This window comes from Microtus oregoni, unplaced genomic scaffold (assembly GCF_018167655.1).
Source record: "Microtus oregoni isolate MIOR12 unplaced genomic scaffold, Mior012 000022F_ref0000154, whole genome shotgun sequence".
Taxonomy (NCBI): Eukaryota; Metazoa; Chordata; class Mammalia; order Rodentia; family Cricetidae; genus Microtus; species Microtus oregoni.
The window spans coordinates 8013835-8074782 of record NW_024543081.1 but is presented as its reverse complement, the minus strand read 5'-3'; the positions used below and the strand labels follow the sequence as shown (position 1 = coordinate 8074782).

The 60948-nt window shown below is 54.5% G+C and overlaps 1 protein-coding gene across 2 annotated transcripts; it reads right to left on the bottom strand.

Moving 5' to 3' along the window:
* Positions 1-3773: 3773 nt before the first annotated feature.
* Positions 3774-48454, bottom strand: Wnt7b (Wnt family member 7B). 2 transcript variants are annotated; one of them, XM_041672259.1, is made up of 4 exons: positions 47973-48454; positions 26825-27051; positions 12218-12489; positions 3774-6192 (listed from the first exon to the last, which is right to left on the bottom strand). In XM_041672259.1, exons 1-4 carry the CDS (start codon positions 48041-48043, stop codon positions 5713-5715), a joined length of 1050 nt encoding a protein of 349 aa, XP_041528193.1. In that variant the 5' UTR covers positions 48044-48454; the 3' UTR covers positions 3774-5712. The 2 variants fall into 2 exon arrangements, with proteins under 2 accessions (XP_041528193.1, XP_041528192.1); XM_041672258.1 differs by lacking the exon at positions 47973-48454 and adding an exon at positions 43958-44305.
* Between the last annotated feature and the right edge of the window lie 12494 nt (positions 48455-60948).

Here is a 60948-nt window from a genome sequence, read left to right as displayed (position 1 = left end):
GGCCAATCCTAGCCTTTGGGGCTCAAAAAGCTAGGTTCCCTTCTATACTTTTGGAACTTTCTGGAACGTCACCAACTCAGAGTAGCCCTCCAACTCTCCAAACTCCACTCCCCCACCCCACCAACTCTCAAATCACCTCAGCTCCTTATGTCGCCCTCTTTCCTCCCCCATCCTCTCTTGTTCCACCCTTACTTCAGGTGTCAGTCTCCAGAGGCCATAGCAGAATTTCCACAGCCCATGTTCCCTGGTCTCCCCTGCTGCCATGGGAGGTTCTACAGGAACCACAGGAACACCCTGCCTCCCTTCTCCCCAGCCTGAGACTCTCTGAGGGAAGACGTCCATCTCGGGCATAGCTCTGAGGCCTCACAGTGGTCACCCAAGCTCCAGGCACCATGCTGATGAAGAAAGAAGACAGCATGGATGCTGTGTCCCATGCCCCACAGAAAAAGCTGGAGCTCCGGACCCAGAAGCCAGGGAAGGGTCGTGGGTAAGGCTCCTAGCCCGCTTCGTGGTAGCAGGGTGGTGCCGGCAGAGTATCCAACTATATGTAGCTTCTGCCCGGAGCTGGGGACTGGGCCTCAAACAGCTCACGCCAAGGGCTTCCAGGGGCTCAGCCGTGGCCCTTTATAGGGCTCCTCCAAAAAGATCAGGGTCCTTAGGTCACCCTTGGGCCTCAAGTGAATAGGCTGCTAACCCAGGAGGGAGTGGCAGCCGGCCCCTGGAAATGAGCCAGTCTTGCTGCCCTGCTGCCGAATCACTGCCTGTAGATGGAGTGAGAGAACTCTCCGTCCCCTACCTGTAGCCTTCTTGAAAGGCCACACAGGGCTTCAGCAGGGCTCATAAGAGAGGACACCAGGCAGCCTCCCTAACATGGGCTCCTTGTGTCTGGAGGTGGGGTAGGACTGTCTCCAGCTTAGCCCTTCATCAGTGCCTTCTTCAGACAACCTGACTCCAGACTGTCCCTGGTCATTGCTGAAGCATCAAGCTTAGTGCTCCCTGAGACCCAGGTCTTGAGTTCCATTCTGGGATCCACAGTTGAGTGGCCTTCAGTCACGGATGGGTCCTTTGAGATCAAGGACCTGATGGACAAATAGGTCCAGCTTCAGTTGTGGTCCAAGGAGTGCAACAGAGGTGTTAGTTTGGAGGTCCTCATTGGCGTCAGCTGTATGTTCTATGGTAGTGACTCAGGGACCGGAGGCAGGGTCTGCCACTCTGCTCAGGGAGGGACTCCTGATCTCCTGGCAGAACATCCCGAGACCCATTTCCATTCGCCTCTCTCATGCCCTTACCCTCTGCTCCCATGCCACCCCAGGCCCTAGCCCACAGCTCCACCCATCCACCTCTTCTTCCTCCTTCATTAGATGGTGGTCCATAGCTACTCCCTCTTGACCTCTCTCCAGTTCACTGAGAGATCTAGCCCAGATCTTGCCTGCTGCTTCTTAACCTGGTCTTTCCTGCTTTGTTCTTAGGGATGACATTCCTGGTATTTCTCCTCTGAGACCTGCCTCAGCCATTCCTTTCCCGTTGTGTGGTCTTCGATGAAGTCCTTGAGCTGGCATACCCCCCAGGTAGGAGAATATGAATTGGGGAGAAAGAAGACCCCAGAAGAACTGGGTTTAAATCTTGGCTCTGGCTCTCATCTAGATGTTTCCCACTAATTCCTGGATCTTGGTTAATCCATTTGTGAATGAGAACTTGCACGGGAAGGAGGGTTGTGAAGTCATGGGTCACAGCAGACCACCAAGAAAGGCCTGGCTTAAGGGTGTGCTCGATATGCAATGGGCTCCTTGGCTTATGATGAATCAGCCTGTGCTGGAGGGGGCATGGTACCCCCTTACCCACCTATGGGATAAAAGTGAAGACAAGGTGGTGAGCTTGCTCGGGTGACCCGAGGAGGGTGTGTGTGTGAGACGGAGATAGCAGGAGAATGTCCCCATGGAATGCAGTAGGGAGAAGGAAGCATGCAGGTGGTCCTGAGCAGGCACCATCATGCGCATGGTCAAGGCATCCACAGAAGTAGAGGGAGCCAACCTAGGGAGCATTTGTCTTCTGATATCCAAGTAGGGAAGATTTGTTAGCTGCCTCCTACTCCTCCTCTCCACAGGCACCTCTGCTAGCTGTGAGTACCTATTCCTGGGCTCCCTCCTGTCCTGGAACTGTGGGTACCACCTGAGTGGGGGATGGGGCACATGGCTGGAGCATTACGAGGTCAGAACTCAGCCTGGTTAGGGCAAGATTACAGGCATGAGGGAGCAGGGGTGATGGGGGCAGTGGGCTGGCTTTTGCTACGACTCCAGGCTTTCCAATGCCAGTGTCCCCACATCCTTTCTGGAGTCCATGTGACTCTTGTTGCCTGGGAGCCTGTGTTCTTGGAGCACAGAAGGCAGGCCATTCTAGGAAGGGACGTGCTAGGCATGCTAGAAGAAAGGGCGCCGGGGCGGGCAGTACCCAGCAAGGTACAATGTTGACTAGAACTGAGGGGAAAGGGGAGTCACTTGAAAGGATGACCAAAAAAAACAAAAAACAAACAAACAAACAAAAAAAAACTACCGGGGACTCCTGGGATGGCCCAGGTGAATGCTCTCTCAGCACCTCAAGGTAGAGCCTGGGGCCAGACCGGGCAGTGCGGACTCCATGCCTCAGGCAGGGCCCCCAAGGATGCGTGCCCTGGCCCTGGGAGGCCGGGTTGGGATTGAATCACGGCCAAGAAGTAAGTACAGTCTGGGCACCCGGGCCAGGGCATTCTCAGGGCTCCTTCCTCATTCCTGGCCCTGTGGGAGTAGCCGGACCCTGCGCTCCGTTGCAGCCGCGCCACCAGGGATTTGATGACTGCCTCATGGGGACCCAGGGCTTCCTGCCAGCCTGCCCAGCCCTGGCCTGGGCCCCAGGCATGCTTCAGCCTACAGATCATCAAGCCCCAGTCTTGGGCCACCTCCTGCTCTCTGATGGAGAGACTGAGGCTATGCCTCAGGACGGAACAAGGGTCAGACACAGGGTCCTGCATATTCCCTTTTGAAGTGCAGAGCTGGAGGCTCCCCCAGAAGACTTGGATCTAACACATGCTCCGTGGGTGCCTCACAGGGCCTATGGCTGGCTGTGGGATCAGCAGTTCCACCCGATGCCAGGCTTCCCAGGACAGCGGGCAGTAGCCAAACCGGCCCCGCCACATGCCTTCTGACCCTGGGCAGAAATGCCATTCACTGTAGGCAGTGCATGGTCATCACAGGCTGTGGCCAGGCAATCAGTTAGGGCTACAAGCCCCTAGGGACTCTGGACTCAGTCCCTAGGAAAACACAAGGCCCCCAGAAGTTCGCCACAAAGATCTGGGGTGACCCCAGATACTCAGGCCTAGGACTCTGAAGTCAAGGGGAATGAAGTAGAGAAAGGGCCTTCCACCTGCCCTTCCAGTTGAGGGCATATTGGGCCCAGATCTTTGGTTAATTCCTGGACATCAGGCCATTAGGCTTTGTGTCCTTGCAGCCTGAACCCTTTCAGAGAAGCTTCTAGGCCTGTGTATAAGCATACATCTAAAGATTCTCACTGGCTGCCAGAGGCAGGCCAGCCTGACAGTCCCATCAGAGCCTGGCCAAGGACCTCAAGTACAGAATGGAAGGAAGCAGGCCTCTTGTCAGCAGAGGAGGTGAAGGAAATGGGAAAGACTAAGGGGTTCAGCCTTGGTGGGCAGTGTGTGTCCCCACCCTCAGGGCAGGAACTGTGGGGGCATCCCATGTATACTCCACACACAGACACAGACTTTTCTGATTCCAGCTTTTATTGGGGCCAAGTGCTCCCCTCCAGAGGAGGCAGCAATACAGCCCATCAGAAGTAGGGCACTTCAAGGACATGTGGTGCCCGGCCACCTCCACCCCAGCACACAGCATTGGGACAGCCAGTGCCCTGCCTGGGTCCACTAACCACCTCTCTCCCCTAGGCAAGGTCTGCGGCTGACCAAGTGCAGGCGCAGGTGCCTGGCAGCCCAGGGACAGTGCGAATTGCCTCGGTGGCACCAGGGGCCCCAAGGATCTGTTTCAAGCAGAAGGAGGAGCCTGGCTTGGGGGACAGCAGCCAAAGCCATCCCCCATCCCCTCCAGTACCCAGTGTAGGTCACAATAACTTAAGAGACATGACAGACAGGGGACGCTATATAACAATATAAGTTAACCAGGCTCCTCACAGGGGACACTGGGCTATGGACTAGGGCATCCCAGGACTTAGGATGAGGAGATGGGGCCAGGATCAGGGTGGGGCATCTCCAGCGGCCCAGAGGCTTGGAACATCCTGACATGACAGGACCCACAGCTGGATGCAAGGCAATGTCAAACAAGGGTCACCTTCTCCAGGTTAATGTCCAGGCCACCTGGCTTGGTGGCCCCCAAACCCCACATTCCCATGGATTTCTGCTATGAAAACACCTTAGTGTAGGGAAAGCTGTGGGCAGTTGTGCCATCAGCCCTGGCAATCCCTTACCTCTGCCATGTGTTGTGGAGGAGAGGGAGGGAGATGCCCAGGTCTGAGCTCTTATATCCCCATCTGGAAGATCCTGAGGAAAGAGGACATCAAGCCTCCCACAGACCCCTGCTTGAAGGCCCCATGTCCTCATAATGTGAGGACCCTCAAGCAGGTATCTGTGGACAGTACGCAGGGGGCCTGGCAGATACATCCCTAAATTCTGGATGCCGATTCTCTGGCATTGGAGTCAGAATGGAAGAGGGTTCAGTCTCCCAGCACCTTGGCTGCTTCCAGGGTTTGGGCTGGATGGGGCTGTTGGGGGTATAATTCACAGAGCCATGGGGTCTCCAGAGAAGATTCAGATTGCTCTGTGTCCATCTGTCACGTAGGGCAACCGTCCCTGGCCTCTCCCGAACCTGTGGGGCAGTCTTGGGGATCAGGCTGGCTCCAGGGTAGAGGGGGATTTGTAAACTGGAGGTGGAGATTGGCAGCAGACTGGAGGGGGGGCGGTGAGGGGCTAGAAAAAGGAAGAGGCATGCCTGGAACCTGACACAAGCCACATTTGATTTGCATGACAGTTTCCAAATGGAATGGAGGATGGGCTGTCCTCTGAGGCCATCTCAGGCCTTGTAGACCCGCTAAACCCCTCCCAGAGTGCTGCCAAGGAGTTCCCCTACTAGCCAGCCTCCGTGCCAACCCTGACACCCTGGGTCCTGCAAGAAGCAGAGGACCCTCGAGGGAGGGGTTGAGGAGAAGAGAGTGAAGAGAGATGGTGGTGGGGCAACCTCCGATAGGGTTAGGTCTGGCTACCCGGTCGTTAGTACTGAGTTCTCAACTGATGCTAAGAAAACATAAATAATTTTGTCAACATCCATCCTGCCAGGAGCCAGCAGGACACAGCTCAGGAAACAGTTTTGAGTGTGACTGGTGGGTGTAACCTTTCTCTGTCCAGCCACCAGGCAGGGAGGTGATCCTCAGAGTCTTGTGGTCACTTTGAGGTCCAGTTTCCCGAAGAGAAGTAAAGGAATATGTCTCCATTGGGTACCAGACCGATGCATTGGCCTTGGATGCCGGGTAGGTCAGGGCACTACTGTGCCTCTGGAGGGGACAAAGCAGGTAGGAAGGAGCCTGAAGTACCCCAGTACCCTACCCCCAATTCTACCCTCCTGTGCCCACAGCTGGCAGCTCCGGAAGCAAAGAAGGATGTGCAAAATGGCGAGGGCCGCGGGATGGGCAGGCGCCTTGTGCGCCTGCACCGCGGCCTCACTTGCAGGTGAAGACCTCGGTGCGCTCGCTGCACGTGTTGCACTTGACAAAGCAACACCAGTGGAATTTGCAGTTGCACTGCCACACCTTGGTATACTGGTGCGTGTTGTAGCCGCGGCCACAGCACATGGTGTCACAGCCGTCGGCGCCGGGAGAGGTGCGGTTGCACAGGCGGCCCTGCGTGCCCACACTGCCCGTGGCCGCGTCCTCCTCACAGTAGTTGGGCGACTTCTCGATGTACACCAGGTCCGTCTCCATAGGCTTCTGGTAGCTGCGCAGTTGCTTGATGCGCAAGAAGGTGGGCTGGCGCAGGCGGCTGGCACGCACCACCTCCACCTGCACGGCTGCGTTGTATTTCTCCTTGAGCAGGTGGCCCACCTCACGGAACTTGGGCAGAGTGGTCCAGCAGGTTTTGGTGGTGCACGAGCCCGACACACCATGACACTTACATTCAAGCTTCATGCGGTCCTCCAGAACCTACAAGCGACAGAGTAGAGGCTCAGAAGGAAGTGGAAGAGGCTGAGTGCTCTCCAGAATCCCCGGCGTCTCCTCTATGAGCTCATTCGCTTAAGCTGCTAAAAATGGGTGCCCATGTCCTCTCAGTAGAGAGTGGTGTATCTGATCAGAGTTATTTGGTTAAATCCAGCCCTAATGAGGAAATGGGACAGGGGCCACTTGCAGGGCAGCAGGTAGGGACGCTGTGCTGGGAGAGGCCCAGCGAGAGCAGTGATTAATAAACACGGGCCCTTCGTGTCTCCATCTCCCTGTGACTGCCTCATGCCCAGTTCAGGGCCTGGCATGCAGTCAGAGCTTAACAGCCAGCTGCTTAATGACAGCCTGGCGTGCCAGTGATGGAGGAAACCGGGAGGGTGAGGGCACGGGTCAGCGAGGCCCAGTCGTGCCATCCTCTGGGAAGCCAACAGCCAGGCCTAGCCGGTTGTTGTTCTTTCTTCCAGATGCATGAGGGCCCGGGATGGGTGCAACCCTATGTTTTCCTTGGGCCTCCCTCTCGCCCAGGAAGGCCGGTTCCCAGAGCCAGCCCTGACCCCAGGTACTCATTTACCCAGATCGAAAGGGCCCTGCCAGCCGGCCTGATGAAAATGGGGAATTACTGTTAGCTGCAGCCCTGTGGCTGCGGAGGGGCCATTTGTCAGCTGTCCCTGCTTCACTGCCTTACCGCCACCGTCTGGGCCTGCTGGCATTTGGCCCCTCGTCTTTCCCCCACCCCTGTAGAACTCATTGTCAAGGGCACCTGTTCTTAGCCCCAGCTCTGCCCTAGACAAGAAGCCTAGTCAGTGAGTGTGTGAATGAATAAAGGGATGGACAGATGAAAACAACGCATGGCGGGAAGAATCCCACAGATACTGCCTCCACCTCAGCACCTTCCCTGGACCTCACAGAGGACCATGGAGACGCATGGTCCAGTATAATAAACAGGAGGACACAGACTCATGACTCCCAGGGCCTGAGGGAGCTCACGACTTTGAAAGGCTCACATCTTGATTCATAACCATGAGACAGAACACTGGGAATGCTAAGAGTCTTAGGAAACTTCAAAACCTGCTCCCAGAGATACATCTCCAGTAAGACCACACCTCCCAATCCTTCCCGAACAGTTCCACCAACCGGGGATCAGTTATTCAAACATATGAACCTATGGGGGGGCATCCTCATTCAGACCGTATCTGTGGGAAGCAAGCCAGTGTGTGCAGCTACCTCGTCATGTTAGCTGTGGAGGCTTCCTGGAGAAGATGGTGTAGGCAGATGGGTAGGAGCTCATTAGATAGGCAGGGAGTTGGAAGGAGCTCTACAAGGACCCACCCAAAGACACAAGAGAGCTGCTGAGAATTCAGGGGAAGATGAGGCTCCTATGCCTCTCGTTTTTAGATGGACCCTGGGCTGGCATCACCATGACTCCAGCTAAGTGAATGACGGCTTGCAGTGAGGACCAGAGAAGGAGTCCTGGTCAGGAGGAAGTGGGAGACTGAGGTAGGGCTGCCTCGGGTTTCATGTGGGATAAGGGGAACAGTGTGGGCTCCAGACTGAGTAGAATGGGTAGCCCGGAAAGGCTTGAGAGTCAGGCTAGAGTGGCCCGCCTCATGAACACTTGGGATCTGTTACGTACATGCCCCAACCCGTGTCCATCCTGGTGACTCTCCGGCCCCTGGTTCAGCTTTGTTTGGCTCTGTTCTCTTCTACTAGTTTTTTTTTTCAAACCCAGTAAGTCCCCTGTTCTGGCCACCTACCCACCAGCTAGTTAGAGTGGTCCTCCCAAGTCCCTGGCAGGAGCAACAGGTCCCTCAGGGCCTGGCTGACAACTCTTCTCCAATAGCTGAGATCAGTGGGGGTTCTGGTTGGGGTTGTGCAGGCCACTGGTCAGCTACCAGTACCACTGCAGCCTGCTGGACACCCTTGCCCTGTCTGTAGCTCCTGAGCCTCATCTGGGATCTCGTCTATCCCTGCCTGCCTGAGGACATCAGATCCTGCACAGCCCTGCTGGTGACAAGGGCAGATGAAGTTGATTGGGCAGGTGTTTGCAGAGTGAGGGGCCGAATCCTCGCTTGGCTGGGTCCCCTGAGCTGGAGCCTCGCCGGGAGGTGATCACAGGATTCAAGAATGTGCCGTTTCCTTCTCCAGAGCCCTCGCCATCAGAGCGACAGCAGCCATGGCGCCAGGGACAACCAGGAGCTTGGGGCACTGAGGCCAGCCCAGGCACTCAGGAGACACCTGGAGGTTGCAGAAGGAGTCCCCTTCCAGAGGTTGACTGCTCTGCAGCCTGGTTCCCTCCAATACACAGGAGTGTGGTGCCAATGGGACCCAGGAGAAGGGCTGACATGGAGGATCAAGGGCTTTGGAGTAGCACTCCGTTTGACCAGGCTAGGGGAATCACCAGGCTGGGGCCGAAGTCCTGTAAGAGGAGGTTGGATAGCCCAGGGGAGTCAGGCATCCCTCTATCTCAGCAGGGCAGGCCTGGGTGGGCAAGGTCCCTCACATTCATTCAGCCAGGGAGCAGCTGAGGTCTCGGAGACAGGATGTCAGTAGAGTTCTTAAAACACTTCCTTTCCTGAGCCCGTGGGTGGCTTGGCCTCTCCAGGGGTCTGGGAACTTTAGGGACATGGCCTTTGCCTGCTGTTCTTTCATACTCTGGGTCCAGGAATGGCTGTGGGTCTTGCTGGCCTCTGAGCAGCAGCTACACTCTGGGCTTGGTGTGGGTTTCCCACCCAGATCTATACAACAGGAACCAGAACCCTGTCATAAACCCTCGGTTAGGACCTGGCCTGTGGCCAACTGGTAGGGTGTTATCCCCAAGCTCTCGGAAGGACCCCAGTTCTGTCCTGAACCTAGCACCTGACCACAGGGACAGCCCTGGCCATCACCATGTCTGAATAGGGGTAAGAAACCATTGACGCCACCTTCTCTGCCTACTGCCCTAGTTCCACACTATGGTGGGGACCCAAAAGGGACAAAACTGTTGACCTGGCTCCCCCACATCAGAGTTTTCTTTGGGAACAGTCTCCTTCTGCCCAGACACCAGGGGGCACCTCTCTTTAGTGACCAGCAGAGCCTGTGAGGTGTCTGGGGATGAGCAGCAGGGCTGGGTTGGTGGCCATGATGAGCTGGACTCTGAGCTCAGCCGTCCCACCCCAACCAATCCAGGATCCCTGCCTGAGTTCCTGCAGCCTGAGGAGAATGGGGAGTGAGATGGTAGAAGGTTGCTGCCCATACTTTGTATCACAGAAAATCTCAGAAGTGACCTCACCAGGATGAGATGAAGGTAAAATGGAATCGTGTCCGTCCGAAATAGGGTGGTATACAAAGTCTCAGTCTTAGTGTCCTCATTTGAGACGGAAGAGACAATATCCGAGTAGAGGCCACACAGTCACCAGCAGAGGCCAGACCAAAACAGACAAAAGCCAACAAGTGCTGGGGCCTCTAGAAATTGGTCAAGGCAAACAGGATCTCCCCCCCAATACCCTACCTCCCAGAGCCTTTGGAGAGAGCATGGCCTTCGTCATACCTAGATGCCAGATTTCAATGCTAGAACAGTGGGAGAGCATCTGTCTGTCCTGTTTATACTGTGAGTCTGAGGTGCCCTGAGACATCTGTCTGATGCCCTAGGACCCAGCACTGGAGTCCCGTGACCTCAGGCCCTCAACCCCCTCTCCTACCCCACCACAGCCAGTGCTAGCACCAAGCTGCTTGAAAGAAAAAGCTCATGTGTAGCCACCAGCTGGCTTTTAGGGGTTCAGGCCAACGTGTGCTCACAGCTTCAGGGGGTGAGGCTACTAGAGGTGCAGCAGAGGAATCTGGCAAAGTATCATCCATTGCACCAAAGGGGAGACTAAGGTTCAGAAGAGGGATAGGGCCAATCCCCACACAACCAAGGGCAGAGCCGGTATAAGGAGTGTGACCTTTAATCAGTATTTCTTTTAGGGGATGGGGGTGGAAATCAGTGTCTTACTATGTAGCCCTAGCTGGCCTGGAACTTACTATGTAGACCAGGATGACTTCAAACTCACAGAGATCTGCCCGCTTCTGCCTCTTGAATGCTGGGATTAATAGCATACACTACCACATCCTGTTCTCTCTCTCTCTCTCTCTCTCTCTCTCTCTCTCTCTCTCTCTCTCCATCTCAGGCTAGCCTAAAACTCACAATCCATCTCAGCTTCAATGAATGTGCTGCCATGCCTGGGTACCACTGACCCTTAACAGCCTTTTCCCATGGCCTCCCTGTTCCTAACCAGCCTCCACCTAGCCTGCTCTCCAGTAGCCCATTCTCCATTTTGGTTCGTGGTACTGTTTCCCGCCAAACCCTTTGTATGGTGCGTGGCCTGTTCCTATGCCCTCATCCCCTCAGCCAATAGCTGCCAGGACTCACCCCTTGCCCTTCATTTTGGTCCCCAGTCCCACTGCCAGCCTCCCTCTTCCCATATCTCCAGAGACCACTCTGCCTTAACACCTGCACCTCTCTACCAGATTGATCCCAGATCTAAACTGGAGATAATGCTAGCTGGTCCTCAGATGGCCCTTTGCCTGAAACCCTTGCCCCCATGACCAGGACGAGAACTCAGGCCTGAGGGGCCACTTGACCAGCTCCGCAGCAGCTCACCCTGGGGCTCACTGTCCTTATCTGCAAATGAGGGATGGTGAAATCTTCCTTCCAAGAGAAAGAAAAAAATCTGCTCAGAAACACGCCACTGAAGCGAGTCAAGGGGCTCCTATGAGGGTCCAGCCTTGCCTACCCTCCATGTTAGAGCCACCCCCTCCCCGTCCCCGTCAGCCTCCCTGCCAGGGCAGTTTAATCATACGCTAAGGAACCAAACTTTGTCTGTAGATGGTGGCTCTCTGTGCATGCACTGCCTCCACAGGGTCACGCTTTCCTCATCCCTTTGTTACCATAATCTAACAGCCCCCTCTGGGGGACACACCACACATCAAAGGCAACCCTGGTCCTGTTCTAGCCAGCTCCTGCTTCCTGGGGTCTGACTCATGCACCCATCTGGCTCCCATTGGCTGGAACTGCTTGCAGCCATCCTCCAGGATCTTGCCTTTCCCCTGAATATCCTTCAAGACCCCACTCCTATGCCACCCCCTCCAAAGAGCTCCTGGGCCTTCCCAGGGACACCTGGGTCCTTTATACCCTCAGGTGAGCCCAGACTTCCTAGCCAGATGAATTCCTCTCTACTGCCCAGCACAGAAAAATGACAGAGTGTTAACTGAATAAATGAATGAGATAGTGGGCTTGGCCGTTCCCTGAGGAGACTCATTCCCTCTTCTTTGCCTGGGAAGGCCAGTTCATCCCAGACCCAAGAAGCCCCTAGGCCCTGCAGGCATGGGTGCAGTCCCTAGAGTTGAGGAACCAGATTCAGCCCGTGCTCTGCTCGGCTGGCTGCCCTATCTCGGGCCATCTTGCCGCCGTGGCAGCCGCTCCTCCTAGCGCATTATCTGCGGCCCTCATCTCCCTGTGGCAGCCGGGCTCCTTCTGACTTCTTCCCTAGTGTGTCCTGACCTGATTGTCCTCCATCCCCACCCATATGCAAACCTGACTGACTGTTCCACAAGGTCACAGCTGACTGGACCTGCCCATCTTGAGACAGTGATCTCTCTTCTTCCTCTGTCCTCAGCTGTTTTTCATTTGTTTGTGTTTTGTGTGTGTGTGGGGGGGGGGTTGTTTGTTTGTTTGTTTTTTGCTTGTTTGGTCAGCTGGCTGAGTAGCTTCCAGATCCACGAAGTGGGCTGTTATGATCTGGATCATAATATGATGTGATCTGGCTGTTATGATATGGCCTTGGCCTACATGCAGGTCCCGAGCCAGGCCCAGTTCATGCTTTACATAGAAATGGGTCCCACAAGTCCAAACCCTAGATGTCATGCCTGTAGACCAGGCAGGAAGATTGCTGCAGAGAGGTAAGGAAGTGACACTAAGGATCGGGTGCAAGTGCTTTCGTAGGCAGGTATTATGCCCCTTGTGCCCATTATGCCCACCATGCCCGCATGCTACCTTTCTGCCCGCCTCATTGTTGTGGAGGTTCATGAGGCGCCTGGCATTCTTTTTAATCTCGCGAGCATCTACGAAGCGTCGGGAAAAGTCGATGCCGTAGCGCACATCGGCTGAGCAGCCTCCCCACTTCCAGCCTTCTGCCTGGTTGTAGTAGCCTTGCTTCTCCCTGTCACAGCCGCAGTTGCTCAGGTTGCCCTGGCTACAGGCAGCGGTGACAGCATGGGCCACGCCTGCTGCGGTGATGGCGTATGTGAAGGCGGCCTCACGACTCCCTGTGGAGAGAGACAAAAGGTTTGGGCAGTGAGGCCTTAAAGTCCTGAGCCAGGTGGTCACAGGGGATGTAGTCCCTAGCCTGAGAACCTGCCCTCTAAGAACTTGGAACTCACTACACTGGGGCTGATGAACCCCACCCTAAAACGGGGCAACAAGGACATCCGAATGGCATTTGTTTCTGCAGTGACCCACCTGCACACCCCACTGTCATTTTCTGTCTTCCTGTTCACAAGGGACAAGCCATTTGTGTTCTGGGTGAAAGGTGATATTCTGGGCCATGAGGAAGTAGAGTCTCTGTACTCCAGAGCTCAGAAGCCTCCCTCTCTGCTCATCTTCGGTCCGTTTCAGGCCTCGGTCTCTCCCAGTGTCCCCCCTCCTTCCAGCCTCTGGGCAGCAGACATGCATCAGTAGCCACTACCCAGGTGTAGTCTAGGCAGAACGCCCACCCACACACCCTAACACTGTCACCCATCTCTGCTGCAGAGCCAAGCCCATGACCAACAGAGCTAAGAAGGGAAGCCATCTCCCACCCCAGCCCTGCTGACACCTGCTTTCCTCCCTGGGCCCTCTCCCCATCCTGTCAGGGACGATGACTCAGGCCTTCCGGGTGTGTCTCACACTTCCTGCAGAGTTACTCTTCTTTGGGGATGAGAGTCCCTGCACCTCTTGAGGCCAGGCTCTAATGTCTCCTCCTCCAGGCAGCCTTCTTAGGATGAAATCCTCACTGCTGGCATGGGGACCGTTTCTACCAGCTTAGCCCTACAGGGGATGCCTGGTCCTTGTAGGTCCAAAGGCTCCTCAAGAGGGGCAAGACCTGCCCTGTTTTCTTTATCTACCTCAGCCCCAGGCTGGGCCATGCAAGCCTTCTATCTTGTGCTCAGTCTTCTCAGTTCCCTCCCTCTTCACCAACTCTCTCTTTCCTTCAGGACTCAAGTTCATGGTGGTGGATGGGTGCCCAGCAGGCTATGAAGGGCATCTCAGGACCCTAGGGTAAGCTCCAGTAAGAAATGGTTCCCTACCATCTCATCTGCAGAAAGCAGGGCCAGTAGTCAAATATGGGTAGGGTGGTGGAAAACCAAGACCCAGTCTTAGCGAGGCCCAGGGGCCAGCACCTGCCTGTCCTAGCCTGTCCTCGGTACCTGGCTGCAGGCCCTGCTACTGGGGGCTGTGTCTGCTGTGTCCCACCAATACAGAACAATGACTCTGAGTCAAGTCAGGTCCATAAGCCACACCAAGGACCAACTCTATGCCTGGCCTAAGCCTAACTTCCTCCCTACCCACCAACCAGTGGGGGTGCACAGGAGGGCATCTTTCTCCTCGGCTGGAGCTCATTGGGGGACCCTCTTCCCTCAAGGTGAAGACAGGGTGGAGCCCAGTATCTCAGGCCTACAGCACTCTCCCCTCCACCCTGATGCCCTGCTGGGCTGCCCTTACCCCCACCATCACCTCTTTTGCCAGAACAGTCCCAGGATCTGTGGGTTCTGGGCTCCCATTATGACAGGAGAAATGAGAGATAAGAGATCACCCCTAAGCCCGATGGGCTCTGCACAGTCCCGTGTGGCTAGTGTCGTTCTCAGAGGCCCCAGGACTGACCTGTCCCTGCCCTGGTGGATGCTGGCCAGGAGCCCCAGACAGAGCAGAAACTGGAAAGGTACAGGAATCAATGTTTCTGGGTCTAACTTAGGTCACCAAGTCCCTAAGGGAAGCCTGCAGATTCCCTTTGCCCTCTGATCAGGTCTGGCAACTTCGTCTGACCAACTGTTGAGGGATGATGGAGGTGGCCAGTTCAGGGTGGGTCCTGGAATGCAAGGGAACTACATAGCCACTGACCCCAGGATGGGGGCTCTGTGGAGGCCAAGCTGACTTTCTAGTGTACCCATGTTGCAAGTATCCAATGTAAGGGTCTAGAAAATTCAAACCATTTTGCACCAGGGGCAAACAGCAGTGGGTGTCATCGTCCACCACCACCGCCGCCACCACTACCCAGGCCGAAGCAGCCACTGGAGGTGTTCAACCTCTTCCGGTCCATCCAGGAAGCCTATCTTGAAGCCCCAGGCAAGCAGGCAGAAGCCCTGGCTGGCAGGTGTGTTTCGGTGCGACCCAAGGCGTCCCACATGGGTTCTGCTTCAGGTCTCAGCTCTCACCTGCTTATGCCCACACTTGCTCCGACTCAGTTACTCAGCAGTTACTCATCAGGCTGCCACTCCTGCTAGGGCCGTTTTTTATTTGGTTTTAATGAGCCAAGCCCTCCGTCTGTTGCCATGGAGACAGGGAGGGGGGAACAAGAGGCCAGTGGTAGTTTGTAGAGAAGAACAACCCACGTGAGGTCAAGCAAGAGGGGCTGCCATGGGCTGAGGGTCCCCGCAACTATCATGCTGTAATGTGTTCGCTTTCAAGGCTTGAACGAGCCTGGCTCGGAGGGCTTGGTAACTCGCCCCAGGCTGTGGCATGCCCAAGTGTTGAGTAGGGAGGGAGGGACTCCAGGCTTCCCCATCCCTCCTGGGGCCTTGGCTGGGACTGCTCAGGGCTCTAGCCTGTTTCCTCCAGGAGAGAAGAACTGACTCAGAAGAACCTGACCTTTCCAGACACAGACAGCCTGGGCTCAAGGACCTAGTTCAACAGCCATCGATGGCTCCCACGATCTCTGAGATGAATTCCAGTGCCCTGTCCTTGTCCCCAAAGCATCCAAGGCCTGATAGTGTACCCTCTCCCACCATGAGCTGCAGCCCAACGTGGCCAGGGTGAATGGTGGCCCATCTGGGGATAATTGTAGTCACCTCAGCGCAAAGACTATATTTATTCGTGGAGAAAGGAACCCCCAGCTCCCTGCCTCTTGCCTGGAAGGTGCTGGCAACTCTGCCTTTAGTGACTCTCAGTGTCCCATGTCACAGGCTCTGGATGCAGCCAGGACTCCCCTGATCCAGAGTGTATCCTGGAGGCAGAGGAGGCTTCCTCTGGGCAACAAGGAGGCTGTTTTCTCACACATCTTCCAACCAAGGCCCTTTCCCAAGTCCTTGGACATGGGTGAACCTGGCCACTTCATTTTATCTTATCTTTCCCACAACCCCAAGAATGGGTCATTTTAATTGGGCACATTTCTCAGACAGGAAAACTGAGCCTCCTAGTGGTAAACTATTTGCTCTAGACAGTGGCTGCCACCTGGGCTCGGGCTGTTTTGGGGGATTGTTATGGCAGGAAGAAGGATGATGTGAACGGTGACAGGACTCACAATCTGTTGGGCAGTCACCAGCTGTCCTGAGAGGACACTTGACCCAGAAACCTAGGAGCTGTTTGGGACCTGAAATAATTCCTACATGGGTCTGCAAGCCTAAGGACTGGAGCCCCCAGTATTCCAGGAAAACACTAGAGATGGATGTGTAGGGTTTATAGTGTCCAGCCCTTATTTCTGGTCCTCCAGGGTCCCTGGATGGATTCTGAGTCTTGATGATCCTCAAGGGACCAAGGAGATACAGAGCCCCCTGTCCATAATGTTTGGCTACATCAAAGCAAGCACTATTAGCTAAGGGGCCCTGGCCAATAAAGGGGAAAGCAGAGGGGAGCATGGAGGGAGACTTGGAGCAAGGAAGGTACAGGAGCACTGAGGGGTGGGTTGGGAAAGCAAACCACAACTCCTGTAGAAGCCCATGTCCTTACTACCCTTGCGGCACTAGAATTGTGCCCCTTTGCCTGGAGCCAGCTATGGGTGCAAACAACACCAGCGACAAACAAAACCATCACTACGAGGGAGAAGAGGGTTGAGGCCAGCAGAAGGAACCGTAGGATGACTGGGTACTGCTCAGGGCTCAGTGAAGCTGGCTGGGAACATCCTCCTCCAGGCTGGTCCTTCCAGCGCTGCCCAGCAGTGTCCACTGTCTTCATCCTAAGTTAACCCAGCTTACCAAGGCAGCAGATTCTGAGCCCACTACCATGTGGGAGAACCACAGCTGCAGAGCAGAGGCTGGCCCAGCCAAAGGAGGATTGTCCAGTACGGTGCTCTCCTTAGGTTATTCAAACTCTAGCCCTTACTGGGCGCGTGGTCTCTCCACCCAGCTGGCACAGGCTGGGCTAATAGGACAACAGATTCAGCCCCTGCCTGCCACCTACCTACAGTGTCGGACTAGAGCTGAGACTCATGTGCCTACTGGCCTATCACACTGACCCCCAGAGAACACCACTAGGCAGAGTAGGCAGAAACAATGGGCCTGATGCCCAGAGTAGAGGCAGGACAGGGCCTCCTGACCCAGGGCAGAGCTGGGGCTAAGACTATCCCAGACCTATCAGTCAAGCTACCTGCCACTTCCTGGCATCTCCATGGGCCACATGCTATTTTTAGAATGCTATAAAAGCCAGAATTGGGCTCACAATGACCTCATGTGCTACACTGGGGAGGTCGGGCTACAAAAGTTCCCTCTCAAAAGAGGAGTCAGGGATCAGGAAATCAGTTCTGGGAAGGGCCTCGAGGACTTTCCAGTAACGCATCTTAAGCAAGGAGACCAAGTGAGGTCCAGAGAAGGATAGCATACTGCCCAATATCATACTCAGGATATGGCAGACCCAGGGCTCATAGACACCTCATTGAGGTCAGAGGTCAAAGGTGAGGGGTCACCCAGGGTGTAGAGTCCTCTAAAAGCCCAGATCCTAAAATCGGCTCCTTGGGTGACTGGTCCTGGGGGGGGGGGTCATACATGCTCCCCCAGATAGGCTAGCCTTTGTACCCACATACGTTACACACACAGGGTCTTTGTGGTATGCACATGCTTGAGCAACTGCATGTGGTGTGTGTGCATCACATGTCCATGTATTTGCACATACGTGAGCTTTTGTTTGAACTCAGTGCCTGGGAGTGCACACAAAGGAGCTGGGAGTGTGGGACCTGCACTCGGGGCCAAGGAAGTCCCACTCGCCTTTACCTACCAACCCTGCTCCCTCCTCATTAGAAAAGTTGTCTTCAGGTCACTAATAAAAAAGCAATCAACCAATTAAAAATGGGCAAAGGAGGGCAGATGGGCATGGCCCACTGGAGAGCGCTTGCTTGCCTAGCATGAAAGCCCCCAGGTTTCATTCCCAGGACTGAAAGGGAAAAAAAGGCAGCAGAGAAGGGAATGTGTGTGCAAAGATTCTGAAGAGACATTTCTCAAAAGGAGTATGAAAATGAGCAATAAACACACGAAGAGATTCTTAGTGCCCAGTGTCCTTAGCAAATCTGAATCACAGTGAGATGCAGCCCATACCTACCAGGACAACTGAAACCAAAGACCGCTAATCTCACATGGTGGTGAGGGCCTGACGCCTCATGGCCTTGGACACTCCACTGGGGATGGGAAAGAGGAAGCCACCATGGAAAAGCCTGGCATGTCTTTGGAAATGTAACGGTTGAGTTACCTGATGCAGCGGCTGCACAGCTCGGGTAAATGCTAAGAAATGAAGTCACACACCCACAGAACCCCACACACAAACATTCACAGCAGCTCACAGTGGAAAAGGCCCAAGTATGCATCAAAGATGGGTAAAGAAAATGCAGGCTACTGGGGCTAGAGAGATGGCTCAGAGGTTGAGAGCCCTACTGCTCTTGCAGAGGATCCAAGTTCAGTTCCCAGCATCCATGTGGGGTGGGACAACTGCCTGTAACTCCAGCGCCAGGGCATATCTCTCTCTCTCTCTCTCTCTCTCTCTCTCTCTCTCTCTCTCTCTCTCTCACACACACACACACACACACACACACACATTTTTTTTAAAAAAGAAGAAAATGCAGTCCATTCATATAACAGACTATTACTTAGTCTTCAAAGAGAAGTAACGCTAAAACAAATCTTGGGCCTTGAAAAAATGAAGTGAACAAAGCCAGACACACAGGTCTCACACTGCAGGAGCCCATTTCCAGGGATGTGCACAGCTGGCCACTTCACAGAGAGGAAGTGAACTGGGGAAAAGTTAACTCAAGGCGCACAGTTTCTTCTGCGGCTGAGAAAATGTCTCAGATCTATACTGGTGGCACTGCAGAGCCTCCAGACCTGCAGTACCACCCGGGAGCCGTATGGCTGCAGCCCATTACAGAAGTGTAGCATTTGATGGTCTGAAGGGCTCTTTCAGCCTCAGTAGGTGCTCAGCTCTGCTAAGACGTGGGGCAAAGAAGAACTGGTGACTAGCCTCAGGGCACACAGCGGATGAGCTGGAGTCTGATCTGGGAACCCTGAGCTCTTGATGCCCCTGAGGCCTAAGTGCCAAACTGGAAAACCTGAATCCTCTGCCTCCTGCCTCAGACTGGAACCCTGTACACCTGTGTCAACCCCACATCTCATCCCCTCCTGATCATATACTATGTCAGAGCCTATGTGTCCCACACCGCCAAATGTAGCTCTGTTCCTGGCCAGAGCGTCCAGATCCCGGGGGAGACATCTACATGTCCACCCCATCTGGCAAAGCTTTTTAGAAGGCCAAGCATAGCACGTGACGGTGGCAGAATATGCTGACCCAGGGCAGACAGGTTAGACAAGGCTCCTAGCTGCTGAGGCAGAGGGCAGCCGTCAGACTGTGCAGGGGTCAGCTGGAGGGCAGTGGAGGGACTAGGAAAGCCAGGCAGGAAATGTACTGAAGGTGAGCCCTAAACCGTAGTCAAGACACAGGGACCAGTGCCTCAGGCAGGAGGACCGAAGTCTGGAGGAGGAAGGTATTAACAACTCACTGTTTATCCCAAGAAATTAGGGATGGTCCTTAGGGGCCCTGCATCATTGCTTCTGGGAGAGAATCAGGAAGGGTTAGGGCTTTCTTCCGAGAGACAGGACATCCTTTGGGGTGTGGCTCTGATCTGAACTGAAGGGAACCCTCTGGCCAACTGTTGAGGTTTGGGGACATCAAGGAGAGGCAGGTGCAAGGGTGCCTATGGGTGAGCCAATGGGATCAGAGGGAAGTGAGGGAGGGGACAGAAGATTCCTGAAGGCCTCAGACGTAGTATTGGAGGACATCATGAAGGGTGGGATCAAGCCTAGGGGAATCAAAGGAAGCTTTAGCTAGTTTAAGGGGTCTGAGAACAGGAAGGGAGAAGGGACAACTGGCACACAGACTTAGTGTCAAGAAGACAGCCCTACCGTGCCCACCCCTCACCATCAAAGCCAGCCCCAGGAAGTACTGGATCTGTGCTGAGACCCTGGCTGGACCCCTCTCTCTAAGGCCTCAGTGTTCTTACGTGTAATGGGTCCCCTTTAAAATCTCCTTCAAAAGGTAGTTGTGCTCTCTGCACCTTCCAGAAGAATTCCTAGGCTGCAGCGGGCAGGGATGTAAGAGGGTGGGCCTTGGTAGTGAGACACGACTGGTGATCCCTTCCCTCACCCAGCCTACCAGGTCCCCAGTATCCTCCTAAGTGTAGAACTGATCAGGGAGTATCAGGATCCAACAGGATCCGTCTACACATTGAAAAACTGAGACCCACAGAAATAAGGACGTACCTGGGACCTGTGGGTAGCGCCACTGGCCAATGGATATAGTGCCTACATTTAGGGGGACCTTTGTCTGAACAGGGCCCCGAGTTGATGGAGGAAGGTCATTGGTTAAATAAAAAGAAACTGCTTGGCCCTCATTGGTTAGAAGATAGGTGGGAGGAGTAAACAGAACAGAATGCTGGGAGGAAGAGGAAGTGAGCTCAGACTCCACAGCTCTCCTCTCAGGAGCAGACGCCTCAGAGAGACGCCATGCTCCCAGCTCCCAGGCAGACGCACGTGATCCGACCCAGGATGGACATAGGCTAGAATCTTCCCGGTAAGACCGGTGCTCACAGATTATTAGAGATGGGTTGATCGGGATGTGAGAATTAGCCTGTAAGGGCTAGAGCTAAAGGGCCAAGCAGTGTTTAAATGATTACAGTTTGTGTGTTGTTATTTCAGGTAAAGCTAGCCATGCGGGCAGCTGGGGTGCTGGGGACGCAGCCCCGCCGCCCTTATTGCTACACCAAGTGGCTACTGGGCACAGGAACTGGGAAGAAGAAAGCTTGGAAGCTAGAGCAGTGCCCAGTATATCCCTTATGACTGTCCACGCCCCAGCCTGGCCCCTTACTCCTAGCACGGACTCAGTCACCAGGGTCTAAATGTAAACCCTGCTTACGTGGGTCTCAGGCGGGCACCCTAGCACTCAAGTGTTTCAAGCTAGGGGCATCTGTGTATAGCAGGGGACGGGGTGGAGACAGGAACGGTGAGGTGGGCCGACACACGATACCTCTAACCCCATGGGGATCTCGGGGCTCTGCCTGGTGCAGATTAAGCTGACATCCTCACACACCTGCCTAGTTCTACCCCAGTAAAATGAGGTGGTAGCAAACACCCCTTGAAGAGGCCTCTGACAGAGCTGGAGAGGTATTACATGTGCCAGGGCCTGAGTACCACGGAGGAATACTCTATGTGCTACAGACCCCACCCTCTCAGAGACAGTCTGACCCTGGGCCTGCATAGGTGCTGTATAAGTGAGGAGTGTGCATATGTATATATGTGTGTGTGCGTGTGCGCACGTGTGTGTATATATGCAGAGATGTATACTGTTTGTGTGCGTGCTTCCATATGTATGTAGGTATATACCTGTGTGGAAGTCCGTGAATGTGTGTTTGTACAAGTATGCATCTATGAGCGTGTACAGATGCATTTGTCTAGACACAGATGGTGTGTGTGTTTCCATGTGCCTATCTGTCCTTCTCTATCTCTCTGTGTCCCTTGGTCCCTTCTGGCTCCCACCCCACCCGGCCCCACCCGGCTTGGCTGAGTCAGTGTCTCCACTCCACTCTAAGCTCCTCTCTGCCGTTGTCATAAACAGAGCACCAGGGGAAGGCCTGCCAGGTCCGAACATGCAAGCTTGCCTGCGCCCCAGGCTTTTGTTCCGACCCAGGGTGGCCCGCACAAGCTGCTGTGCAGCCCTGTAGATAGTGCCCCATTTGGGGGCACTGGGCCCAGAGGAGAGGACCTGGCTATACGACTGGAGACATAAGGGGTCTGTGTCGAGGTTCTAAGGGAAGGCAGAAGGTCCCCGGACAGCCATGGTCTCTCATCCATGTTGCCTTGGGACAGTGCTAGCCACCTCCACTTCTCCCTCCCTTAGGGTTACTGACAAAAGCCACCCAATGCTCTGGGGAGAAGTGGGGTCTTGACCTCAGCCCCTCCTGACACAGTAGGGGAAATGGAGGCCCCAAGGACATGAGGTTATCTTAAAGGTCACCTGGGTGAGCTAGGACACTGGCCCAGGAAAGATCTCTCCTCCCAGACCTTGCCTGACTATGCTCCTGACAGGGCCTGCCAACGAGGTGAAAATTCCAATCCTGGACAAGTCCCAGGTAGCCTCTGAGGGGCTGAGGGATGGCCCAGGCCACCATGCCCAGCTGCTTAAGGCTGCAGAGCTCAGTCAGTGATAATGGTCTTCTGGGAGCAGCCCTCCCATCTGTGAGCTACCTTCCAACGAGGGGTGGAGTTCAAGCACTAGTCTGGGACCCTATCACATCCCAAGCCAGCAACTGACTTTCAAGCTCCTGACTGTCCCCAGAGTCCCAGCAACCAGAATCCCACGCATAAGAAATGTCTGTTCCTCTGCTTTGGCTGGCCCTGGTATTGGTTCAATGGAACAGTAGTATGAGATTCTCAGACCAGGTATCTGAAGACCTCAAGGCTAGGGTCCCTCTAGCCCTGCGACTGTAGCACCAATAATAAAAACCCAGAGACAGATATTGGGGTTCAAGTTAAAAGATCAGAGAAGCAAAGCAGTCAACCACTAAAGAGCTCTTACCGCTACACAAATCTTCAAACTGAAAGAGAGTGAGCTCCTGTCTCATCCCTAGGCAGGGCCCTGGCTTGGCATACTGCAGGTGTTTAATGCCAGCACGCTGAACCACCACAGGGGCTGATAATGGCAACCACTGTCCCTCACATTGCCTTGACCCATAATGCCCTGGGAAAAGACCATCAGATCTAAGTTCAAATGTTGCCTTTGCCCTGGCCAGGTGAGCCAAGTCGCTTTCATCCCTTCTCAGAACAGTGTCATGGGTATCTTCTGTGGTTTCCCAATGTGGTCACATTAAGGCAAACATAATTAACATGGGAGGCCAATATGGGTGATCTTTCACTTAGCCGGTATTTCCAAACAATATCACTCTAATAGAACGCAGGATAAAGGGACGCTTACTTCTGGGGTCTGAGCCCTGCTGTGTCTTACACTGCTCTGCACTCAGAGAAAGCACACCTGCCAGCAGAGGCCTACAGCCATCCATCAGGCAATCAGTGACCTTCTGGGGACAGTGTTCCCTGCCTCACAGGAGCCTGTGTACAATGCCCTGGAAGAGCAACCAGTACATGCACGTGCTGAGGAGCCACCCTCCCTCTCCAAGGACCTTCCATTCTCAGGTGACCAAAAAGGGGTCAACCTACACCCTCCCCACGGGCCTCAGCTGCTCTCCTGATGTAACATGGGTGACGGGAAGCGGGGGGGGGGGGGGGCGGGGAACCTTGCTATAGGGACACTGTCCCCATAACAAAGCTCAGCAGGAGTCAGCCTTGCTCTGCTCATGTGAGCACAGATTAGGGGTGGCCCTTATGCCTGGTCATGTCTGAGACCAGCACATGAAGGGCGGAACACTGCATGTGGGAGCTGGGGACTACAGAGCGCAGTCGGGGCCAGGTTAGCAGGTCAGGGGCTTTAGGCTCTGGAGGAACTGGGGTTCAGGTGTGCTCAGAATCTTCCTGATGCTCTGAGCTCTTTGGGGGGCTCATGGCATTCCATCTGTCTTTCTGCACCCTTCAGCCTCAGGTCCCCCACACTGCCATCCCAGCTTGCCCCTACAAAGCACCTGTGCTTCAAAAACACACTTTCTGCTTCCTGGCCTCAGGGCCTTGGCATACTCCGTTCTCTTGGTCTCCTTCCCTGGGCTCTCCTCTAGGGAAGACTTCGATGGAAGTCCTGGCTTGGTTACGGTGACTGTTAGAAGCTCCCACACTTGCAAGGGGACCCCTGGAATATACAGGTACCCCACACATACACTCTCACCCCTCACCTTTGTTCCCCCTCCCGTCTCAGGGCACACAGCTGGGCCGTACTTAAAAGACATCACCCCCAAGTTCATTCTCAGTCAATGGAAGAAAGGGCTCCATCCTCCCTGGAGCCCTGTGGGAACTGTACTAGTCAGGCCAGAGAGCAGAGGGTACCAAACATGGAATACCATGTCAGCCACAGGAAATCTAAAGACTGTCTTGACCTTCTCAAAAGAACAAAGCCACTAGCACTATCAGTGTGCCAGACAAGACTAGTGTCCTGGTCAGCATGGGAGCACTGAGCATCCTGGCCATGGAGGTGTACAAGTCACTGCAAACGTGTTGGGGAACGAGTGGGACTTTGCTGAGGGGCTTTGCTGTCTTCAGGGTGTTTCTCTTCCACATATAAGTTTTAGGGCTGGCCCAAGGTCACAGGCAAGGCCTAAAGGGAGCTGTCTCACCATCCAGACCATTGCCCCTCTTGGGGACCATCATTAATTGGCCCTGCTTAAGAGGTTGCTCCCAAGAGAGCGCCCCAGCTGCCTGCCAGGCACCCAGCAAGCCTCTCAAAGTGGCCTGTTCATAGTACAGCCTGCTTTTTGATCTTGACTTTCAGCCACTGAGACTATATAGGCAAAGCCCCTGCGGTTCCTGCCCCTGCTCCATCAGCTCGGCCTGTGGCCAGAGCTGCCCTGCTTGAGTGCAGCAGGAAGCTACAGGAGGCTAAGGTAGGGCAGCAAGACCCAGGCTGGGCTCCAGGAAGCCAGGAAGGTCTAGGGACAGGCACAGGCTGACCGAGCTTGAGGGTGTGGAAAAGCCCCCCAGGAGGGAGGGAGATGAACTGTAAAGAGGTATAGCACAGGGAGAGGCCTTTCGGGCTGAGAAATGAGACAGGAAGGGATCTGGCCTACTTGGGCAGACAGGAGAGTCAAATGGGACTGGGGGTTCTGGTGGGAGAAAATCAAGGTGAGGGGCACTGGGATAGGAAGGTAACCTTACCTTAGGGCAGCAGACAGCTACAGCAAAGATTAAACATTGCTTTTGTTGTTGTTGGCAATGGATTTGAAACCATCTCATACAGACTAAGAGGGTCAGTAGCTGGCAAATATGGGGGTGACAGGACCCTACTGCAGCCCCTTGGTTTAGGAGGTGCTGGGGAATCGAACCTAGATCCTTTGATGTACTAGTCTAGACATCTACCTACAGAGCAGAAAGAAAAGGACCCAGTAACTGGGACTGTGGAGGCCAGAGGCCATTCAGAACTTCCAGGGGAGGGTCGGAGAAGAGATCCCGGTAGGAACAAAGAAGTAGAGGGCTAGGGGAGAGTACATCTGAGGAGCCGGATGCCATGCAGAAGAGCCAAGGTGTCCGTGGACCAGTGAGACTCAGAGCATCAGGTGACAATGAGCTGTCAGGGGTAACTGTGAAGACAGTCATCCATGTGTGCCTGGGGACAGGACCTTTTCTAGGGCAGGGCAAGGAAGAGCTAGAGGCGGGAGAACCCAAGTTGATGAGTCCAGATGCAAGCCAAGGAAAGGGAACAGTCAGCAACACAGGTCACTAATGACCTGGACAAGGAGCTGTGTGGACGCAGACAGCCATGGGCTGGGCATGAGAGAGTCTGCTGAGGACTCCGAAGTCTTCCTGAAGTTCTTGATGCGCAGGCTCTCCCTAGGATAAGCACCCGCGGCAGGAACAGTCCTCTTAAGAGCAGGGGGCACAAACGGGGGAAATACAAACTCTTGAACAACAGCGACATTAGCAGCCTGGGTCCCGAGGGAGCAAGGAGCAGGAGGGACACACGGGGCAGCACTCCCTCGGTGGCCTCCTTCCGTGGACAGAGCTGTGCCCTTCCTAGCTGCCGGTGGGCCCACTTCCTGAGGACAAGCTATGAAGTTCTTTGAAAGGTGACACTGAGGTAAGGGGACAACTGAGTGGGGGATAGCATTGCTCCTGGGAGGACAGTGTGCAGTCTCTGGCATACTGGGCAAGGCTCAGGGCTGTCACGTGTCTCTCCCTGTATCTTGTGTTCCCAAAGTTCAAGCCCCCACTTCTCTGAGGCTTGCCCTGATTGCCAGATGAGGTGACACCAGACTCTGGGTCTACGCCCTGGGCAGGCTGAGTGACAGCAGATGACCTTACAACGTCAGTTTCTTCCCTGTGCTCACAGATGCCTCCAAACATGGCACCTGGGGAAGTGGGTGGGAAGCCACACAAGGCGGGTACCTCTGCCCACTATTGCCCTCCCACCATCCCCCCCAGCTGGCACCTGGAGGGAGTGATCTGCACTTGGGTGGCAGAGCCCCAGGGAGGGGGCGGCGCCATGCTCCTGGCTGCACTAGGTGCCACCCACAGGCTGCTCACCACAAAGGGGCCCGCGGGAGTTTTCCCCTACACCACCCCAGCCCTACGCTGGCATTTGCAGCCCTGTAGAGCCGGCTCCTGCCTGGGCCCTGTGGCAGCTGCAGTCCTCTGGGGTATAGGGGACACTGTGGGCCTGAAGGCTAGGCAGTCAGCAAGCCTTGGACTGTTCTCCCATCTGACCTAGAGATAGTCTACAGGCAAGCCAGGGTCACTCACTGTCCCTGCCCACACGCTGTCCACAGTGTTTATTGAACACCTACTGACTCTGAAACCCAGACAAGAGCCTACGGGCTTAGAGTTCACAGTACAAATAAGAAAACCGAAGCTCAGAGTAGCCCCGAGAGACACAGCCAAGATCACACAGCTGGAAAAAGATCTATATACTTTCTGGAAACTTCTTTTAAGCCTCTTTCTAACCCTGAGTGGGGTCCTTCCTGGGCTTCATTCTCCCTATCTGTGAAATGGGCACCATATTGCTCATGCAGTGCTTCAGGGGCAGGCACCACCATGCACCCCCAAGGGCTGTAACATCAGCAGCCACCCCACCTGACACAATCCCTGTCTTCAAATAGAAGACCACCCGTTTCACCCAGATCCACGCAAGCATGTGGCATCCTTCCTGCAGGGTCGTAGCGATCACACCTGAGCATCCTGTAGGCTCTGCTGCTGGAATCTCTCAGCAAGGAGCAGGAGGCATCTCAGCTCCTGTCTAAAGCCTCACACAGTTTCCCTGCTTTCCACAAGGCAGCCATAGAAAGCAGAGGAGGGGCCTGGGTACTTGAAGATACAGAACAGCCCCACCCACTGCATTGACTCCCCAGCCTCTGCTCCTGTCTCCAGGGGTCACTGTGCCCCCACCCCACAGCCCAGAGCTAGGATGCTCATCCATACACACAAGCTGTGTGGGCTGTCTGGCCTGAACTTGGGTTGGCTGGTGGGTGACCTCGCCCCCAGCCCACAGGCCCAGAGACACCCTTACCTACTCGGAGCTCTTGCCCGAAGACAGTCTTCTCGCCCAGGGCGGAGCAGTTCCAGCGGCCGAATCGGAACTGGTGCTGGCATTCATTGATGCCCATCTGCGCCCCCTCCCCGATCACAATGATGGCATCGGGTCGGCTCTGGCAGATGGCACGCTGCCGTGGGGCCAGGCCAGGAATCTTGTTGCAGATGATGTTGGCTCCCAGGGCCACCACGGACGACAGTGCTCTGTGGAGGCAGAGAGAAGATGGAGGTTGAGAACCCCTCGGGTAGTCTGCTGTCCCCCACTGACACCCAACACTCCCTCCGCTGAACCTCACTGGCCCTGGAAGTGTTAGAACCACAGACCAGTTCATACCTGCAGAAGCCATGGTCCCCAAGTCTGAGTCAGGCACACATCCCCCCGAGCAGACCCACCTGGGATCTGACAGCCTTGGCACAGTCCCCGGTGGTTTTGGAGTGGCACGTTCAACTCCCAGACCACTGGGCTTTCCTATCTCCTCCTTCTGAGCCCCAAGAACATCCAGCTCCTACTTGTGTGTGACCCTGAGGAGACACTCTGAGCCTAAGCTTCATATTCAGAGAATGGGTGTAAACACCTGCTGATCCCAGCATGCAAACAGACACACCTGAAACAGTGCCCCCGACTTCCACATGAGTGGGTTGCGCTGGGAACAGACAGGATCCAACATGAGGTAAGCACCTACTGTGTGCTGGGCTGGGCTCAGAGCCTATGGCTGCCTTTGTAATGACTCCTGGCAACTCCCAAGGAGGAAGCCTCTTGCCAAGTTCACTCTGAGCTTGGAGTATTATCAACACAGTTGTTTGTTTTTGTAATGAGGGGAAATTCACATAACATAACATTAACCATTTAAAAATGTACAGCCCCGTGGCCTTTAGCACACACGTGGTATTGTACAACCTCCGCCTCTATCAAGTTCCAAGCTTTTCTCAACATCCCAAAAGGAAACTCTGTACCCATGAGCAGACACTCCCAGCCCCTCCTCCCCCAGCCCCCGGCAGCCACTAATCTGTCTCTGTTCCCACGGGGCTGCCGCTTGCTCCGACAGTCTGTGGAATCTTACAATCCATGTGGTCTTTGGGGCCAGATTTCTTCCACTCAGTAAAATAAATGCTTTCAAAGTTTATCCGAGCCGCAGCACACATCGGTGCCTCGTTCCTTTTAAAGGCCGAATAATATTCCACCTGCACAATGTGCCCTCACTGGCTGATCCATTCCCCATAGACAGATACCTGCTCCACCTCTCAGCTGCGGCTGTGAAGGTGCATGCGTCTGCCACTTTCTGTCTGAGTTTTCGATCTTTTGAGTACCTACCACTGGGGATGGACTTCCCGGATCATCTGGCGATCCTCTGATCTCCTGAAGAATTGCTAAAAGTTTGCCTCAGATGGGTTTTTGATCCTACTGCACGTACTGGCTTTGGGGGAGCCTAGGCAGTTTGGATGCTCACCTTACTAGACCTGAATGGAGGTGGGTGGTCCTTGGACTTCCCACACGTCAGGGAACCCTAATTGCTCTTCGAGCTCATGAGGGAGGGGGGCTTGATTGGAGGAGGGAAATGGGAGGCGGTGGCAGGGAGGAGGCAGAAATCTTTAATAAATTAGTTAATTAAAAAGAATAAAATAAATTTCACAAATAAAAAAAAAGTTTGCCTCAGCCATTTTACTGATCTTCTTGGTTCTAGGTACTCAGAGAAGGAGCATCAAGAGGAAGCAGAGAGCTAGTCTTCAGGTTAATGGCCAAGGCTCAGGCTCAGTTAGTGGTGATCTGGCCTGCACAAAGCCCGAGGCTAAAAACACAGTAAAACATAAACTACGTGTAGCAGCTCATGCCTGTAATCTCAGCACACTGCAAGTGGAGGCAGGAGAATCACGAGTTCAAGATCATTATCAACTACTTAGAGTTTGAAGTCAGTCTGGGCGACAGGTGACTCTGACTAAAAAATGCTAAAAAAAAAAAAAAAAAAAATCTCCAGCTTTAAAACAACAGTCTGAGCCGGGCAGTGCTGGCGCCGCCTTTAATCCCAGCACTCGGGAGGCAGAGGCAGGTGGATCTCTGTTGAGTTCAAGGCCAGCCTGGTCTACGGAGCAACTCCCGGGATAGCCCGGGCTACTCACAGAAGCGCTTTCTTGAAAAACCAAATGATGATGATGATGATGATGATGATGATGATGATGATGATAAAACAGAGTGGAAGCAATGGTGAAGAGGAACGCCCAGGAGTCCCCAAAGTTGACAACTAGGCCCTGGGCCCTTGGAAAGATGGGGGCCCTTCTCTGCCCACTTGCCTGTTCTTTGAGAACTCTGTGTTTTTCCAGGCCACTGTACTCCTCAGGCAGCTGGGCAGTCCCCGTGTGGTCTGAGCCCCCAGCATGTGCCGCAACCTCGGTGACACTCAATCTCTGTGACCCGCCCACCTGCTCTACCTGTTAATCTGGCCAAGAGCCCCCCTGCGTCTCCTGTGACACAATGGGGTGAACACGCCCCAGGCTGGCGTTGAGGAAGGGCATCTGGGCGGGTGGAGCTGGGAGCGGGCTGGAATCTGGGGAATCTAGCCCAAAGTAACTGTAGAATCCTCGGAAACCGAGCCGGGGAAACGAGATGGATGAGAACTCCACCAGGCACCGCCATGGCAAAGCAGTCACTTTGGGACCAGACCTCTAGGGCGATCCTTGATCCCAAATTCCTGCAATAGGCTTGGACCTCAAAGCCTCAACTGCCTACCCAGATCAACAGGCTAAGCTGTGGGGACGTTAAGGGGATACAGGGTGAACTGCGGGCAGCAAGAAACCATTGCAGTGGTTCTGGCCTACTTTCCCACCTACAGGCAGCTCCCTCTACCACCCAGATCTGACCACATCACTCCTCCTGCTCAATATTCATCCATAGCTCCCCATTGATTCTGTCTAAAAATATAAGCCTAGGAGCTGGCTCTCATGATCGCTCCCTTCTGCCTCCGCTGTCCACCTTGACTCTGTCCACATATCCCTCTGTTAGCATGCTGTCTCTCCTCTCTGGAAAACTACTTCTCCCTTCCACAAGCCCTGGCATCGAGGAAGGGAACAGTGGGCATGTGTTCTGAGAGTCTAAACGCCAGTCCTGCTTGCCCCGATGTTACTGTATTTATGCCACCTCCAAAAGTATGTAGGTGCCTCAAGAACAATGACAAATCCCAGTTGAATTGGGAACCCAAGAGCAATCTGCAGAGAAAGGGCCCTCTTCAGCTCAAATAGGATGCCTGAAGAAATGAACAAGTAGATTAGACGCCCGAGAAGCACACAGGAAACCACGGTTGGAATTCAGCAACCAGACAACAACCCTGTTTTGCAAAGGATTTGACATGTTCCCGCAGAGACACGGGAGAAGCAAGCAGCACATACAGTAGATGTGACCTCGCCCATCCTTCAAGGAATGCAAAACACTGCACACCCACCAGGATCCCTGTGAGCAAAACTGAGAATCTGCAAAGCACCAGTTGCGGGTGAGGAGGTAGAGGAGCAGGGTCCTCCCGCCGCACCACAGTCGCTGTGGGCAGCAGTATGGCAGAGAGTTAAAAGTCACATACAAAGCTGCCCGGAAATTCCATTTCTTGGCATAGATCCAAAAGAACTGAAGACAGGTGTTGAAACAAAACCTTCTGTATACATGCTCCCAGCAACACTATTCACAGTAGCCAAAGGATGGAAATAACTCAATTCTCCATCGACGGCTGAGTGGCTGAAAACAAAATGTGGTATGCCCATACCATGGAATATTATTCGGCCATAAAAAGGAATGAAGCATGCATTCATGCCCCAATATGGGAAAAGTTCAAAAAACATTATGCCATGAGAAAGAAGGCAGACAAGGAATCTCAGATGTCACCTGAGTCCATTTAAAGGTAATGTCTAGAATGGGTAAACCCACAGAGACAGAAAACAGGGGAGGGGGAGGGGGAGGGGACAGAGTCTGACTGCTGAGTGTGGAATTGCCATCCGGGTGATTGGAGCTATGTAGGCTGGTGGTCGTGGGGTGCTAGGAAAACACGAACTGTCACCATTCTGTTCTTTAAGATGGACAGAGCAGTAAATTTCATTTGTTGTGTCTCTCACTTTTTTGTTTTTTAAAAAGCAACCTGCAATTCCCAGGACTCTACACACCTCAATACACAGGACCCGCCGGAAGTCAGCTTTCACCAAATGTGTGTGTTGGAGCTGCCAGGATGAGAATTCCAGCCCCACAACCCAGTTTGCTGTGCCCACACACTCTCACCAGTGTGTGCATCATAGGCTCTCAGGAGCATAGCCTAAATGACCAGGTACCATTACAATTTGAAGAAGGCATCAAACCTGTCTTCCTTTGCGCTAGTGGGAATTCCATTGACAGTACCCAACACTCTCCTGAGGCTAGCCTCTGTGGGGTCTCCCTCACTCCAACCCTGCAAGGACTCTGCTTGGCAGGGGTGGGGACGAGTGCTCAGAGAGCACTGGGAGGCCTCCAGTCCCACTCGGAGCCAGCACTCCTCTTCCAGAGCTCAGGGGTGGAGGCTGAACTGTGCATTGGGAAACCACACAGACTCGGTGAGCCCAGAGAGAGACCAGGGAGTGGGGGAGGTGGCCAGGCCTCCTTCCGTTCTTTTCCCAAAGATTTTATTATTTATTTAGTGCTTGTATGTGTATGGATGTGCCACCGAACATGTGTGGAAATCACAGGGCAACTCACGAGAATCCTTTCTCTCTTTTCACCATGCAGGTCCTGAGGATCAAACTCATGTCAGGTTTGGTGAAGCACCATTATCTGCTGAGTAACCTCTTCTATCTTTTTACAGGGCAGGGGGACAGGGTCTCACCCTGTAACCCATGCCGACCTTGAATTCACTCTATAATCTCACCTTGGCCCTTTTACTTGGGGTTGTAGGAGAGTACAACCCTATTGGGCAAAGCCAATTTGGGGTGCATTCTCAAAACCCAATCTGAGCTGCCTCCTTGCTGAAAAAGCCTTCATTCATTCATTCATTCATTTATTTGTGCTTATGGTGTAGAGATCCATTTGCAATTTTCCATACCCTAGCCCCTGGCACTGACTGATCAGATCCCAGGCTCCCAGTGCAGGTTAGACCCTGGCTGATCCAAGTCTTTGGGACAGGGTAAGGGGGCTGCAGGCAGAGCCCACGAATGAGAAACATGGTTAAAATTCTAAAACCGAAGTAACCTGTGCCAGCAGGAGACTAGTGGCATGTGGGGCCTTGCCGAGGTTATTGGCAGTGGGATGAGAGCTTGCCTGGCATCCTCAACAGGCCACCCTGCAGGTGGGCCCCGGCTCTCATCCCACCTGGGAAAACCCTCTTCTCAGCCAGCAGCTGCCTGCTCAGGTGTCCAAGTGACCAGACCAGGGTGGCCTGTGAGCTTAGAAGCCTGGCTGGCAGGGGTCATGTGCCGCTGTGGTTGACTTTTTCCGTGGAACTCTTCTGTTCTGGGCTTGTCCCTCAAACTGCTCCTGAGCCTTAGGACATGGGCCAAGTGCCAGGAACAGTGGGCCACACTGTGAGCCTACAAACCTTCCTCACCTCTGGCCTGTATCAGGCTCCTAGCAACAGCTCAGAGGAGCTGTAGACGAGACCTCCAGGCTCACAGGAGAGGCCACCAGGGGGACCCGAGTCTTGGGTTGCCCAGCTTTGACAATCTGGCACTGTGACAAGGGGCACTGCCCTGGACAACAAGATGACCCTTCTACCTTCCAGAAACTTAAGGGGATGGGACTGTCTTCATGACGAGGGGCTAGAGGAAGGAGTGAAGGGCACAGAAGAGCTCAACCTTGTTTCCACTTCCCAGTGGTAGATACAGGCTACCTATGCCCGGTCCTCTAATACAGTGGCTAGGGCCACAAATTCCGGTGCCGACAAGCTCTGTGGGAACCCTAACAATGCCTCTTCATGGCTGAATGGGAAGGCTCAGGCACACTCCCTAACCTCTCCGTGCTCCGGTTTCCTCCTCAGTAAAGGGATGTGAGAACATCCTGGACACATGTCAGAAGCCTTGGGCTGGCACATACGCGCGCACCACACCACAGCTAGCGTGTGCTGACATTCCGTGTGTGGGAGTCATCTGTATCCTGCAGGCCTGAGATTGGGGTCGCTCAGTCCTTCACTGGACACACATGGCTGATGCATTCCTGGCTCCACCAGTCCCTCTGGGATAAGCAGTGCCCCACACCTCCAGTGGGAACCGGAAGCAATGAATTGTGCCCACTGCGGGCTCCATGCCCACCCAAAGCCACTCTCAGGCTTTTCCTCCCTCCCATCTAGTCAGCTCACTCACGGTCTGAGAACCAAGGGAAAACAGTACTAGGGACCCCAGATAGTATGGAGACCAACCAACCACCAGATGAGCCGTGGCTGTGCGCGGGGGAGGGCCAGATCCCTTCTTCAGGCCAGGCTTCACCCTGGGGTCTCCTCCAAGTACCCTCTCTCCAGCATCAGCTCACATTAAAGCCTGGGGAAAGAGTGCTCCCTAGGCCCAGGACTGAGGTGGTGTTTTCCTTACTTGGTATGGAGAACACTCCTGTTTCCTTCAGGAAAGAGGCCCTCCAGAGCCTCTGCTTTGGGGGGGGGGGGATTGAACCTATCCTTCATGATGGCCAAGTTTTAAAATGCTTGAGTGAGAAAAGACCTACTCTGTGCTAGACTGAACTTAATGTCGCTATATGAAAACATCGGGGACCAAACGTGATACCAATTATTACTGCTTTCCCCCAGAGGCTCAGAGGGCTCGGCTTCCTAGGCAGGCAGGCAGGCAAGGAGCAGGGAATGCAGCCCAGCCCACTGCCCTACACCTCAGTGGGTGAACGAATGAAGGTCTGTGAGGAGATGAAGGCCTTCCATCAGGCATCTCAGATGCACTGACACACACCAGGGGCCCCTCACAAGACCTGACTCACGGCTCACACGCCCAGCGGAGTGAAACATGGGACACCCTCAGTGTAGCGGGGCAAGCAATAGCTGTAGAGAAGTCATGGGGCTCCCTCTCTTCATCCTGGGTGCTGGGTCCATGAAAATCACGCCATTTACATGGTCCCTTTCCATGGAAATGGCCAGAGAGGAATGGTGTCATTGCTAGCCGCAGAGGGGATCGTGATGAAGCAGTCTCTCCCACCCAAAGGAAGCCCCCAGCCACCTCAAAAATCCCCAGATGGGTCCTAAGGTGACCATGGAGCCAGGCCTATTCACCCCAGAATCCCCTTTAAATCTCTACTACGCACAAGAGCAAATGGTTCCATAACAGCAGTGACCTCTGCAGGGCTCTTCTCTCTGGCCCGAGCCCTTTCCACGTGGGACCAGGCTGCCCCCAGGCTGCTGGGCTGGGACAAACACACAGGATGGAAGTCATGGGATGGAAAAGCTGGCAGAGAATCCAGTTTAGAACAGGAACTGAATCCACCCTGGCCTAGACACTCATAGGGACCTGGGCACTCCTCTCTCAGAAGCGGGTGCCTATTAAGAAACTTCCCCAGGACAGGCCCCTTAACCCTCCTGTCCCACCACCCCTACATGCTCCAGCTCCTGGCTTAGCCCCAGGCCCTGTCTGCACTACGCTCAACCTGCCCCATCTCAGGACCTGGCCTGGCCCTCCCAGCCTCAGACGCAGCCTCTTGAGCAACCTTCTCTGCTCTATTCCACCTACCCCGTGGCACCAGCACTGGGCCTCTCTCTTCTCCCTCCTGCTGTACCCCACTTTCTCATCTACTCTCCCACTGTGGATATCTCTCCTCATAGGCATCGCATCTTCCAGCCCCCATGGGGTTCCTGGACTCAGTATGTGACCCTAAGTCCTTTCCAAAGGCCATTTGCAGCAGGCTCTGCCTCTCGCCTGCTGCTGACTGCTCAGAGCACGTATTCCCCATCCCTGCCAGGGATCAGTCCGAAAATGGCCCTGGCTTTGAAACGCCCATTCCTCATGCCTTCCTGCCCTGGTCCCAACTTTGGAAGGTAGGGAAAGGTTGGTCTAGCTCCCCTCTGGGCCTCCAAGACTTGGCCCGGCCAGCTGCCCAGCTGCCCAGCTGCTCAGCAACTCCAGCCCACGCTCCTGGCCCAGGGCGCTTTGTAATTCTTCCTTCTTGGGCATCCTCCGGCAAAATATTTGAGGAATGTTCTAATTATCTATGATCAGCCAGGAAGGCGGGCCTGGGTCCACTCATCCAGGAAGTAACTGAGCAAATCCCCTGGAGGGTGGCGCTGAGCTCTCCCTCGGGTGGGCAGGTGTGTCCTGGGCTTTTCCAGCCACTGAGGGGCCCAAGGGCTCTTCCCAGGCTCTGGAGCACAGAGGGGTACTGGGGGGGGGGTTGGAAGACAGGGCTAGAGAGGAACCTCAGTGGTCTTGCTGCCAGGTAAGTGGGGATAGGAATGTCTCCCCAGTGTAGACTGGTCCCCAGATCAGAGTCCCCTGACACACAGCATTAGCTACGCTCTGAATCAGGCAAGACTGACCACATAGAGGCCACCAGGCCATTAGGCAAGTCTTTAGGACAGAAGTGGTCAGAGTAGAACACAACAGGTAACAAGGCCACTGCCTTCAGGCCACCTGTCCTCCCTTTGGTCCTCCTTCAGCCTCTTTTCCTCTGCTGGTAACCCCAGCTCGGAAACATGGGCAGAGCACGCCGCTCCAGAGCTGAGCTCTGTTTCTCTTCCTCCCTCCCTCCCCATCTCTCCCTTTCAGGGTCTCATGTAGACCAGGCTAATCTCAAAACCACTAAGTAGACAAGGGCTACAATGAACTTCTGATCCTCCGCTTAGACCTCAAAGTTCTGGGGCTACAGGTGTGCATCGTCTCAGAAGGAAGTACCTGGACCCAGGTGAGGCTGTGCAGGGAGTACCAGAGGGTTGGTCCAGCCTGACCATCCAACTGGCCCTTTAGCATGCCCTGACACAGAGCCTGCACCCATAGACCCAGAGTCACAAGAGTCACGCACCCACAGTGGTGCCTACTGTTCTACTCATCCCCACAGTGGCTCCTCACAGTGGACCTTAAAGCCTAAACTTTCAGAAGGAAAAACAGACTGAAAAACCTAGAAGGGCCTGGAGGTGCCCAGGGACTGGAAAGGGCTGAGGGTAGATACTTCTAGGGCTCTGCTTAGGAATTCAGCCATCCTAAAGCCCCTCCCTGACCTGCCTGGGTCTCAGTTCCCCATTTGACTATCAAGGGACTGAGGTGAAAACCAGGGTACCTGAGGCTAGATCCTAAAGAGGGCCTCTGTGGCTATGGGGTCCAGGGTCCAGTTCTGCTCAGTCTCTGACCCTTTCTGACCAACCTGGGCCTCAGTCTACCTATCTGTCAGGAGAGAGAACAGCCTGCCCATGGTTGGGTCTCCTGGAGGCTTCCCCTCCCACTGGCTCCCATCTTTCCAGGCCACTGATCCACTCAGCTGCTCCTGGTGTTCCCAGGCAAGAGAGTAGAGATTCTGCTAAAGGCTTTCCCACCCTTCCACATAGCTGGCATTCCATCCAGGCATCCCGGGACCCCACCCTGGAGAGAAAGAAAGCAGTCTGGGAGAAAGCGGACGGTGAGCAGGAGGCCTGCTGGAGACGGGGAAGCCACAGCCGTAGAGTGGTACACAGAGCAATGGGCAGAGGGGTCAAGGGGGCTGATGGATTTGCGGAGCTCTTATATGGGTCACTGTAATGCCACTGGCCTCCAACTTCAGAAGTCTCAGGACCTCTCCTAGCACACAAGGCCCCCCATAATGTGCCAGGTCCTGGCCCTAATGGACCAATCTTTACCCAGCTCACTGCCACCACCTCCAGGAAGCCCTGCTTCATTCTTGCTCCTAGCATGGCCATGTGTGCCCAGTCCGGCACATGGGGTGAGGTGGCATCTCTCTGGCCTGAGCCCTAGCTTTTCTCTTTGCTTCCCACAGTACAGATGTAAATCACCACATCCAGAGATGCCAGGGCTCCTGAGATGGCTGAAGCACAACCGGAGCTGAGAGCCCCCCGACAGTCCATCATGGCACTGACTATACAGCCTATGTGATATGGGGTGCCCTGAGGCATGGCTGGCCAAGACACTAACCTGAGACCTAGCGACAGATGGACAGGTGGGTGTAAAAGGTGGGAGGGAGCTGGCAGGACCCACTGGCCTACTGCCAGTTTGGGAGTCTAAATGCTGGATGGCTGAGCCAGCACTTCCTGGGACACTCTGAGCATATTGTGAGCTGTAAGTTTGGGCACCAAGTCCCACACACAGAGGTCAGTGAGTCGCCATCTCTTCACAGACCTCAGGACAGGGCTGAGCTCTTACCCAGCGTAAGATGAGAGACAGAACCTAGAGAGGATGGGGCCTGCTGGCCACACAGCACCCAGGACAGTGTGAGCCTCAAACAGCAACAAGACCCAGCCCTGTCATCTGCTGTCATCATAACTGGGAAACTGAGTCAGAAGACCCCTGGGCACTGCTCCCCGGTCCTTCACCTTCTGGCTTTCTCCATGACCTCAGTGGCCTCCCCAGCCAATTGCCTCTGATCGAATGCCCTGGGAAAGGTGCCACTCAATCCTAGTGGACAGCCTGGCTAGGAGTTCACTCTTCCCATTTTTCAGAGGAGACTCAACGGAGAGCAGTGTTTTACCCAAGGCTGAACAGCAGCTTGGCACAGATAAAGCCTAGTGCTTTGCCTCTGCCTCCTTGATACCCTCCCAAGGCAGCTTTGGCTACCCTGCTCCTTCCCGCTACAGGAATCCCCACCTCAGAAGATGGCTTTAGTCCTGCCCGTTACACCCTGCCCCTGCACTACTCTGTGAGGAGTCCAGGCTGACCTGCAAACTGCCAGAGGGCAACACTGGCCATTCAACCTCTGCTGCTTCTCAGGTAGGGCCATTGCACAAAAGGAGGACTTCCCTCAGGTGGAGTCACCGCGTATTCTACTGCAAAGATGGCGGGAAAGCAACACAGAACCTCGGGCAGGGCCAGGAGCCCCCACCACAGGTAACACAGTCTGAAGGGAACCTGTCCAGCTCTAGGACCTCCTGTTGTAGGGGGACAGGCCATCTTGAGGGCTGTGCCTCTGGGGTCCCTCAAGCCACGCCGCTCTGTCTCAGAGCTCTGGCAATGTAAAGAGCATCTAGACTTATCAGGCCCTGACTAGTGCTCTCTCCACACAACCTACCTGCCCAATCAGTCCCTGGGTTCAAATCCAGCCCCAGATGCCCTGACCCGAGACACGCCTGGCCTTGGCTGCCCCGCCCTCACATTCCTACGCTAGAGGTGGCTTGGTTTAGCCCCCATGCCAGCAGTCAGGGAAGAGACTCCAGACAGGCTGGTCATGCCAGGCTCCCAGGTGAGGGACTTCTGGAAACCGTGAAACTTGGGACCTGTGTTCCCAGTCTGGAGTCAACAAGACAGCAGATCCATTCTTCATTCTAAAGACTTTCATCTAGGACAGGCCTCAGTTTAAATCCATGCTGGCTTTAAACTTGTGATCCTCCTGCCTCAGCCTTGAGTGCTAGGATAACAGGTGTGCAACCCCAAAAGGGCATTTCAAATCAGTTTTACACCCAACGGCCTGCTACTCTCAAGCAATCTGGACTCTGACCTGTCCTCTGCTTCCCAGGGACCTGGCCACATGTAGTAGCTTCACCTGGGTTTGGTGGTAGACTTTCTGGGAGCACAATGGCCGAGGGTTCTGGAAGGTGATGGAAGCCCTGAAGTATCAGCTGATGGGACTCTCAGTCAGGGGTTCTGGCTTCTCCTCCACCTATGTACTATGTACCTGCCTGAGAGATTGCTGTTGTCCCTAGTCCTGCTCCAGCTCTTGGGAAGCTTCACAACCTGTAGCTGTAGTACTGGCTAATATTTACATCAACTTGATACAGGCTAGGGTCATCCGAGCAAAGAGACTCTTCATTGAGAATCGCCGCTTCTATAAGAATGGCCTGTAGGCAAGTCTGAGATTAAGGATAGAAAAGGGAGGGTCTATCCTACAGGTACTGCTCTTAGGTACTCTAAGAAAGGCTGAGCAAGCCACGAGGAGCAAGCCAGTAAGCAGCACTCTGCCATGGCTTCTGCTTTGGTTCCTGAGTACAGGTCTTCCCTTGGTTTCCCCCAATAGACTGATCTGGGAGACGTGAGCCAAATAAACCATTTCCTCCCCCAAGTTGCTTTTGCTTATGGTGTTCATCACTGTAATATAAAACCTTACTACGATAGTTGCCATGGCCACATCGGGACCACTGCACTTTAGCATTGTCTACTCCCAGTCTCGGCCATGGTTGCAGCGTATCTGCACTGGTACAGCCATTTCAGCTGCACACCTAACTGCTTAGGTGCCCAGAGCGCCGGACTCGCTGGTCCAGCAGAGCCCTTCCTCAGAATCCCTGGTGTCATGCTTACATCTACTTGGATACCTCCAGGACCAGAAAGCTCGCTGTCTCTCAGACAGCAGCAAGCCTGGCCCAAGTCTGGGGATACTTACTCAAGGGCAAGGTGACCCTGGGTGGGTAGGGGAGCTGGGGGGAGGGGCAGACTGTGCTGGAAGACAAGGAAAGAGAGGGAGCCTGGAGTGCACCTGTCCCCACCCCCACCCACCGGCCAGCCTGAGGGGAGGCCCCCAGCCCCACACCAAGGAGAGAGGACAAACGGCCGTTTTGTCCTTGGACAGCGGGCGGCCTGTACTACACAATGACCCTTTCATCAGGCTGAGGGAGCCCTGGGCCGGGGTTTCATCTGACAAGGGAGGGCGCCAGCCTCTTGTCCCCTTGGGAGGGGAGCTGAGCCCTATCCCAGCCGGACTCAGGACTGTGCAAAATGGAGGCCTCCAGGGAGCCTGCTGAAGCTGTTTCACCTGCCTGGGAGACGGAGAGGTTAGTAGGCTGGCTTTGGGCTGCACAGAGGGGCCCTGCTCTGGAACAACCTGGGTCCAAAATACTGGTTTCCATCCCAGCTCAGAACACTGGCCCAAACCCCAGCAGGGCATCCATGCCCACCAGAACACCTGCAGCAATAGAACCCTGGTCCAGGTGCCCTTCCAGGCCAGCCCGAGGCTCGGAGGCTCAGCAGGAGAGTGTGAGAGGAGAAACAGAGCAGGAAGCATCGTTTTTAGACATCTCCCTTCACGGTGATCACCTGCCTCTCTGCACTGGTGACAGCTGGCAGTGCCACCTCCCCCCTCTGGGATGGATCGCTGCGGGAGAGCCATGTGCGGGTTAGAGCTAGGAGGGCAAGGTGATGGCATGGAGTCTGGGTGAGCTCATCTCTGAGGACCTCAGTACTATGTCTGCCTCTCCATTCCCACGGGGACCCCTGAATGTGTTTGACAGTCATGCTCGCTCATTCAGGACTCTCTACTGTGATCTTACCTAGTCTGACCAAGACTGCTTTCCACCCCTCTAAAATTCCTGTTTAGATTCACCTGCAGGAAGCCCCCTGAGACACCTAGAGAGTACACCATGCCCTCCCGACTGCTCCCTCTACACCTCCCTCTGTGTCACTAGAGGCCACTCCCCCCCACACACACACACCATGAGCCCGTGCTATCCAAGAGCCACCTGTCCCCTGAACTACCCCTAACATCAGGATCTGAACTGAGCACTGGCCCTGAATCTTCTGAATGCTCCAGGCCACCCCGTGAGGTTTGCACGAGCTCCACTGAGTCTTTCTGAGCAGAGGTGTTAGTTAAGGTCAGGATACAGTCAGACAGGAAGAGGTGGCCTGAGGATGAGAACTCAGATTTGGCATGCCTCATGGTCTCCAGGACTCCAAGGAAACCAGGTTAGAAAGGGCCCCACCCTCCAGTTTCCCCCACAGCCAAAGCCCAAAGAGGAGAACCCCTCTGCACACACAAGCTGGGGAAAGTCCATTCCAGACTGTACCTCACTCCCCTCTCAGCTGGTAAGTCCTAATACCGCAGTGGGTTTGGGGTAGCTTTCTGTGGTTACAGGGGCTCCAGTTGGCAGGTTTCCTGGGAGCTGTCCTCGGGTGTTCTAGCTCTAAGGCTGTTGTGCCAATGTCCTATGGGGTGTCACATGCTTCCAGACCCAGAGACAACGGCCTGACCTGAGCTTCTTTGCCCTGTGACTGGTGAGGAGAGCTACCACCCTTCAGGTGACCTGTCCATGTTGAAGTCCTGTGACCCACACTGCCCACCCCCCCGGACTGTGATGCCACAGGAGCAGCCTGATTCAGCTCCCATCTCACCAAGGGTCATGCCCACAGGGCTTTTAGGACTGTGGTCAGCACCACCGGCAAAGCCACAACAGGAGCCAGGAAGAGGCCTGCCGGGGCCTGGGGAGGACAGTGGTGAGCACCCTCTGCACCCCCCAAGCCAGGTGGTCGGTGAGTAACCATCCTGTCACCCATGACTCACAGCTCCCCAGAGCAGGCGGTTACCATGACAGGCTATACCGGAAGCCATGGGGGGGGGGTCATCACAGCCAACTACCACAGGGAGGCCAAGACAGGAAAGGACCTGAGCTTACAGTAGCTCAGGCTGGTTCTGGCTCCAGGCTTGGGCCAGGCCCTCACACCAGCTGACCCAGCACTCCAAATGCTGCTTGTGGCCTCAGCTCCCACTTGCCTTCCCTTGGTCCCTTGCTGCTTCTACACGTGGTTCCCATTCTACAACATGGGTAGTGGTAGCCAGAGCTGTTCTCCCAGCTGGGTCTTAAGGGGGCTCAGGGCTCTTCCAGACCAGCACACCCGTCCAGTGTGATCAGTGGCAGGGACCCAGGCATGTGTCTGGGATTCACTATGTCCGCATGATAGCCCCGCATGGGGAGCTGAGAGAACAGCCCAGTTGAAAGGGGCAGGATCAACTGTTGGCCAGTGTCTGCGATCCCAGCCATGGGATGCCTTCTGGAAAGTTCTCTGGAACAGAACACAGCCTGCACTCAGGGCCCCTCCTAGCTGTGGCATCCTCTGGGACATTCCTGCAGTGTGAGAGAGGGGGGTGTCTCACACTGACCCCTACCACCTTCCATGGTTAGCAGAGTTCTTCAGTTCAGGGGCACCTAAACCAGGGTGGGTTAGCATGCCACGCTTTTATTCTGGGAGTAGAGGTAGCTTCATTCCTAGGCATCTTATAGAGCCAACCCTATGATACCCAGCAAGGTGAGGATGGCCCAGCACTACAAATCATTAGGCCCGTCTCTCTCTCTCTCTCTCTCTCTCTCTCTCTCTCTCTCTCTCTCTCTCAGGAACAGGGCTTATGATGGCCGGAGCAGGCTCTTTCTCTGAACCCCATGGTTGAATACCAGGCAGGACTAGTTAGTGCTGAAGAAAGGAAACTGGTCTGCCTAACTCCACTCCCTCTCCCCCCAGCTACCACCACTCATGCTGGTCCCAGCCCTGGCCTGAATACACTTGAGAAGCTGTTCCTTTAAAAAGAACTTCAGCCCCCAGAGTGGCAGTGTAGTCAGGAAGAAACTCATGGCGGGTACAGCTGCTGGAGATCACCGCTAAGCTGGAGAGGGCCCTCCAGGAGAAAACTGGGGGCCTCGGAGGTAGACTGGCTACCATTGCCAAGGAGCCCTGCAATTGCCGTTTGCCCAATCATTCTTGCCATCTTCTCCTCTCAGACCCAACTCCTGGTCTCCACCCCTGGACACCTCCCCAGGAATACCAAACCTCAGCTACTAGCTTCCCCAAATGATTTCTCAGACAGAGTAGCTGCAGGCTCTTCAGCAAGGCTTAAGACTGGGATGGCCAGGATGGAGTGGGGGGGAGAAGCTCAGGAATTCCAGAACCAGGAGCATTGGAGTCCTTGGTTGATCCATTTCAAGGAAGGACTACAGAAGCAGGATTCTTTTGGCCAGGTCCCCACTGATCAGGCGGTGCCCACGGGCCCTGCGCCCTGCCCCGGGAGGCCTGCTACTCCCCACCCCAGGCGATGCCTCCGCAGCCAGGGCTGCCCGCCGGGCCTGGAGCGCTCCCTCTGCCCGGACCTTGTAATTATGTTCCACAGCCGGGGAAACCGCGGGCCTCGCAGCATCTGGCTGCGGTTGCGAACTTTTGTTTCAAGATGCGCGACTATTTATAGAAGGAAAACTGGTAGGATAGTAATTTCCTAGGAGCTGGAGGAGAAATTGGCCGCGTCTTTATTAAAAGGGGTGGGGGCGGAGCAATTTATCAGGACTGTGGCCGCGGGGCGGGGAGGGGGTACTGCAGGGAGCGGGAAAGTGGCTGCCGCCTCTGGCCGCGTTAGGCGACCCCGGACGTGGCCCGCGTGTTAAGGAGGGGGCGGGGGAGGGGAGAAGAGGGAGAGGGAGCGCTGGCTCTGAGGTTTAATCAGTAGCATCCAGCTTCAATTCCCCCAAACGGCGGTTCCATAAATCAAACTTCTTTTTAAATCGGAGGCCAGAGCATATGCGTCCCATTAGGAATCGGGCGAAGCCACTGCTGTGCGGATGCGCCCCCTCGGCTCGCAGGGCCGCCTTGGGCCCTGCCCCAGCTTCCCGTAGCCTGGTGGGCGCTACCCTACCCCTCACTCAAGCGCACTCTCCTGGCCTTGATACCTGGGCGCTTGAGACCTGAGCGCGCACAGTGCGCGCCTTACCCGCCTCCAGGAGAGGCGTCAAGCAGAACAGGGGCCAAGGCCTTCAGGCGCGGCAGGATGGCGCGAGTGACCAGAGACCTCGGGGGACAACCTGGGTGCGCTATCTGGTGGGGTGCAACATGCACGTGTCTGCTACTGTGTGTGTTGGGAAGCAGATCTGTGCGTGTAGTTCTCCTTAGTGTAGCACGGGCCGGGCCGTATGCGCTGCGTTGAGTTAATATGGCCTAGGGAGAAGATCTTTCGCCAACTCAGGATCCTGCTGGGACGCGAAGGAGATCTTCACTCTGACTGGCTAGCTCTGACCCTGGCGCTCAGTGCACACAGCCTAATCTGCAAGGCAGTCGAATTCCTCTTAGATCATCTTTTCTCTATCCCCTAAGCTAAAATTTTCATTGCCACAGCTGCACCCCCAGGTGTTCTACCTCGGCGGCTTAAGCCAGCAAAGTGACCTAAAACCAGCTTCTGTGCTGCACGCAGGGCACCCAGCTCCCCACCCGGGGACCCTCTTGCCACCTCTCCCGCCCTCCCTCCTACAGCAGTAGCAGATGGCTAGGGGCTCCCTTCCCATCCACCCTACCCATCACCCGCGGCACTCACAGGTAGCTGCCGCTGGACAGAAGGAGAAAGATCTGCGGGCAATAGACGGAGACCAGCGCGCTGCGCGGCGACAGGAGGAGCATGATGGGCCGGCGCGCCTGGCTGGGCTGGACAGGCCCCACCCGCAGGGCTCCTGCGCCAACGAGGCTAGGGTCTCCGCGGCCCTCCCTGATGCAGGGCAGCAGCGCTGGGCGCTAGGGGCCTGGGCTCGGGGACCGGGGGACAGCGGTCGCCCGTGTCTCGACGCCAGGACCGCGCATCGTGCTGTATCTGTAGCAGCAGTGGGCGCTGAGGCTGGAGTTCAGGGTGGGGGCCCGGCGGGGGACAGTGGGCGCTCCTTAGCGGCTGTCTGGTCCTCTGTCCGTCTGTCTGTGCGAACGGGCTCTGTCGCTCACACTGGCTCAAGTCTCCAAGTCTCCCGAAGCGCGCAGCTGCCATTGGACAGGCCGCTCCTACATCCGCCTCCTCCGCGGGCGGGTTTTTTTTCTTTCTTAAGGGGAGGTTGACCAGAATGTGCAGCGGGTGCCGCCCCCAGGGTTTGCCCAAGTTGCCTTGGCCGGGATACCCTCGCCACAACCTTTGGCTAGAAACACCGCTACTGAGAGCGCATCTCCGGGAGGCACTGCGCGGAGGCGTGTGCGCCTCTTAGGGGTTGTACTCAGCAACGTGTGCTCATGTGTGCATGCATGTGCTTGCATGTTCTTGCAGGAGCACGGGCGGTCTATGAGTCTGCAGGTGTGTGTGCACAGATGCCCTGTGTGTGCTGCCTTTCTGCCTGCATGCAGCCTGGTTAGGGATGGCTGGGTGTGGGTCCCTCTTACTGCACCTGGGCCAGCCCTGGTCCGGGGCTATGTTCTAACCCACCCACTTCATGCACCTCTTTGGGGAGGAAGGCAGGTGAAGGCCCCCGGTTGCTGCTCTTATCATACAGGACCCTCACCTCTAGCATCTTTATCTCTCATCTTTTGCTCTTTGAGAAGTTGGCTGGGGTGGGTGCGGAGGGATTCTTCTTAAGAACCCTCCCTTTTCTTGTAAATATTTTTTTTAGAGCCTACAAATAGATTTTGGGTTCCATCTCCTATTTCTGCTGAGCCTGGCTGTAATGGAATGTACTTATATAGAGGTATATGTCAGCTGGGGGGAGTCTCAGAGAAAGGTGGACAGCGGGAAAGGGGGGCTGTGTATTGGTACAGTCGTGATCCTGGAGAGGGGATCCTTGGCGCCTGGGTTTGGCAAGGAGATATCTGGCCATCCAGGCAGGAACCTCCCTTACCTTCAGACTTCCCTGTCGTTTGCCCCTCTGGTTCTCCTACCACAACAGCACAGAGAAGCCAGGGAAGGGCTGGTCCCCGTATCTCAGTGACCTCGGCTGTTCCCTATCCCACCTAGGCCTCCTTCAGAACAGCAACTCCATCCATGGGGACCCTAGGTTAGGCACTGTGACTTCCTAATGTCATTATACTTGGAACTTGTTGAGAATCCAAGGCACTTCTGGGATTGTGAGGGCTAAATTCTGGTTTCTGCTAGTACGGGGGGTAGGCACATAGGATGAATGTAACTGGGTGGAATTTCTGGAGGCCCCACCACACATACAGAAACATGCAGCAGAGGCAGGCTCGGGGGCTGAGATCACAAAAGACACTCTCCCAGGAACAAATTATCTGGAGGAGCCCCCACTAGGGCTCCCACACCTTTGAGAGTCACAGTATTTCACCACCATTGCTTACGGTCAGGACAAAAGCCATCAGAACCAATGCCTCACTGCCCCGAAGGGGCTTCTACCACCACTCCACTATCTTCAGATGAGGGTGAGAGGCTGCTCTGGGCAAGAGTTCACGGAGGCACCTGCCAGAAGTGATGTGAGATGCCTCCTCCAAAGAGATCTCAACCACAAGGCTTCCACGCCACCTGTCCCTTCAGGACACATGCTCTCCCAGTTGACTTTCCTGCCCACCTAATGGAGGACACACAAGCACACACACACACACACACACGCACACACACGCACGGGGGGGGGGGTGGAGATTACATAGTCGTCCATGCCTTCTCTTTGCAGGTCTCAGGGCCAGTCTCTGCTTTCCCTGGAGGTCATTCCATTAGGCCTTTGCAATATTTTTTCTTTTTAAGTCGAGGTGGGGGCAGTTTCTAGAGGGAAGAGTTCCCCTTCTGGGCTCATGGGCAGAGTTGCCACCATGCAAAGGAAAGCTTGCTTGGTCCCAGAAGGTAGTGGTCATGGGCACTAGGTGCCCAGACTAGGCTATAAGAGAGACCTTCAGGGTCTCTCTCACCCATTCTCTCTCAATACTGACCACCATGCTGTTCAAAACAGCCAGAGCCAAAATCCTACTTCCAGAAGCAGAAGGAAGACGTATAGAGATAAAACCCAGGAAACACTCCAGAGGAGGCCCCAACCTTGGGAACCAGGTCCCTCTTCTGATACCTTTTCTCATTTGTCCAATAGGAGGCTTTCTCGGAGGCCTCTTGTAGAACTGGGGCTAAGAAAGACTGGTCAGCAGTGGAAGCCAGAGCCGGTGGAGTGAGGCACCCAACTCAAAGGCCTCTGTGCCAGAGCCAGTAGCTGGAATCACCCTGGAGCCTTCTCCTAAAGGACTGTGATCTCTTTACTGGCCTAGGTGGATCACTGCAGGCCGCTGAGTACGGGGAAGCCATGGCCTGCCCACCCCGCCCCCACCCCCCAGCAGGCTCAAAGCCCGCACCCCTCACCTTCATAAACAAACACCCAGGGACACAGCCTACCCACACAAACCTACAATAAACACAGCCACCAGCAGCCGTAGACACTCCCGCCCAGGTCTGCAGGAATAAGGCAAGGACGGGACTTCCAATCCTGCCTCTGAGGCCACCAGGCTTGGTCCCTGCCTCTCTTGGGGCCTCAATTTCTTAACCTGTAAGATGGCGGAGGTGCAACGGGCTGGGAGGGGTGCTGATCTTCAGCTACTGTTTCTACCTCTCGCCTGGAAAGCCAGTCTCCCAGGTACCGGAGCCCACCCCTCCTACAGGTCTGGTCGGTGACTGGCCTTCCCAGGGCCAAGATGAGGCTGGCCTCCGAGGCCTGGCGGCGCATAGTAGGGGCGCGGGGCGCGGCACTGATGCCCGCAGGTGCTCGGGGTGGGGGTGGGGGTCTGGCCTGGGCCGCCAAGAGTGACTAACGCCTGTGAGGTGCACTGCGCCCCGTTCGGTCACACTGCCCCTCCACCCCCAATCCGGGGAGGCCGAGACAGATTCCGTCTAAAGGAGATCGCGGCTCAACAGGTAAGGACTCGGCTAGGTTCAGGAATGTGGAAATACGACTCGGAGCAGCTACGGCGGCGAGCAGCGAGCGCGGCCCGCCTGGAGCCCGCCCGCCCGCCCGGCCGCGCCAGGGGGAGCGCGGTGAGAGGGGGCCGGGCGCAGGGTCCCAGGCGGGCGGGGGCGCGGGCCCCGGACGGAGCCCGAGGCTGCCGCGCCAGCCCCGCGGCCCATCCTGAGCCAGCCGGACGAGTTGTCAAGGTAATTTCAACATGTCCGGGTGATGGATAGAGACGCAGGGCCACGGAGGGTGCGGGGCCTGCGCGCTCGCGGCGGGTGCACGCTCCGATCTCCCCCGCCCGGGATGCCCCCCGCCCCCCGGCCCGGCGCGCCCTCCGGGCGGCGAGCGCTCGGCCCGGGCTCGGCGCCCAGCGCAGCCCGGGGGAGGGAAGGCGCGTCCCACCCCCGGGGCCTGGAGCCCAAACAGGTGAAAGTACGCGCCCGGCACGCTCGCCGCTACCCGCGAGCCCCGCTGCGGCCGTCCGCGGGCCGCGCTGTTCCTGCTGCGTCCTGGGTTCCGCGCCCCTCGGGAGCACTCCTGGGTTCCTGGGCTCGGATGAGTCTGCGAGGCTGAGGCGAGGGCCGGACACACCGGTCGCTCCGAGAAACGCCCTTCCCCCCCAAACTCGGGTCCCCAAGTCCGCTGGAGGAGGTTCTCGAGGCTGCCGGCTCCCCTTCTACCGCCCCCGCCCACAGGAATACTCACCCGAGCTTCACGTAGAGGACGCCAAAGCAGAGAAACACGTAAAAGATCCACTTTCGAAAGTTTCTGTGCATGATCCAGGGAGGGGGGCTGCGCCATAGACAGCTGCGGCCGGAGGGGACGCGCGGGCGGGCAGGGGCCGGGCAGGGGCCAGGGGGCTGTGAGAGGACCACGCTCAGCCGGCACTTCGGCTCGGGCGGCGGGCGACGCGCGGGCACTCGGCACGCGTTGCCACCATGGTGAGCCCAGGGCGCCGCAGCCGCCCCGTGCGCCCGGGGGAGTGACCCGGACTGGGAACCGCGACCTCGGAGCCCAGCGGAGTGACCGTGGGGCTCTGCGAGCGCAGGCCGGGGCCGGGCACAGTGAGCGGGTGGGTGGGCGGACGCTGCCTCCACTGGGCTCAGCCGCCTGGGGCCGTGCGCGCCTCGCGGTGCGCCGCGGCGGCCAATGTGTCCGCACTTGTCCGCCTCCCCAGGTGACTCGCGGCCCCGGCAAGCGAGCTGCGAGCAGGCGAGCGCGCCCCAGGTAGAAGGACCCGCCTCCCGCCCGCCCTCCTCGCTCACAGCGCGCTCTCTCGCGCGCGCTCCCTGGCTCTCCCCTCCCTTTTCTCCTCCCTCCCCCGTGACACACGAACGCATCTAACCCCGCGCCCCCCCCTCCCCAGGCCAGCTCCCTTCCGATCGCCCTCCCAGGACTGCGTGGGAAGGGGGGGAGGGAAGGAGGAGGGTGTGGCTCTGAAGAGACACCTGCGCTCCTCTGAACCACTGAGGGTGGGGGTAGGGGCGGGGGCTAAGAAACTACTCTTGCAGGGCCTGGTGGTCACTTGGTTTCCAGTTTCTAGTCGAGGAGGCAGAGACCACCCATCATCATTTCCTTTCTAAGTGCAGACATCCTCCCCCTAGACATTACTCACATGGGGGCTTCCAGGGCCACACCCCCGATCTGACATCGCTGCCTGCGCAGCAAACTCCAGTGAAAGATCGTTCCAGCACTCGCACTGGAGAGCGCAAGCAGAGCGTGGGACTTCAACACTGGTCCTCACCCTAGCCTGGCCAACATTAAGAGTGTAACCATGACAGAGACTCAGAGAAGGGTATCGGAAGGTGTCCCTGGAAAATCCCAGTCAGGATTCTCTGTTCCACTCCGCAGGGCTTTCTGATGAGGGATTTGATTCCTGTTGACCAGCCAGAGTGGGGAGTTAGACTAGCCTTGGTGCCTGGCACATTCTGGATGGGTCGGGCTTGATTCTATCCTGGACAAGTGGGAACCAGGGACCCTGCCTGTCAAGGCTGTCCTACCTTAGTGGACCCAGCTAGTAACCAGATACCTGCTGGGGGGGGGGGGGGGCAAGCCAGGTTTCCTGGTTTCCTAGTGTCTTCCTTCGGCTTTGGATAGCATCAAATGGAGCCATTATGACAAGAGAATAGACTCGGAGAGCGCTTAGTCTTTAAGGACTATTCAGTACCCAGTTGTCTGGTGTGGGAATAAGGAGGGGTAAGAGGGCCTTCGTCCTCAGGCCTACCTAGCTCAGCTCGGCCAGTAGCCTCGAGCTCAGAAGTTATCTTCCCTGTCCCTAATCCCCTTTTAATCTCTTTAAATCCTCTGAACTTTTGCCATGACCCAGGAGAGAGCTGCTCCTGGGACCCAGGTTCAGAAGCCGGCAGGTGCAGCTGTGCAGAACGTTTTGGGTCGGAGGACTCTGTAGAAAGGAGACTTTGGACATCACGAGCAGGGAAACTGAGGCACAGACATCAAACAGCAGTAGCAGTCCCACACCACAGTCTCCTGAAACCAAAAATCTCAGGACATCGCACAACTTAGTGGGTAGGGAGCTGTGCTGGGCCCGATGGCGGGAGCGAGCAGAACAGCTTGGCAGGCGGATGCTGCCACCCGGTGGCAACAGGGAGCGACGCTTGCAGCTGGACCTGGGCTTGAGATACTTAGGGGTTCCCCTACATGCCTGGAAGTTTGGGGACCACTCCACCCGTCACCGCCAACAGCCTCAGTCTTGGAGTCGGTTAGCGAGACAAAAGATTTGTATGGCTGCAGCGGGGGGCTGGAGCAACGAGAACATTCCCACGTGTCCTCCACCTGGGGCTTTGGGATTCCCACCCTTTCTCCCGTCCAGTCAGATCCGAAGGCCCAAGATAGGATTGGCTCTGGGATTCTCCAGGAGGTGTGTGACCGAGAAAAGTGGGTACTTCTGTTGGTAGATGGGACCCGACCTACTTTTATGCCTTAGTTTCCCAAAAACAGAATACCGGGTTGCTAAACTTAGCGCCGAAGGTCTGAGGTACAGCGACGTGCTGCCCCCTGCCGGCAGCATCTGGGGAAGTGACATCGCCTAGGCATTTTTGTGGGCCTTTAACCTTGCAGTTTGAAGAAGATATGGTTAAGATCTGGCTCCAGTATCCCCCCCCCCCACACACACACACACAACTATTTGTGGAACAAGGTGGAGACTCACTTCTGCTGAGGGGCGCTTCTCTCCATAGGGTTGGGTTGAGATTGGTAAGAAAAAGACAGAAGTCTCCAGAACCAGGGCAGCTTAAGGGCCTGGTTATCTGTGGGTACAGCCAGGCTCAGCTATCCTTGCCTGTGTGACTTCAGGCAAAATTTTCAACATCCCCAGCCTGGAAATTATCATCATTCTTATACTCCGTGGTATAAGAATATATTCTGAAATGAGTATGAACAGTGGTGCCTGTCTGGATGAGTGGGTATTCGGGTAGATGATGCAATGATGGATGTATGCACACATGAACGCATGGGTGAATGGAGTGGTAGGTAGGCAGGTGGATGGGTGAGTGCCTGGATGCATGGGTAGGATAGGAGTGATTGACACACACCTTCATAGATGGGTGAGTGCAGACATAGATGGACGGCGTCTTAGGTGGGGTTTCTGTTGTGATAAAACACCATAACCCAAAACGACTCGGTGAGGTTTATTTCAGCCGACAGTGGCACATCACAGCCAATCATCGCAGGAAACAGGGCAGGCATTCAAGGCATGAAAGAGGTAGGCACCGAAGCTGAGGAATGCTGCTTACTGGCTTGCTCCCCTAGGCTCGCTCAGCCTGCTTTCTTATAGCACCCAGGACCACCAGCCCAGGGGTGTTCAGGCTCTGCCCTCCGTGAGCCGTGTTCTCCAACAGCAATCATCAACCAAGAAAAGGCTCCATCGACTTTGCCCACACACCATTCTTGTAGTGGGAAGCATCTTCTCAGTAGAAGTTTCCTCTTCCTAAAATGACTCTGTGTCCAGCTGACACAAAATAAGCCAGTATAGCTGGTCCCTTGTCATCTTGACACACGAACACATCACTGGAACTTTCCTTTTCTCATTTATCCCTAAGATGGCATAATATTAATACCATAATATAAACACTCCAACTTTGTTTTTGCTTTTAATATTTATTTATTTATTTATTTATTAAGTATATACTATTCTGTCTGTGTGTATGCCTGCTGGCCAGAAGGGGGCACCAGACCCCATTACAGATGGTTGTGAGCCACCATGTGGTTGCTGGGCGTTGAACTCAGGACCTTTGGAAGAGCAGGCAATGCCCTTAACCACTGAGCCATCTCTTTAGCCCCTTGTTTTTGTTTTTGAGACAGGTTCTCTTTATGTAGCCCTGGCTGGCCTTGAACCCACAGAGATCTGCCTCCATCTGCATTCTGAGTGTTGGGATTAAAAGTGTGCTCCACAACTCCTGGTAAACATTCTAATTTTGAAAACTTCCACAGTCCTTAAAAACTCAAACACATTACGAGTTCAGTCTCTTTAAAATACCCAAGGTTTCTTTAAAAGTTCAAAGCCTCTCTAAAATATCCTAAGAATCTCTAAAATTCCAAAGTTTCTCTAAAATAGCCAAGGTCTCATAACTGCAGGCTCCTATAAAAATCAAAAACCAAGTAAATAGTCCTTACTCTAAGAGGGAGGAACCAGGGCACCGTCACAATCAAATCAAAGCAAAACCAAAATCCAACGGTGTAAAGAGTTCAGTGCTTGACATCCGGGACTTACTCACGATCCTCTGGCTCTGCCATTCACAGCTCACACAGACCAGCTCCACTCCACAGATGTTGCTGTCATTGGTGGTCATCCCACAATACTGGCATCTCCAAAATGCTGGGGTCCTCTCTGCAACTGGGCTGCACTTTTACCAACAGTCTTTCCTAGGTTCTCATCAGGGAGTGTGATCCTACCACGTGACGCCAAGCCTCAATTTTCCGTGACCCCTTTAATCCTGGGGCTTTACTTCAACTAAGGTGTGCACTGATGTGTGGATAGGCGAGTCAGTGGATGCATGTATGGATGAATTCATGTATCTACGAATTCATGGCCTCTCCTTGTGCCAAGCCCTTTCATGCCTTCAAAACTAGTACCACTCGGGAGACTCTTTTTTTTTTTGTTTGTTTGTTTTTGTTTTTGTTTTTCGAGACAGGGTTTCTCTGTGGCTTTGGAGCCTGTCCTGGAACTAGCTCTGTAGACCAGGCTGGTCTCGAACTCACAGAGATCTGCCTGCCTCTGCCTCCCGAGTGCTGGGATTAAAGGTGTGCGCCACCATTGCCCGGCCACTCGGGAGACTCTTACACATTATCAAGTTCGGCTACCAGCACAAAAGTACAGCACAGTTCACAGTGAGCTGGGCTCTATGACATTAGTCATCAGCCAAGAAAACACCCCACAGGCCAATCCAGTAGAGGCATTTTCTCAACTGAAGTTCCCCTTTCTCAAATGTCTCTAGCTTGTGTCAAAATGATATAAAACTAGCTAGCATAGATGAGTAGGGGATGGATAGATGGATGGATGGATGGATGGATGGATGGATGCATGTATGGGTACGTGCATAGATGGATGAATACATGGATGGAAAGGTAGGTGAGATATACATGGATGTATGCATGCAAGGATAAATGAATAGGTAGGTATGTGGGTGGATGGGTTTGTGAATGTGTTGATTGAGGAATGTTTGGGCAGATGGGTGACTGGATGGATTGATGGATGAATGGATATGTGGATGGATAGACACATTGGTGGATGGATAGTTGGGTGGATAGATGGATTCATGGATGGATTTGTTGTGGGAGGATGCAGCAAGCCATCCCCGTGTAGACCAGTGTGGGCTATGGAGATGAATTAAGTCTAGGTATTTTAGTATTTTGCCTGGTACATTTCTGCGGTGGGATACCCTCTCTGTGTGCGGTGACTATGTTTTATTACCATTGGTTAATAAAGAAGCTGCTTTGGCCTATAGCAAGACAGGATGCACCAGGTGAGAAATACAAGCAGAGATACAGAAGAAGAAAGGCGAAGTCTGGGCAGATGCCGGCAAGCTGCTGGAGCAACAAGCTTTATTAGAGAACAGGTAATGATACAAAGCCACGTGGCAAAATATAGGTTAATAGAAATGGGTTAATTCAAGTTGTAAGAGCTAGATAGTAATAATAAGCCTGAGCAATAGGCCAGTTTGTAATTGATATTAATCAATTGTAAGAGCTAGTTAGTAATAAGTCTGAGCAATAGGCCAAATGGTTTGTAATTGATAATAAGCCTCTGAGTCTTTATTTTAAAAGTGCTGCAGGACCAGGTGAGACAGAAAAGTCTCAGTTTACACATTCCCAGGTTTTTGTTTGTTTTTGTCTGATTTATTTATTTATTTGGTTTTGTTCTTGTTTTAGAGATAGGGTACTTTACATAACCCTGGCTGTCCTGGAACTTGCTATATATCAGTTTGGCCTTGAATTCAAAGAGATCTGCCTGCCTCTGCCTCTTGAGTGCTGGGATTAAAGGTGCATGCCACCATGACTGGCAGATAGTCTTAAGCACCAAAAGTTCTCCATCGCAGGAACTAGTCAGTCCTTGATAACCACCCCAGATCTAAAATAAAAGGAAAGAAACCAGAATTCTCCTCAAGCAACTCATTTCTCTGGGATCCTAGCAAGAAGTGTCTGAGAATGATCTCACAGGGCTGGGCAGTGAGGGGATTTGAAAGGTAATACCAGCTCACATTCAGTTGGCAGGCACTGTGTGCTGGGCTCCACCTCTGCACAGTCCTCACTAGACACTACAAAACAAAACGGGTTTCCCTTTGTCCCCACACTCTGTAGTCATTGGTCTTCCATAGCTGAGTGCCTCGAGTCCAGTCTAGGTCAGGCACAGACCTGGAATACGGAGGAGCAGATGGATGTAAAAAGTAGATGAATAAAAGCCCATCTTTGTCTCTCCTGACAACTATGTCCTTTCTGTTGGTCTGACACTTCAAGCTAGTTTCTGTCCCAGAACCTTTGTACCCCCTGTCCCTTCCAGTAGTGTTCTTCCTCTGGTTCTGTCTGGCCTCAGCTTAAGCATCCCACATCAGAGGGCCCCTAATATACCCACTAGCATTCTTTAATATGACCCTTGATACCCTCCTCCAAAGGCGTCATTGCTTTATCTGCCAGGCTTCATTGACATGTGAACGCCACAGGGACTATGGCAATGATTTTTCAATGCTCTCTCCTGGAGGCATAGGCAAGTGCTCTATTATTTGAATGAATGAAGGGGTGAATAAATGATTTTGCAGGAAGCAGTAGGCACGTGTGACCTGTAGTGTTCCAGGTTGAAAAGAGAGGGACCTGACCCGACTCCCCCAAACCCTGAGGTTTATCACCCCTGTCTCTAGCATCAGTCACCTCTGGTTGTTGCAGCCTCTGTGTAACATCCTGTGAAGGACATGTGAGTGATGTGGTTGCCGACATTTCCTAAACTTCAGCAGCTCCGGCCCCACCTGCCCTGAGTGTGCACTGGCCCTAGATGAGCAACCATGTACTGCTAAGCTCAGGCAGATGAAAGATCGGAAGCAGAGAGTGGTGGGCGGGGCCAGGCTCACATTGCTGGGGCAATATATTATCTGGTTTTATCAATGCAAGCCAGAGTCCTTTTGGAAGAGGGAACCTCAACTGAGAAAATTCCCCTCTCATAGTGGCCTGTGGATACACCTGTGGTGCATTTTCTTGATTTATGATTGATCTGCGTTCGCTGTGAGCAATGCCATCCCTGGCCAGGTGGTCTTGGATGGTGTAAGAAGCAGGCTGAGGAAGCCATGGGGATCAAACCAATAAATGGAGCTCCTCCATGGCCTCTGCTTCTGTTCCCACCTTGCATTCCTGCCCTGACTTCCCTCAGTGATGGATGTGATTGGGATGTGTAAGCCAAATAAATCCTTTCTGTCATGGTATGTTATCACAGCCATAGAAACGATAACTGAGACGGGGAGGTAGGATTCTCACCTGTGCCTGTCAATCAGAGAGCTAGGCTCTTGCCACTGTGCCACTCAACCTCTTCCTGGGGCAGAAGCAGAGAGGAAGTCCTGGCAGCCGCTGCTGGGAGCCCCAGTCTAGTGAGGTGAGGGACACTAAGGATGGCCAGAGGTCAGTAGCAAGGTGTTGCGGTGGGGGGGGGGGGGGGTTAGGTGTCCCTGAGGGACTGAGGCAGATGGAGGCAGAGGGATAAAGAGGAGATGTGGTGGGTTCTTCAAGATGCCCTGTCCTTGTTCTAGTGGTCCCCAAGACTGTGGTAGCCTGTGAGACCAATGCATGTAAAGTCATAATCTTTTGAGTCCATCAGAGCGTACCCTCACAGGCTGGGTCTGAGTTCCCAAGCCCCCTAGAAACTTCAGCAGCTGTAGCTGGAGGGGCTGCAGGAGCCACCTGAGGGACAGGTGAACTTGACTGACAGCTGCCCTGAGGAGGCACAGCGTCTTAGGAGAAGGCTCAGGGCCTCTAGGGATCAGAAGGTGTTGGAAACCTCAGCCCTCCCATAGCCATGAACAAAGTTCTGTGCCTGCAACCAGGACTAGCTCAGAGGCCCACTCCTGCTGACCTCCAGGTGGCCCCCACCCACCCCTGCCAACCCTCAGCCATGCCAGGCTGGACTCCTGATGGGGCAATGGTTAGAAGCCATGCACTTTGTGGTAAACATAAATCCAATGTGGCAGGGTTTGGACACTCAGAGAGGGAAACAGAAGCCCAAACCCCAAGACAGTGTAAGCAATGGCCCCTGGCATTGCTTAGGAAAGAGGCCGGGCCCCAGACATGCCCTACATGCTGGACCAAGGAGCAGGGACTTCATTTCCTGGCACAGAGGAGCTACTGAGGATTTCTGGAGAGAGAGAAAGGCATCAGAGGTGGGCCCTGGATGTAGTGCCTTCTGCTCACCTGACTAGCCAGGTTTTGGGATCTTGCCTCAGAAGCGGGGGAGGGGAGGTCCTAGATGCATGCTGGAGACAAAACCTGATTAGGAAGAAATCTGGACCATGACATCAGTGACTGGTAGTTCCAAGTCACCTAGCTCCTGGCAGCTTGCACGGATGCCCCTATCCTGTGCATGCATGAGTGTATATGTGTGGGTGCGTATGTGTGTGTGTGTCCCACTCCAACTTCTGTAAGGTGAAGGGCAGAGCCCTTAGGGAGAGATAGGGAGTAAAAGTGGGGAGCCGTTACTGGGATACACAGGCAAACGTACTGGTTCTTGAGGGATGATGAGTCTCCCATGGAGCAAGCCCAGGAGTTTGACAGGCCAAGAGCAGGAAAGGGGGCCAGTGGCCGGGATGGTAATCTCCAGGAGCTGGCACGCTGCACTGTGTAGGCATGGACACTAGGGGGCGCTCTGTGCACAGATCTGCTGCCCCTTTAAAACAGACGACCTGCGTTTCTAACAGAAGTACCTCCTCGGGCCCAGAGGGCTGAGAGCAGAGGTTAGGAGCTCCCTGTTCCTGAGCCCTGGTCCAGCCTGATCTGGCCTGAACTTAGAGGCCTCTCTTCTAGTGTAATGCAGAAGAGGCACTGGGGTGTTCTCTCTGGGTGTGAGGACACAGGGCCCAGCAGGCACGGTCTATCTTGATAGGGGAGTATGTCTGCCATGTGCCTTGCTTCTAGCCTTTGCCTTCCAAGTGTTGGGATTAGAGGCATGCACCACCACCGCCCTGATGGCCTTCCAGTGTTAACTGAAGAGCCACAGCTCTTCAGAAAGTTCTTTAGCCTGTGGCATGAGCCCCAAGCCTGTGGCTGAGGCATCTGGCCTCGTGGGTTCCCAGCCTCTTGGGTTGCAGATCCACGGATGGACTACCCAGGCCCCTGCTGTGTAAGCCACTCTAATAAATTCCTTTAGTAAGGTGTATTCATCCTGTCCATCCTGTTCCCCTAGAGGACCCCAGGTAAACAGAAGGACAGCCTCTCTGACACTTCCGCTTCTCCCTGGCCAGTAGTTGGCTAAATGGCCACATCAAGCTGTGAGCCTGTTTGGAATATGTCCCCTTCTAGCTGAGCATGACCAACCCAGCAGAAACTGGAGCTGTTGCAAAGGAGGATGGGAGGCGAATATGGGGGCATACATGGAAAGCGCTTGCTGTGTCCACTTCTCTGTATCCTGCAACTTTCCTTGAAAGTTGGATCCCAGGCCGCTTGTGAATGACTGTTCTTAGACTCCCTGCAGGGAGTGTGTAGGGTGACACCATCCTCCTCTGTCATCTCTGACTAATGGGGTTCATGATGTCAATGTGGACTTTGTGGGGCTAGGGGTGCAGCTCATGGCTCAATGCTAACATTTTCCTTCCTCTGGGACTCCGTTGACTCTCACGTGTATTTCATGACTCTTTGGTCAGGTGGGATTATGTGTGTGCATGTGTGTTTGTGTATGTGTGTACATGTGTGGAGTATATATGTGTGTGTAGAATGTGTGTGCATGACTGTATGTGTGTGGTGAGTGTATGTCTGTATGTCTGAGTGTACGTGTGTGTGTGTGTGTGTGTGTGTGTGTGTGTGTGTCTTAGAAGTGTTTCAGAAGTTTAGTCCATTGGTGGGGAGCATGACAACATGCAGGCAGGTGCTGGAGTAGAGCTAATTTCTGATCTGTAGGCTGGAGAGAGAGAGAGAGAGAGAGCGCACCTAGGCCTGCCATGGGCTTTTGAAGCCTCAAAGCCCACCCTCAGTGACACACTTCCTCCAACTAGGCCACACCTTCTAATCCTTCTAATCCTTTCAAAGAGTTCCACTCCCTGATGATGAAGAAATCAAATATATGAGTCTATGGGGACCATTCTTGTTCAAGCCATCACAGGCTTGTAGTTTAAGAAGGGCTAGAGCCCATCATGGCAAGGAAGGCATGACAGGAAGAAGAACGTGAGGCAGTTGACCACAGCCAGTCTAGTCCATGGAACGGTGCTACCCACAGGCAGGGTGGGTCTTCTACTCGATACAGCCTTTCCAAAAATACCTTTATAAACTGTTGGGAGCAGTGAGACCCCAGATCCCGAATTTCTTGTAATCCCCTGATCTGAGTGCCTACAGCTGCTCTGAGCACGAGACCTTCAGGAGTTCCTGATGGCAGGAGAGTGGTTTCTGGTGGGTTTGGCTGGGGCGTGGCTATCTCTATATAATCTGCCCCTGAACACAATAAAAAGGGGGCATTCTTGGGGAATTCAAGTATGACCCGTGTCGCTGTCTCTCTGTCTGTGTGTGTGTTTGTGTATTTTAACCTCCAGCCCCCTTGCCCAAAGCTCACGAACTGGGTGCCAGCGCACAGAGCGCAGACACGGAGGCGCGGTGCGCGGCAATAAACGGAATTGAAACTCACTTAGGAAACAAGCCTATTCTGTCAAGTGTTAAGGTGACGTTAAGGTGACGATGATGATGGTGATGATGGCGGAGATGATGGCAATGATGGTGATGATGGCGGAGATGATGGCAATGATGGTGATGATGGCGGAGATGATGGCAATGATGGTGATGGTGATGATAACGATGATAGGAGGCTATTTTTGAGAGTGGTAGTGCTTTTGAGAATAACATGGATGGCAGTGTCTGCTGTGGAGTCTGGTTTGCAAGCTGGGTCTGCCCTCACTACATTGTTGTCCCTGAGAAAAACTCACAACTTTGACCCTTTTTTTTCATGGAAGTCATGGAGAAGGCTGGATGATTCAGGCAGCTCTAGCTTCTGCTCAGTCTCTACCCTGTGACCCTCCAAATGTCCTTGACCTTCATGAATCTGCTGAGTTCTGGATTCTATCTCTAGGACCTGACAACTCCCAATAGCTCCACCAGAGGGCGCTCTACAGCAGGGAATGGGCACACCGAGACAGGATAAAGAGTGCAGATTCTGGATTCTCGAGGACCTGGCTGGCTGTCACATAAAGGCTATGTGACCATCTTTGCCTCTAGGTCGTGCTGCCTACCTGAGGGCTCTCGGGACAACACACAGGGACCAGGTTGGTGCTGGCCTACAAAGACTCAAGCAGGATTGTGATTTCAGGAACAGGGCTGGATCCCTGTGACTAATGGGGTTAATATTTGAAGCTACAGTCCTAAAGAGGGGGGCGCTAAGGGTTCTACAAGCTATGGCACCACTCCTGAGGTACAGAGTACTGGAATGGGAACAGCCGCAGCCAGCCAGCCCCCAGGTGACTACCTAGGGATCATGTAGAAAGGTCACCCCTGCACTTGTCTCTAGACATTTGGCTCACCCAGTCCCTTTTGGCTGCTGTGAGCCCTGGTGCTCAGGACTCTGATCCGGCCCCTCCTGTCGCTTCTCTAGGATTCAGGTGTGGAAGTGGGCTTGCTGGCCACCTAGTAGTGCTCTGTATTAACCTTTCTGAGGGGCTTACCGGTGTGGCCACTTCACAGTCTTGCAGCCACTGTGTGGGTGTCTTCTCTGCTCTCTCGCTTTTAGTTTCTTTACTTTCTATTGTGTTTTATTATTGTCTATCATTGCTTTTGTTATTTTAACATCCAGGTACGTGGGAGCCGGTATCTTACTGCGCTTAACTCCTTTGTAAGGCTGGACAAGTGGGGTGCATTCTTTCCTTGAGAGTTGATAGTTGGTGTTTGAAAGACCTGACAGCCATCCTCACACCTAAGAGACCAGGACAAAAATGGCAGAGATAGACCCCACTGGGTATGGCAGGCTCAGCAGAAAGAGCCCAGCACAACCTGGAAGTTGTTGCAACCAACTTATTTAGGAATCTGTCAGCCCTCTGTGAGGACTTAGTAAGTGCATGAATTTTATTCTAAGACCCCACCTGGACAGGTTCTGTCCTTCCAGATGTTTCTTTTGTTTTTTGTTTGTTTGTTTTTGAGACAGGGTTTCTCTGTAGCTTTGGAGCCTATCTTGTAGACCAGACTGCCCTCAGACTCACAGAGATCCACCTGCCTCTGTCTCCCGACTGCTGGGATTAAAGGTGTGTGCCACCACCGCCTGACTTTTTTTGTTTTGTTTTGGTTTGGTTTTGGCCTTCCAGGTATTTCTGAAGGATGAGGAGACTAACAAACAAGCGAGCACCGCGAGTTGTGGCCTGTGGGCTCAGGAGGTGCCTGTGGCAGGAGAGGGGAGGGCCCAGTAGAAGAGACAGACAGCACTTGAACAAGAATACCTGGACGGAAGGGACTCAAGCGAGGAGGAGAATGCAGACCATAGGAGGCCACTGGAGTAGACCTAGGTGGGGCAATCTCAACAGACCTAGATAAAGTGCAGAGGGTACGGCCATATGCGAGTCCATGTGGTAGGAAAGGCTTGCACAGTCTGAGGCTGCTGTTACCAAAGACAGGAAGACAAAGCCAAGATTTCTGACCCCACCCCACAAACACCCCTCCATTTCCCAGGCACTGTTCCAGGGTCCTGATGGGTTCAAGGCTGGAGGGATCAGTTTGATTCACCCTTGAGGCTCCTCCCCCTGGAGTCTGAAGTTCTAAATCACAGTGCCTGGGCAGTGGGTTCACTTGGGGACACGGTGGCTCCTCTTTCGTGCTCCGTCTTCCTGTGTTGCTGGGGGATGGATGGCTCTGGCCCCGGGCCACCCGCCAGCACATTGTCTGGCCGGAAGCAGCTGCTGCCCAGGGCGGGTGGGGCCTGCGGGGACCATGGCCTGGGAGACTGCAGGGCTGCAGGGGCCGGAGCCCATCCCAGTCAGACAGCCATGCACAGGGTCTGAGATGTGGAAAC

What these genes read in the sequence shown, in the direction of transcription:
- Wnt7b (XM_041672258.1), bottom strand. Translation starts at nt 44,040, where the DNA reads ATGCTCCTCCTGTCGCCGCGCAGCGCGCTGGTCTCCGTCTATTGCCCG. An exon ending in CTGTCCAGCGGCAGCTACCT is followed by an intron (nt 27,052 to 43,957) that starts GTGAGTGCCGCG and finishes CTGCCTCCACAG; the next exon opens with AGCACTGTCGTCCGTGGTGG. An exon ending in CGGGCAAGAGCTCCGAGTAG is followed by an intron (nt 12,490 to 26,824) that starts GTAAGGGTGTCT and finishes CTCTCTCCACAG; the next exon opens with GGAGTCGTGAGGCCGCCTTC.